This window comes from Akebia trifoliata, chromosome 3 (genome assembly GCF_017979445.1).
Source record: "Akebia trifoliata isolate Shusen 1 chromosome 3, ASM1797944v1, whole genome shotgun sequence".
In the NCBI taxonomy this organism is placed as follows: Eukaryota; Viridiplantae; Streptophyta; class Magnoliopsida; order Ranunculales; family Lardizabalaceae; genus Akebia; species Akebia trifoliata.
In genome coordinates this window covers 52,347,983-52,419,502 of record NC_141377.1, presented here as the reverse complement: position 1 = coordinate 52,419,502, position 71,520 = coordinate 52,347,983, and the positions used below count along the sequence as shown (strand labels likewise).

The 71,520-nt window shown below is 35.9% G+C and overlaps 5 protein-coding genes and 1 long non-coding RNA gene across 6 annotated transcripts; 3 read left to right on the top strand and 3 right to left on the bottom strand.

Annotated features, from left to right (window-relative positions):
* The first annotated feature begins 4,142 nt into the window (after positions 1 to 4,142).
* On the top strand, positions 4,143 to 5,598 carry LOC147407880 (uncharacterized). Its single transcript, XM_086436650.1, has 2 exons — positions 4,143 to 5,024; positions 5,336 to 5,598. The coding sequence occupies exons 1-2, from the start codon at positions 4,163 to 4,165 to the stop codon at positions 5,371 to 5,373; spliced, it is 900 nt and encodes a 299-aa protein (XP_086292776.1). The 5' UTR covers positions 4,143 to 4,162; the 3' UTR covers positions 5,374 to 5,598.
* Positions 5,599 to 10,776: 5,178 nt separating this feature from the next.
* On the bottom strand, positions 10,777 to 11,759 carry ENODL8 (early nodulin-like protein 8). The gene is made up of 2 exons (XM_086436652.1): positions 11,520 to 11,759; positions 10,777 to 11,387 (listed from the first exon to the last, which is right to left on the bottom strand). The coding sequence occupies exons 1-2, from the start codon at positions 11,710 to 11,712 to the stop codon at positions 10,984 to 10,986; spliced, it is 597 nt and encodes a 198-aa protein (XP_086292778.1). The 5' UTR covers positions 11,713 to 11,759; the 3' UTR covers positions 10,777 to 10,983.
* Positions 11,760 to 15,220: 3,461 nt separating this feature from the next.
* On the bottom strand, positions 15,221 to 21,620 carry LOC147407878 (uncharacterized). The gene is made up of 3 exons (XR_015176923.1): positions 21,310 to 21,620; positions 17,694 to 17,772; positions 15,221 to 16,190 (listed from the first exon to the last, which is right to left on the bottom strand). It is a non-coding gene; the product is annotated as an uncharacterized LOC147407878 (long non-coding RNA).
* Positions 21,621 to 31,945: 10,325 nt separating this feature from the next.
* Positions 31,946 to 48,290, top strand: LOC147407877 (neuroblastoma-amplified sequence protein). Its single transcript, XM_086436648.1, has 13 exons — positions 31,946 to 31,964; positions 32,515 to 32,621; positions 32,724 to 32,772; positions 33,586 to 33,759; positions 35,569 to 35,770; positions 35,955 to 36,178; positions 36,353 to 37,319; positions 38,940 to 39,886; positions 40,393 to 40,481; positions 41,362 to 41,721; positions 43,658 to 44,900; positions 45,028 to 45,293; positions 45,666 to 48,290. Exons 2-13 carry the CDS (start codon positions 32,538 to 32,540, stop codon positions 48,273 to 48,275), a joined length of 7,215 nt encoding a protein of 2,404 aa, XP_086292774.1. The 5' UTR covers positions 31,946 to 31,964; positions 32,515 to 32,537; the 3' UTR covers positions 48,276 to 48,290.
* An 8,070-nt stretch (positions 48,291 to 56,360) lies between these two features.
* Positions 56,361 to 60,309, top strand: LOC147407876 (putative E3 ubiquitin ligase complex SCF subunit sconB). The gene is made up of 3 exons (XM_086436647.1): positions 56,361 to 56,520; positions 58,249 to 58,408; positions 59,921 to 60,309. Exons 1-3 carry the CDS (start codon positions 56,442 to 56,444, stop codon positions 60,159 to 60,161), a joined length of 480 nt encoding a protein of 159 aa, XP_086292773.1. The 5' UTR covers positions 56,361 to 56,441; the 3' UTR covers positions 60,162 to 60,309.
* Positions 60,310 to 62,612: 2,303 nt separating this feature from the next.
* On the bottom strand, positions 62,613 to 67,310 carry LOC147407875 (uncharacterized). The gene is made up of 8 exons (XM_086436646.1): positions 67,096 to 67,310; positions 66,229 to 66,373; positions 65,977 to 66,145; positions 65,437 to 65,707; positions 64,702 to 64,967; positions 64,377 to 64,592; positions 63,872 to 63,980; positions 62,613 to 63,154 (listed from the first exon to the last, which is right to left on the bottom strand). The coding sequence occupies exons 1-8, from the start codon at positions 67,244 to 67,246 to the stop codon at positions 63,090 to 63,092; spliced, it is 1,392 nt and encodes a 463-aa protein (XP_086292772.1). The 5' UTR covers positions 67,247 to 67,310; the 3' UTR covers positions 62,613 to 63,089.
* Between the last annotated feature and the right edge of the window lie 4,210 nt (positions 67,311 to 71,520).

Sequence of the window (71,520 nt, the reverse complement as noted above, 5' to 3'; positions counted from 1 at the left end):
AATATAAGCTAATATCTATCTCTGCTACTCAATCAACAATTAGTGATCAGGCTGCAGTCCTAGTGACACTCATTGATTTTGTTTGATAGTGGACTTGAAGATGAAGAGAATGAGAAAGGGATTAAGGTTAGAGGTTTTTTTTTTTTTTTTTTTTTTTTTTTTTTAAGAAAAAATTTTATTTCCTAACTACACTACTTATTAAAATAAAAGCACATGGGTTGCCTCCCAAGCAGCGCTAAGTTTAACGTCTTCAGCCGGACCTATCAAAAGGTCTGATATCTAGGAATTTTCCTAACATTCATTTTGACGGACACAACGATCGACTTCCCACCCCAATTGATAGGTAGACAGATTTTTACCATCGTTAGGACATGGAAATTATTTTTTAAAATGATCAACAACCCTCGTTTGTCCTCAGTTCTTAGTGTCATCACCTTTTCAAAACAAGTTTCAATCATCGTATTCTCAAAGAGAATGGAAGCTGTAAGACATGAAGGGTCTTCACACTTTTGTGAAATATGGGTTGGATGGGATACGAAGTTGAATCAATAATGGTCGGAATTGGTGTGACTAACAAATTAGAATTGGTTGTTGATTCCTCTTGGATAACAGTCTCCTCTGATGGCGGATCAATTTGCTTAGCCAAATTTGTACAATCACCTTGCTCATTAGGACTTTGAAACATTGGTTGGCTCTCATGGGTTATCTCATTTGAAAATTGACCATTCTCTCTTTTTTCTAAGGGCACAATAAGCTGACCTAGTTGGACTTCCATCGTTGCTTCGGTTGGAATTGTAACCTCATTGGTTTGAATTTGAACTTCAATTGAGACAGGGTTATCAATTGTTGATGGATAATCATCGACATCTTCAAAAGAGTAGAACTGGTCACTAAGGTTATTTTGAAAGAATGGTGGATTTTCTGGGATTGAGATATCCTCATTTTCGAATTTATCAAATTTTCCTTCTTCTAAGGATAACGCTAGGTGACTCAGTTGAGTTCCTATGTTGACTAAGGCTTGACCCATATCCCATTGTTGTTGATGATTTAACAACTGTTGTTGATGATTTACCAACATTTGTTGATGGAGCTGTTGTTGTTGGATTAACTGTTGTTGTTGAATTAAGAAGGCAGACATCATAGACTCTAATGACGACGATTGAGGAGAAGACAAACATGAGTGAGTGGATGTTGGCTCAGGCTCTGTAGCTCTGTAATTGGAGAAATGTTGAGAATCATAGGATTGTTGGGAAATTATGGTTGGATTCATCATCGAGGTGTTATGCAAATAAAACTCCTCATGGTTACCAAAATGACTACCCTGAGTAAACTCGTTCTGACACGGTATGGAATTTTGGGGAAACAAATTATCTACGTGGTATGGTTGGTTGAACGAACTGTGTGTCGGCATCCAATACGAGTTTTGAGAATGATGCATATTGGCCTGTGTAGCATGTAGCATGGGCGGCTGACTCGGACAATGCTCGGGAGAATGACCATAATTATCACATAAGCCGCACGAGATCAATGATTCTCTCCTAAACTCCATGACGATATAAATCTGCTCGAGGTTCTGTATCTACTGTAACATACACTATGAATTGCACAAGAAGAGGAAGGAATTCACGTGAAACTGGGTGCCTATGACTAGACAGCTCCTAACTGGTTCAAAGGATTAATCAAAGCCTCCAACCCAAATCTCTGAAATCGGAACAGCCAGTTTAATCTCCAGAGGAGAGGTGGCGCACAATGCTGAGCAAGGGCACTCTTAGATCACCTCTCGTCTTGAATAGACGTAGTCTATCCCCTGAATTCACGTAGAACTACAGGGCAAGATTGCGCTAGGCACTGTTCACGATCAAGAAGTGCAATTGGTGCAACTTTTGATTAGCTTTGCTTAATGAGCTCGATGGAACCTAGAGTCCAGTCTAACCAAATTTTAATTAATTAAATGGCTGTGAATTCAATTTTCCTAAAAGGGCAAGATATCGGTGATGAAATCCGATTCTTATCTTATGGTGCCATCCTCGTAAGGGTGCCCTTGTTACTATGTGCAATCCAATGTGTACAGATTAGTCACTCAAAAGCAATACAGAAACTCACTAGCGAGTGATGCGTGAGTGTTTCGAAATTTACCTCCCGTTCTAGACGGGGGATGATCGAGTTGAGTCGACTCGGGCCACCAACACCAAACTTGGTGTACGAACCCGAGGGGCTGAGATAGTTTTGTCCCACTATCGTCCGTCCCTAAATCTATTACAATCCGAGCCCTCTCGGATGAAATTAAAAATTAATACAAGTTCAAGTTCCTAATACAAGTTGGTTTCTAAAAATAAAAAAAAAATGCAGAGAATTGAAAATTGCTGATCTTCTTGGTGATAGAACCAATTTAGTGGATAAAAATTCCACGTGTCGCCTTCCGTCAATTTTCGTCGACTTCCGTCAAGTCCTTCACCTGAACAGAACAAAATTATTCAAATCAGAATACTAAGAGAAAAAAAAAATAATATGACCATTACAATGTCCATGATGTCAGAAACTTGTTCAACAAAAATCAGTAGAAAATATTGCCACGTCACCGCGGCGCACCAAGGGGCAACCGCGGCGCGGTAAAATTTTGATGAAAATCGATTTTTCAAATTGGAAATGGTTTCTGATATCCTGAGGATTGTAATGAAATTTTTTTCAAATTTTTTTCTGTTCGTTTGGCTTCTGTTTCAAGCAAAACACATTCGGTTCTGTTTCGGAAACTGTTTCGGATACTTTCCGAATTGAAAAATGAATCAACTCGCTGTCCCCGGCAGCGGCGCCATTTTGGTCGATTGTAAAGCTTGCAATAGAGATGCAGAGATAAAGATTTGAACTAAGACTTTGGGCAAGTCGAATTCGTTCCACAGGGACAGTTTGGATTCAAAATCTCATTCGGATAGAAACAAAAACAGAATTAGAAACAAATTGATTTTAAAACAGAATTGATTTGTTGCAAATTAGAAAATGAAAATTAACAATAGAAAAGAGAAATTGAAACTAGTGAGAAAGGGTTTAGAGAGTTCAAGCCTACCATTGCAAGTCATCAAAAATGCTAATTAATTCTAAATATGACTCAATCCACGTAGCAAGTCATTGCTCGTGGATCGGAAGATGATTCGATGTATCCATTGATTGGAACCCAAAAGTATCCATGAAGATCTCTGATTTAGGCAAGATTATCCGACTTATGCTTCCATTCATCACAGAGCATGAGTGTTCTTGAACTTATCTAAGTAATACTCATCAAAGCTTGAATTAGAAGCATGAGTTAGATGATCTTATCTTGAAGAGATTCATAGATTTAACATTAAACATAGAAATATAGAATTGAAATAACATGAGTAGAATGAACTTGCTCCGGCATCCTTGATCTCTCTAAAGAGGATCTAGCCGATCATCGCAAGGATCATATTGCAACAATAATAAAAGTAAGAAGATGATAGATGGAGAAGAGAATGTAGAATAGTGTTGCAACTTGATTCCTTCCTTGATGATCTCTCAAAAGAGTTACAATTAAGCTAATGGATTACTCTTGATGTTCTCATTCCTCTCAAAAGCTCACCAAAAGGAAAAATTACAGAGAATTAAAAGAAGAAACTAAAGAAAATTATAAAAGAAAAGAGCTTAAGAGGGACCCAAGAGGGGACCCTTTCTTTGAAATCAACCCTCAAATTTATAATATTCTTATTCGGGTAATCGGGGTGATTTGGCGGATAATTCGATTCAAATGACCCAATCAGTTACAACCACCGAAGCTTCTAGAAGCTTCTGTAAAAATCTCGAGGATAAATTCCTCGAAATGACCGCGGCGCGGTCTTGGCTAGCCGCGGCGCGGTGACGTGGCGCCCAAATCGATCGATATTTTTCTAGAAACTTCCTTTCGGCCCGCGTATTGTAACCGTAATTGTTATTTCTTTTGTTGGTTTCCGAATGTGCCCTTTTCACCTGAAATTAGTAACAAACTATTGTTAGTCACATTAATTTGGGATTTAATAAAATTTATTATTATTTTAAGGGAACTAGTATTTATATGATGGTAATCTCGGTGAAATTACGGTCCCAAAATGATATTATTGGGACCTTATCAGGAATCATTCTCACCGAATCCAACTATGATATTTGGTCACAACTAATGGAGATGCACATTGCTGAACGGGAGAAACTTGCCTACATTCGGGGTAAGACAAAACCACCCATAGAGTCAGATGATAAGTATGAAAAATGGTATGCCGAAAATCAAAAGGTGAAGAAGTGGTTGCTAATGTCCATGAGCCCAGAAATTATGAAACGTTACTTACGTTTACCCACCGCTCAAGAAATTTGGAGTGCATTATCAAAAGCTTTCTATGATGGAAGTGATGAATTGCACGTTTTCACTCTGAATCAAAAGGCTTTTACTGCCAGACAAAGTGGCAAGTCTCTATCTGAATATTATGGAGAGTTGACTGAGATTTTTCGTGAATTGGATCATCGAGATAAGGTAGTTATGAAAGACCCTGACGACATTGTAGCGTACCGAAAATCTATTGAGCGACTACGGGTACACATCTTTCTTGCCGGATTGGATAGTGACTTCGATCAAGTTCGAAGAGAGATTCTACGTAAAGATCCAATTCCCGATTTTGAAGAATGCTATGCGTTGATTCGACGAGAAGCAATACGTCATACTACTTTGAAAGGAGAATCTGACAATCATGCCACCTCAGCAATGATAGCTCAACAGCGATCAACTCCAAATTGGCAGGACCGAACCAAGACCAGCCATCCTAAGATAAATCTCAATGTTGATAAGTCAACCTTCAAATGCACTCATTGCAAAAAGACTGGTCATACCAAGAGTCGCTGCTTTGAACTTGTAGGATATCCAGAATGGTGGGATCATAATCGCAAAAAGGATTCAAAACAAACCTCGACTGCAGCTGTTGTCGAAATAAAAACAGAAGATAATGTTGCTGAAAATGCCTCTGCATTGGTAGCTGCTACGGATAATGGGGGTAAGATTTTAAATATTTCTGCATCTGTTATTAATAGTGCATGGATAATTGATTCTGGTGCTACAGATCATATGACTTTTGATTCTAGACAGGTCTCAGCCCTTAAACCTTCCTCACAAAAAATTGTTTCCACAGCCAATGGTAACACGACCCCAGTTACTGGGGAAGGATCCTTAACCCTTACTAATACTTTGAACTTGGACTCTGTTTTAGTTGTTCCATCTTTAAATTACAATCTTTTGTCAGTTTCCCAAATCACTGCCGCCTTATCTTGTATTGTCATTTTTTGGCCTGAATTTTGTGTATTTAAGGACATCCAAACACGACAGACGATTGGTTGTGGTATTAAGCGTGGGAAGCTGTATTACTTGGATTTGCAGTCAAAGGAGTCCAACAAACTACGACAAGCCTTGATAGTAGATGGGACTGAAGGGGAAAAGAAGAAATCTGCAATTTGGTTGTGGCATAGACGCTTAGGACATGTTTCATTTGGTTATTTAAAAAAATTGTTTCCTAGTTTGTTTACAAAATGTGACGTTTCTATTTTTCGGTGTGATGTGTGTGAACTAGCAAAAAGTCATCGTGCATCGTTTCCGTTGATTTTGAATAAAAGTCCACTTCCTTTTATGGTTATACATTCTGATGTTTGGGGTCCATCTAAAGTCCCAACTTTGGGAGGATCACGTTGGTTTGTTACTTTTATTGATGATTGTACTAGAATGACCTGGATATGCTTGATGAAGTCCAAAGGTGAAGTGAACTCATTATTTCAAAATTTTCATAAAATGATCGAAACTCAGTACAATGCAAAGGTTCAGAGTCTTCGTAGCGACAATGGTGGAGAATATCAAAGCTCGGATCTTCAGCAGTATCTGGAAGCACATGGAACCATTCATTAGACTACTTGTTCCAACACACCCCAGCAGAATGGAGTTGCTGAACGAAAAAATCGACACTTATTGGAAATTGTTCGAGCTTCATTGATAGAAGCACATATGCCAATATCTTATTGGGGGGAAGCACTTACCTCTGCCGCATACTTAATCAATCGAGTACCTTCCAGCTCAATCGACTTCCAGACACCTCTTCAAGCCTTGGCTAACTTTATAGTAGCACCAACGGTTCCAAATCTGCCTCCTCATGTTTTTGGTTGTGTGGCATTTGTACACCTCCACAAGCACCAATGCAACAAGTTAATGCCCCGTGCATTGCAATGTGTGTTTGTTGGATATGCCTTACACCAAAAAGGATATCGATGTTATCATCCTCCAACTCGACGAATGTTTGTTACAATGGATGTGGTGTTTCATGAAGACACAATGTATTTTTCCTCTACGTCTGAACTTCAGGGGGAGTACCATCAGGAAATTCAGACTCTCGATTATGACATTTCTGAGGTAGTTGAATCCATACAAACTGAACCAATGAATCAGGAAGTGGGTGAATTGGAATCAAGTGGTGTAATTGTGGAACCAAGTAGTGATGAGCACTCAGAAGTTGAAGAAATGACAGAAGAAAAAAGAGACAGTATAACTCAACCTGCACCACCATTTGAACAATTTGGGTACGAGGACACCTTAGCTGATATACCAAACCAATCGTCGATTGCTGAGGATGTTCTTAATTTAGAGTCTGAGCTCTCCAGAAAACAGTTACCCCATCGTCACACTAGAGGTATTCCTAAACCCACATATGAACCTGAACTGTCTAGTAAAGTCAGATATCCCATGAACAACTATGTGTCTAACCTTCGTTTGTCAGAATCAAATAGGTCATTTGTAAATCAATTATCTATTGTAGCTATTCCTAACAGTGTGCAGGAAGCTTTAGCTGATCCGAGGTGGAAAGCAGCCATGAATGAGGAGATGAAATCATTGTTGAAGAATGAGACGTGGGAACTAGTAGAGTGTCCACCAGGAAAGAAGCCAGTTGGGTGTCGCTGGATCTATACTGTGAAGTATAAGTCAGATGGTAGTATTGAACGCTTTAAAGCAAGACTGGTAGCTAAAGGGTACACTCAAACTTATGGAATCGACTACACAGAGACATTTGCACCTGTAGCTAAAATCAACACAGTTCGAGTGTTGCTGTCTTTAGCTGCAAACTTGGATTGGCCATTACAACAGTTCGATGTGAAGAATGATTTTCTGCATGGCGAACTATCTGAAGAAGTATACATGGATCTTCCACCAGGATGCATGGCATCAGAAAAACAGTGGCAAAAGGTGTGCAGATTGAAGAAGTCATTATATGGGTTGAAGCAATCCCCGAGAGCATGGTTTGGAAGATTTACAAAGTCAATGAGAATTTTTGGCTATCATCAAAGCAATTCAGATCACACTTTATTCCTAAAGAAGCAAAATGGTAAGATTACAGCACTTATCGTATACGTGGACGACATGGTGGTTACAGGAAATGATCCTGAAAAAAGAAAGGCTCTACAAAATTATTTGTCTAGAGAATTCGAAATGAAAGATCTAAGTCCTCTGAAATACTTTCTTGGGATTGAAGTTTCTCGATCAAGTACAGGAATTTTTCTATCTCAAAGAAAGTATGCATTAGATCTTTTACAAGAAACTGGAATGTCAGGATGTCAACCTGTGGATACACCACTAGAAGAAGGTCTGAAATTGTGTATTGAACCCAATCAAATACCTGTTGACGTAGAAGATACCAAAGACTTGTGGGGAGATTGATGTACTTAGCACATACAAGGCCGGATCTTGCTTATGCATTAAGTGTGGTGAGTCAATACATGCATAACCCTGGAGAACAACACATGAATGCAGTCATGCGCATTCTGAGGTATCTGAAGAGTGCTCCTGGAAAAGGAATTTTGTTCAAAAAAAATTCTGATCACCAAAGTATAGAAGTGTATACGGATGCTGATTGGGCCGGTGCCGTAGATGATAGGCGATCTACCTCTGGTTACTTTACCTTTGTAGGTGGTAATCTTGTGACATGGAAAAGTAAGAAACAGAATGTTGTTGCTCGCTCAAGCGCAGAAGCTGAATTTAGAAGTATGGCACTAGGAATTTGTGAAGCATTATGGCTAAGACTCCTTTTACAGGATTTGGGTCACCTATCTAAGCAACCAATCCGATTGTTTTGTGATAATAAAGCAGCATGTGACATTGCTCATAATCCAGTACAACATGACCGCACAAAGCATGTCGAGGTGGATAGATTTTTCATCAAGGAGAAATTAGATGAGAAGATTGTGGAATTGCCTAAGATAAAATCAAAAGATCAACTGGCCGACATCCTCACCAAAGCAGTCTCCTATCGAGTATTCTCAAAATTCTTAGGCAAGTTGGGCATGTGTGATATCTATGCACCAACTTGAGGGAGAGTGTTGAGATTTTAGAAGATTTATAATTCTTTCCTTTCTTAGTTTGATTGTCTTTCCTTTCTTAGTTATATATGAGCTGTGCGTGCTTATTAGGTATGATTGGCTGTGATTGTACAGCTGTATCATAGGTTAAATATGGGTTGTAATGTGACAAACGAATAAGTAAGATTGATCAGTTTTGAAGACAATGTACTGGCCAATGTTTGTGGTGGTAGTGTTGTCTGCAATCATCGCTAGTGTCATTGATCTCAACTTCCTTCTCCATTGTCCAACTGTCTGTTGCGCTCAGATGCTTCCCACAGGTGAAAGTTGTGCACACATCAACCAAATACAAGGGACAAGTCTATGTACCTGAGATCAACTACCTACTTATGTTGGCTTGCATAGAGGTAGCACTTGGTTTTTCGAGAACACATTACAGATTGGCGATGCTTATGGTATAAATCCTAAAATCTTAAAATTCCATTTTATTTGAAGTTTTGTGATTTAAGATTAGTATTGAGACTATGTTTTTACACGAATCAAGTAAACTAAAAAATTATCAAGTAAAATGTGATACAATGTTGGTCAATATTGATTTGTGATGATTTTAAAAATTCTAGAGGAAAGATGCTTTCTAGCTTAAATGGATTTGCATTCCAATTAGGGTTATCAATGTGATGACTTCAGTTCTGGATCCAACAATTTCTGATCGATCATGGTGCAAAATGGGTGGACCTAGAATTGGAGCAGAAATCCTTTGTTTGCCAAAATTAGACCTTAATTTCTGGGGTGTTATTCTATTTTTAAATACCCATTAATTTAAATGATTAATCCTTAAATTATTTTCAGATTTATTAGGGTACATTATTTCATGGATTCGTTTTTGTCCTTATTTACTAAAATTAAGTCCTAACTAGGTTGGACTCAAAAACATAAACTGATTTGATTGGATTTAAATTTTCTATCATAATATGTTGAAATTTTCTGTCTACTGTTAACTGTCTTAAGAGTCACCATGTAAAGGCACTCTATTTATTTTTAGTTAATGCTTCATCACCTTTCTATTATTTTTGTGCTAGTTTTGCTTTTTTAGTTTTCTTTCTTCATGTTTACAATCATTTTATAGAAAATCACTCTCACACTCGTTCTCTTTTTTCTTCTTTATTTGCAGGGATTGCTGTGGAGTTTGTAATGACACTCACATCAGCGTTACTTATCCTAGTGATTGTCATGATATGGAAAACCAATATTTCCTGATTATCACTTATGTTGCAACAATCTACCTCATTGAGCTACTCTTCTTTACCTCAGTCCTCTACAAGTTCATTGATGGTGGATACCTACCGTTTGCCTTTGCCACTGCCCTCATGGGAGTCATGTACACATGGCATTACATGGACCGCAACAAGTACATGTATGACCTTGAGAACAAAGTTGTGATTGAGAAACTCAAGGAGATCCAAATATTTGACATCTTCCTGGGATTGCTCTATTCCACTCTGAACTCGTCCATGGCATCTCCCCGATCTTCACACACTATGTCACCAACGTCCCAGCGTTGCACTCAGTCCTTGTTTTTGTCTCTGTTAAGTCGCTTCGTAACCAGCTGAGGAGCAGTTCTTGTTCCGATGGGTTGAACCTCATGAATTAGCCATCTTTCGATGCGTCATCAGGAATGGGTATAAGGATGAACGAAATGAGCAAGTATCGTTCGAGGAGATGTTGGTGGGGAGATTGAAGGAGTTTATAAAAGATGATTTGATCAAGTTCGGGCCAATAGAAGGTAGTGCTCCAATGACAACAAGAATTAAAGAAGAGGTAGAAAGAGACGTTCAATTAATTGAAAGTGTAAAAATGGTGGCATTACACATCTAATGGGTGAGAATGAGGTTGTTGCTTCCATGGGATCTAGTTTGGGGAAGAGAGTGATGATAAACTACACTTATAACTTTCTGAAGCAGTTCATAAGGCAACATGAAGAGGTGTTTAGTATTCCTCATAGGCGTCTTTTGAAAGTTGGGATGACTTACGCAGCTATAGAATTCAATTAGGTTTAGATTATATTTTTATGATTCTATTAAAGTTTTAATGATTTGATGTAGTTAAAGAAATGATCATATATTTGTTAGTTTTATTTACTGAGCTCTACATTTTAAACTTATTACCTTGTTTCATCATAAAGTTTTTTGTAAAGAAGACGATTCAAATGCCCAAAACAGTATTGAAAACAGTAATCAAATGTTTTTTTTCTTCCCAAGCTATCATATTTTGGGACAGATAATTATGAAATTGGATAAAACAGTAACCCCAAAGATTCAGGTCGGGAATTACCTTAATCCTGAATTGAACCCTCGCCAATTATATACCAAATCCGAATTTTGTTACAATGATATAAGACACAACAGAACAGGTACGAACGAAGAAAATTCAGATATTCCAACTAGATTCAAAGTAAAAAAGATGAACATTTTATTCTCTTAGAAATTTAAAAGAATAACAAAATCAACATATTTCAATAGGAACAAAGAAGAAAGCATTCTCACTCATCTTTTTAGTCTGATCTAGATCCCCACATAAACTCCATTATCAGATCTGGGTATCTCTAATTTCTCTTTATTATCTCTTTTACACGACACCACCAACAAGTTTCAGGACCACTAATCCGATAACAGCTGCAATTGTGACTGGAAAAGCTTGCAATGATGATGATGATGATGATGATGATGATGATCTTGAAGGGATAGATCCAAATACAGTAGGATAAGAAGGTGAAGTGTCAGGTAATACAGTTGGAGCAAATGAGGGAGAAAATGCGGACCCATTTCCAGATAATACAGAAATTTCAAGCTTCTGTGATTTCTCACAATGCCCAGGTATTCCACTGGTGAAGTAGAATTTTCCAGGTGAAGTGATGTTAAATAGAGAATTTCCATCTCCCAAGTATAAGATTGGGTCTTTAAGGTTGCAGGTTTTGAAAGCTTGCTCTGTTACTTGAATAACTGAATCTTGACTTGGTGGGTAGAGAAACACTGTAATTAAACATAAAAAATTGAAAATTTGAAGCTAACCATTCATGGGTTTTTTTTTTATCAATTTTTTTTTAATACTTAGTAGAAATGTCAGATCAATGAAACCATAAGAGAGATAGAGACAGAACTTACAGAGAGAATCTCCAAGTTGAAAATGGTGTTTCTTGGACCAGTAGGAGTAGACCTGTGGATTTGCTGAAGTGGGTATCCCCCAAGCATCTAAATCTCCCACTTTGTATTGGTAGCACATCACTTTGATTTGCAGCAACACTAGAAGCTGAATCCCAAACAAAAGTTGGTATTTTGGAACTCTAAGATTTGCCATCTCTCTCTCTCTCTCTCTCTCTCTCTCTCTCTCTCTCTCAAATCTAGGAGAAAAGGGATTGGTGGAAGAAACAGAAAAGTTGAGGTGAATTTGCTATAATGCCCTCTATATATGAGTAATGTTGGTGAGAATAAGATAGGGTCATTCAGTTTTGATTTTTGAATCACAATTAAGTGGGCACCCAGATCTACTAGAGCAAAGATATGGCTGATCGTTCGATCGTATCCATTCGATCACTGTCAAATATTAGGAGTCTGTAATCTGAATCCTATTTTTGCATTCAATTCTATCAGCAGTCATATATTCTTCGATCATATAAAGATGTAATGAAGAGATGATTTAACTTACAAGGATTATCATCTAAAATCTCATTCTACAATCTACATGAAGATTAGGGGTAGTTTGGGAATTTACCAAAACTATAGCGTCAGGGGATAAGCCAATAATTTAGTCTAAGATCACATGGGACAGCTGGACATGCAGCTAAGTCCAGTCGAGAAAGGGGTGTTACTGATTGGTGCTTGGAGGTGGGTTTCAATCTAGTATCATGTGGAAGGGGCATAAATGTCATTATGTTTGTCTTCTCTCTAACACACACATGGATGTGATCTGTCTCCTCTCAGAGGGAGAGTCCTCGATTTATACCTCAAAATTCTCAAAGAAGTTAGAATATATAAAGGTAATTAACTAGTTTTTATTTCATATATAACCCTTCAAAATCCTCTCAATTATACAGGCACCCACACAAATCGTCACTTTCCTAAGAACTCAAAATTCCTTTAATTATTTGTCTTAATTGGTATTCCTTTTTACTAAAGATGATCAAATCATTTCAATCGATTTTCTTTTACTTTACCTTTATTGAGATTTTTTATATATTTTCATGAATTGTTTATTTATAAGTTTACATTCGTTTTATCTTTTTCGTTCATAAAAAGCAAATTCAACATCTTTTTATTTCTTTAATGATAAACCTATGAATCGAGTTTCAATTCCATAAAACGTTACCAATCTCATTATTGTTTTATAATTTTTACTTTGTTTTATTTTGGTTGAAATCTAGGGATGAGAAGACGATGGTCTCTTCTCAATTATAAGTAATTTTGGTTGAAATCTAAGGCAATGATTTGGTCTTTCCAAAGAGACACCCATTCGACTATTGGAACCTCTTTGATCTCACATTTCCAAAAGGATCATCATCTATTTTTTTCCTTAAGTAAATCCTTGTAAGATTCTTTGAGTCTAATGACTACATTACACGTTGTTCTTCGATCAATTTTCTAACAAGTACAACATACCTTTGGAGAAAGGTGGTTGCATTATATAGCATCCCAAAAGTAGGCATCGACTTAATCATTCCCTTTGAATTCTATTAAACAACATCCTATTTATGCCCAATTTATTTGAATTATCAAACATTATAAAACACTTTCATGGTTAATTTTCATTTAATTATATGATTGCAATGACAATATTTTCGAAGGAAGATGAAATTTTTAAGAAAATAGACGTGAAAAAATGAATTTTGGTATTTCATTGTTCATGTGAAAATGTCAAAAAGGGGACTTTTAGTTTGGAAATGGAACATTCATGAGAAAATAACATCACAAAATAAAACAATCATTTCCCTTGAGGGTTGGACGGGAAAATATTTCCCCATCCCCAAGGGAAGATCTCTTTTCAATCACATTTCCGCCCCCCTCTCCCCAAAAACAAAAACAAACAAAAAAATGAAAAACATTTTCCCTCCAATGTTCCATGTCCAAACCTATAAACCCTTAATTATTTTAATTGTTGGATCTAACGTGTTTTGTCCAATTTGACTTAGTATATTGGTGCCATTAGATTGCACTTCTTTGTGATCCAAGGGTTAAAGTAAAATGCCATATCTTATAGTGCGCATCAAGTCCTTGTGCTCACTCATTATTTTTATTTAAAAGGAAAAACTATTTAAAGGACCATGGAGGAGGGATTTTTATTAATAGTCCATTTAGCAAAACTTTTCTTTTCAATTCGTCACTAAACCTAACTCCTCACATTTCTCACAATTGAAACATCAAATGTATCATAAACATTCAAACTCATTGTTTTCATCCAAAAGAATTTGTATTTTTGACATCCCAATTGAATTTCAGAGATTCCATTCTGATGAAAAAAGATTTGGAAAGGAGAATAAGTCATTTTCAAGTATTTTGAAAACAAATGTAAAAAAATTAGGATTTTTTCAATTTTTTTTCTTTGTTTTTTGAAGAAAATTGGTCAAAGAGGGTTCTTTTGATTTGAAATCATCTAGACAAGTCATTATGTCAAGTTCTTAGTTGATATTTTCATGTATTTTAGTTTAAAAAACAAAATCGGATGGTTTTACTAGCATCGAGTTCATCAATTTTTATTGTTGAGTTCAATATTTTTTTTTTAATTGTTGAATTCAACAATAAAAAGTGTTGAACTCAACAATAAAAAGTGGTGAGCTCGATGATAAAAACAAGTTGACCTCGTCAATAAATAAAAGAGTCTTGATTTTCTAACTAGAAAGTCTTCCCTCGGTCAACACTTGACTAACATGGCACGGACACAGAACCATAGATCTATTTCCTCAATGTACTAAAAAACACATCTTTTATGGGGATTGCAGTTGTGTATCCCGAGGAAAGAGATCTATGGTTTTTTGTTCATGCCACGTCAGTTGAGTATTGACCAAGTGAAGAATTTATGGTTACAAAATCATTATTGTAAATAAAAATTGTTGAGCTCAACTATAATGAGGGACCATTAAGACAAAAAGTTTACTAAATGGACTATCATGCTATCATGCCATCGCCCAAAACTTAGGACTATTTAGAAAGAAATCCATCTATCAGGTCCTTTAAGTAATTTCTCCTATTTAAAATCTTGGGGTGGCTTTGTCCTTTTTTCCACTAAGGTACCATAAAGTTTAAAAAGGGAAAGACTGGACTTTTACCCCAAAAAAAGAAAAATATTCTAATACTATAAAATCCTTTTTGACACACTTTTTAAAACATTTAGGATCTGTATGATTGAAGGGGAGAGGGCATTGGAGGCAAAATACTTTTCCCCAAATATTGTAATTTGCAGGTGTTTAATTGTGCACTTTTTCCTTCTTTTTTCTTCTTCTTTTCTTTGGATCTTGAATGAAATTTTCTTACTCATGTGTCATGACACAACCCCAAAGAAAAAGATTGTCTTATTTCTTGATGTTATTCTCTAACAATTACTCCCACCTACAAAACTAAAATCCAACTCTGTTTTTTAACATTCAAACTGGACCTGCAATCAATCGTCATTGCTCATGATTAAACCATCTTAATCGACTTTCCCTTGATTTATCCCTGGGTGCAACCGTGGGAATTAGTCCATATTTCGTAAGAGATACGGGATACCACCCTATGTCATAAAAAAGAAACATTTCTAAATTTTCTCAACATCCCCCTTCTAGGAACATCCATAACAATTGTGAATTAACTTGTTCATCTCAGATTTAGGGGTGAGGATAGCTCGCATCATGAAAAATTCTTACTGAATTATAGGAACGTGTGCATAAAATATCGGAACCCAAAGAGAACTGAAAATGTTTGCTAGCTGATGCAGGATCTTAGTTACCATAAGCACCAGGAAGCGGGCCTCATTCTCCGATTTCATTTAATGTTTCCAACAGACATGGAAACGTTGGGAAGAAAAGAAGGGTTCTAGCAAATTATTTTGTAGTCGTAATGGAAGGAGAATGGGAGAACATTTAAATATGTACATAGTAGGATATGAACCCATGACTGTAGTGTTGCAATGAGGTTGTTCTAATGAAGAAGGGCCCAAGGAGACTACAGAATCTAATTTATAAGATAAGATCCACTATGATTCATTGTTTTCTTTTGCTTGCTATATCATAATGACATGAACCCATTTTTGCCATTATATAGTATTAGGGCTTAAAAATTCCTTAACCATGGCTAGAACAAACTATAAAGAACACCATCCAAAGTAGCGTTCCGATGAACAATCACACTTTTAATACTTGTACAATTTGAGAAGACAATCCACTAACATTAGTTCAGTGGGATTCGTGGAAGTAATCATGCCTCTGCACTTGTACCCTGAAATATTGACTGACTACGTCGCTAGTGAGCCTTCTCTGGCTCAACTATACCACCCGGTTTAGGGTTTAGGATCTAGGGTTATACATTTAGAAGTAAAATTAAAAGGTGATTGGAGCCAGTATGGTAAGAAATCAGTCCTCCCTTCTCATTCATGCAATCATGGCCATTCGCCCGTTCCTTCCAAAAATCACCACCACTTGCTAACCGTAATATATGTAGCCCCCACCGTAAAACAAAGGAAACATATTGCAGGATCTTATGGTGCTGGTGGGTAGCCACAACAACCTGTGGTTGGTGATAGAAGTGTGATAGGGGGACTTTGATCCCTCCCAATCTCCATTCACAATAGCATTGGCACATGTGATCCTGCAACCAATAAAGAAATTTGGAGGCACTAAAATTAAGCAAGAGAGGTATCAATGTGTATAAGCATAATTTGAGATCACATTAAAAAATGAATCTAAATTGCAAAGATAAGAAAATAATGTTAGGCAGGATTAGACGAGAAAGATATTAAACTAACAAACCAAATGACCGGATCACACAATAAGTGGACTCAAAAGAAAATGGTATGAAGAAGCACACAAGAGTGATATTGATTCGGCTCGTCTCAAATCTTTGATCTATCGTAAAGAGATGAGCCAAATCAATACCACACCATGTCTATCTCTCCAAGAGCTTACTTCCTGTTCCTTCTGTTAAGCTTGTATGCTTGATAGAATGGAGTCTCCCTCCTATAAATAGGAGGAACAAGGGAGGGCAAAGCTTGATACTGTAGAAAGAATCTAACACCAATGTTTCAAGGATGAGGAAGGACAATTATGATAAATTAAGCATATGGAACAAAGATATTGGCATATTGCTCAAGATTATGGAATCCCACTTTAGATTCTTCATTATTTATCAAACAACTTAGTGGATGAAACTGTAGATGTCGACCTAACATGGACCAGTACAGATTACATGCTAGATCATCAATGACATATAAATTTAATCAGAGTTCAAACAAAGATTTGACTAGGGGTTTTTATGTCTTTTTAGTTATATAGAAATTGAACAAGTCGCTATTGCAGTTAACATAAGTATGGTTTGTAATGTTCATTGCAACGTACACATGAAATGATCTCCATTAACGGTAAAAAAAAAAATAGTATATCACATGTAAATTGTGAGCGATTCAATACTTTCAAATGTGTGAAAGTGATTAAAAAAGGAAATGGTCCCCCACTAATATTTTAATTTACTTAAAACCCGAAAGTTATCGATGTTCCCAAATAGAAAAGACATAAAGATGGCTATAAGATTTATTATAAAATTGTAATCAGATTTGTTTTGTTAAATCTATAGTTTTCAGTTTCCACGTGCTTTAACAAGGTCTGTTTCTTCATTCAAAGGGGGACCTTTTCAAGTGGGCTGCTCAATTAAACAACCTTATCTCTCCACCATGAAAAGGAGAAATTTTTAATCCTCTATGTCCCTAGTCTATCACAGAACATAATCTCTCCCTCCAAGGGGAAATCTAAGGGAAATCATAGGTGGAGATGGGATTATTTCAAGGGAAAAGTTATTCTGGACTGACAGTCCAATTTCTTTTGCAGGTTACCTAACATGTGGCAGACATGTATTGGATGGGCGGTTTTGAGTATAGCAAAGAGTGAGTTAATGAGTTTTAGTTTTTAGAATCAACATGCTTTAAGTAGATTTAGGTGAACATTTTAGAGGGGCATATGGAATAGCAACATCAATGAGAAAGTTTTGTTTCTCTTATTAATAGAGTTCACATGCTTAACTGGGATTGTGGCCTAACAATAAATAAATAAATAAATAAAAGTTCAAGTCGGATTCTATTTAATGAAAGATGAGTTCTACCTGATGAGACCAAGCTCGTGTCAATATGATCATGTCATCCTTGAGAACAATGGCTAAATTGAGTCTGTATCAACATAGGCTAAAGCAGACTTCAATACACATGAGGTGGACATTTCAAGACATAAGGAGCAAAATAGATAGAAACAGTGTCTCAAAATAAGTAAAGAAACTAAACTGAGACAGTATTTCATGACACATAAAATTCTAATTGATGATATTTAACTGTTGTTGCAAAAACAAATCTACCCCTTGTCGCAATAATGTGATCAATAACACTCTGGAATCTGGATTGAATTGTTGTGAGTCATGAGTCGTGTGTGATTAAAGTCCAAGGAGTTTGGGCTTAGACCCATAGTTCAGTTGGTTTGATACATTGCAAAACAACTTTGAGGTCGTAGGTTCAAGTCCAACTTATCCATAAATAAAAAAATTAAGTCCAAGGAGTTCATGAATAGTAACTTTCAAGTACTAAACATAACGCTCCCCTTTGTTCAGTCTTTTGGGTACAACTTTAGTTAATAAATACATGTCAATTTGGTTAGAATTATGTATGGACTGTTGTGACAAACGAGAATCGAATGGAAATTTGTTGTCTGTGGTCAACGTTCACTGGATGCTCAATGAACAGTGAACCATAATGAATTGACACGAGAATAACCGAAGACTAAGTATAAAAAATGATCACGAATCTCCATAAAATTAGTTCCCAAGTAAGGATGGGAAAGATCAGTCAAAAGCACTATACCTCTGCAAAATTTAAGGGAGATCTGAATCATTATCATTCATGCCTTATTCAAATATGGGGTTGGCACCACGAAGCCTCATTTTACAATGTAAAACTACAAAGCCACTGAACCAAGGTCAAGTATATCGTCCTCCAATAAGGGTATTATGAGAACCTAAACAATACATCCCAAGCACCTAGGTGTTGATGGTGCAATCTCTTTGGGGTTTAATACACCACCATGCTCCACAACCTATGTCTGTCATGTCTCACTCTGTGATGGCTTCTCTTTGATATCATTCTTTCTAGACCCCTAGTAGCCCTCCTTTGGCATATTTGGTGTATTAGTTGGGTTTGTATCATTTTGTATTTCAATCTCGGAAAGAACGACTTAGGGGAAGGACTACTTGGGGACCCAAAAAAAAAAAAAGGGACCACAGTGAAAATTGCCACAAAGTGAGCATCAAGGACATTAGTTGAAGGGGTGACCTGGGAAAGGGCTACTTGAGGATCCAAAAAGAAGGGTACTAGAGTGAAAGTTTACATAGAGTGGGCAACCACAGACGTTGATTGCAGAGCCTAGTACATGTTATGACCAAAGTGACATGGGGTTAACATTTCCCACCATTAACACCTCATATCAAATTCCATGGGAGCTTTCACTGGAGTACCTGTCTTGGCCCCCAAGTAACCCTTTGCAAGACTCAAAACCCATAACAAGGTGCTTGACTCTGAAATTATTGATTAAAACCTAAGCAGTACACCAAAAGCATTATTCACATCATTAAAGCCTTTTACCACAAAAATTTGGGGTCAGCTAAACAAATCATGTTCCTTCATTCTATTACGTCGAGAGTTGGCTACATAAGCACCCAAGACAAGGTGCTTAGTTCTTTTCAAACTCATCAAATAGCTTTCTTTTTTTCCTTGGATGGTAAGCTGGGTTTGAACCCACAACCTCAAAGTTGTTTTGCTATGTGTCAAACCAATTGAGCTCTAGGTCTAAACCCATCAAATAGCTTCTTTGTTGGGAACCTAAACCACCACGCTAAAAGGCTGAGACCTGTTGGTACGCACTCTGATGTCAACATCCATGACGATAAGTGGGTGGGACACTCCAAGGATTTTTTTTTTCAGGGTTTTCTTTTCCATAGCCCTTGGGCACTTCTTGAGGTTTTCCTCAAGGTTTTGCCATAGCCTATAAAGACGTGGGATTGGCTATGATACCAAATGTTAGGTACCTAAATCAATGCATCAAAAGACATAAATAACTGCCCGTACGAGTTAAATTTAAGCCATTAACCACTTAGGCACATAATATTCTTTGCTTCTCAAATCTTCCCAAAACTTAAAAAAAGCACAAGATCTCCTTAGCATATCCACATGGGTAGGTTTCGTAATTATGGAAAGAAAAAAAACGGGGTGAATTACCAGAGTGGAGGGAAGGCTGACAGAGGAAATAGTCATCAGTGGAGAGGTAATCCGACGAGCGAGAACAGCTTTAATGATGTGAAGCAGTGGTGGCAAAAACAAATGCTGAGGTTGAAGACGTGCCGAAAATGTCAAATTCACGCTGTGGTGCGCGTTGCGCATTCACTGTAAGGTGAAAAATAGTCAAATGTAAGTTGCGCAGTTGACCCGAAGTGAAGGATGATATTGTAAATCCTTTCGAAATTAGGAATGTTTTAGTAATTTAGTTATTCTTTCCAAACCGAAACGCTTTCCACCATCGCCCGATTTCCCGAACCTTCGAAAACAAAAGAAAAAAAAATCTGATCTTTTGAGATCTCGATCAAAACCCTAGTTTGATCAAGAACGAAGAAAGAATCAGAAACCCTAGACAAGGGTCATAGAAATTTTTAAAAAATGGAAGATTCAAGGTCCAACAATCGAGGAGACAACGATCATCGTCGGCTATACAACCCTTACCAAGACTTACAACTCCCAATCAAAAACCTCTATGACCTCCCAACCTCTCCCGAATTTCTCTTCCAAGAAGAATCCATTGTACAACGCAGATCTTGGGGAGAGAATCTCACATATTACACAGGTTGTGGTTACCTCTCCGGAGCTATAACCGGTGCCGGAAAGGGTTTCATTGATGGCGTCAAGGCGTCAGAACAAGGTGACACATTGAAGCTCCGAATCAATCGAATCCTCAACGCTTCCGGTCATTCCGGCAGGAAATTCGGTAATCGTCTCGGCGTGATCGGGTTGTTGTTCGCTGGATTGGAGAGCGGAATCGTTGCTGTTAGAGACAGTGATGATGTGATTAACAGTGTTTTGGCTGGACTTGGTACCGGAGTTCTGTTTAAGGCAGCGTCAGGGCCGAGATCGGCTGCTGTGGCTGGTGCGATTGGGGGATTAATGGTTGGAGCTGCGGTTGCTGGGAAGCAGATCGTGAAGAGATATGTGCCTATTTAGGGTTTGTTCTTCTATAATTGGCTTTACTAAATTGGTCATCAATGAAAACTAACAATTTGAAAAATAAAAATTCCATATTTTCTTTTTCATGTATTGATATTGTTATAATGCTTCGATATTGAATAATTGGGGTGGGATGAACATTGAATGTACCTTTTTGTTTAACCAGGTTATGTTGAGGGCCACAATTTTGGCTCGATTTTAGTATGATGTAGTTTAATCCCTTTTTTGTTCTAGTTGAAATTGTTGAAATCTCTAGTTCAAGATACCTATCAAAAGAAAAGAAAACTCTAGTTCAAGTTGACTGTTTCTTAATTATGTTATATTTTCTTCGTTATTGTTTCAGAATAAAATTTGAAGGCAGTTTACTTGATGGGCAATGTTTTTTATTTGATTAGTCAAGATTTTTATTCAAGCCTGCCAAAGTACAAAAGAAAATTCATAAAGATCGAGCAACTTATTACATACCAGATCCCATTTAAAGAGAAAACCTTCGAAAAGAAGCCTCCCTAAAATTCGGATAAACCTTACATGAAATGAAAATATAATGAAATTTGATGCTGAGGTGAACTACATGAAGTTAGGTTTCCTTTCCTTTGAAAAGCATACTATTCCTTTCTTTTGAGATCTCCCAACAGAAAGTAAAAAGGGCAAGAGACTACAAAATCCTCTCTTTATTCCCCGTTTGTTTTCCTACTTTGCGTTAGTGCCAGAACTGAATTTGGGAAACAGGAGGAAAAGAGAGAGAGAGAGAGATCTGTTGAAAAGGAACAACTATGTTAATAAAATTTCCATTAGTAAGAGTTACACAATCCTTTTTTGTTGCAATAGGTTAGGTATTTTATGGTAGCTTATGCAAAGAATTTTTCTGACATTGTGGTGAGGCTAGTTGGTATTTCAATTAGTAGCTAGTTATTAGCTAAAATTTCCATCTTTGTGAAAGAGCTTCAACAAGTAGTTGATGTTCTCTTCTACATACTTCCATGGTTTTTGACTTTTCAGTATTCAATTTGTCAAAGTTGCAAACAGACATTATTGAATATTTCCATTTTAACCATGTATATCTTAAAACCCATAACATTTAATTTTTCAATTATTAGTATTTCAAATCCAAATGATATTCTCTAATTTTGTTTTTAATGATCTAGTAATTAAATTTTAAACTGTAGAAAATAAACACTCTTGGTTTTGGCTTTCTTAGGTTGTAAGGCAACTGGTTTTTTGTTTTTGCTTTATGTAATTAAATTTACATGATCACGAAATTTAAATGTACAAGTCAAAAAAAAAACAAGTCTGACTCTTGACAATTGAGTCTTGGAGAGTTGTGTTAGGACATGCCAAATGCAATTGATCTTGTTTTATTCTTACTCTAAATGGTTATTGTTATTTTGTCATTCCTTCAATTGTCTTATTATTTTTTTTTTCTCAATTTATGTATTACTTCCATATTGAGGTACACAATACATAAATAGGGAAAGTCCCCTAGTAATTTATCTCAAACTTCAATCTTTTTCTTATTCCGAACTGTTTGGATGTCCTAAAGGATCCATTAGACGACAAGACCGCCCACCCTCCATTAATAGCCTAAATCCTTTATACAAGCACCTCATACATCGATCAGTACTCAGTTCCTTGCAAAATTAAGTTGTTTGGTTTCAATTTACTGATGAACTGCCACATAATGAATTGCCTATCAAGATTTTCGAGCCACTTAATATTCCTAGGATCTGTTTTAATATTCATTGGGTAACCAAATCACCCTGGCTTCTCTACTGATTCAGTCAGCCAGCCCTCCAAACTACTTGGGTACCTTGCGATTGCCTCATGAGCCTCTACATCTGCTTTATCACTATCTCAACACAGAGCTCCAAAGGGGAAGCAAACATTAGTCTTGTACAGAATGGCTTGTTTTGTCCATTGTTAGGCTATTGCCCCTCTCCATCACTGCGACCAAAGAAATTCTGTTTTTGTTGGGTTCAGTAAATGGATTTCATGTCCCCTTCTATGGAATTGTCTTTGCTCACTCATGGTCTGATTCATTAGATAAAATCGTATTGGGGACTTTCCCTCTTTCCGTGTGTAAGAAACACCAAAACCAGATCTAAAACAAGAGTTGCGGATGCCACAAAATCAATTGAAATATTATGTCTGAAGTTTGAGGTGCAATGCCCCCTCGTATTACTCATGTGGGAAGCCCTAGTGAGATGGATCATTCTGCATGATCCAGCAGCTTAGGGCCCAGAGATTACCCTCCTATGGTTCTCCTCCATACTTTCCCCGTTACTGCTACAATCCCTATCTGGTGCATGTCTATGTGACCTTTTTTGTTGGTTGGCAAAGTTGTAACTCCTTAACTTTTCAGTGGGAGCTGTGACTCTTCCCAATTTGGGAGTTAGAGGAAGTGGTGGAAAATGAATTGGGTTACAGGATTGCAACTCCAACTCCCATAACCCTGCCTTGCTGACCACTCTCTTTATCAGATAGAGACATTGACTAACAATACTACTTATCAACCCAAAATTAACCAACTACAGGATCCTCAAATTCTATTTCAACCAACTTAGTAAACTTCAATCCAGAATAAATAGTGAAGCAATAATTTACTACCATAAATGGTAAATCTGTGATTTACTATTGATAGTAGTCTGAATTCTGAAATAACTATAAATGGTAAAATTAGAAACTAGTACATAAAGTAAGTCGACCTGCACAATAGTTCCCTTTTAGTGGGATGAACTTTGTGCCTTTTTGGACAGCTGCAATGGACAAAGTGGGCTGGAGCATGGGCTTAGAAAAATTCCTGATTATAAGGTCTGATTTTCTACCTTGACTTTGTGCACACAGCTCCTATGTCATACCTGCAAGCTCCCTCAATTCTATATGTCCATACATGCTTACATTGATAAGGTTACATGAGCCAATTTATCAACCTCTAGTTGAGAAATTTCTATTAGGGATCCAAAACCGGCTTGAATAGATAAAAAGGTGTTGAGGTTGGTTTATGAATTTTTAATTAACTTGACTTGATAAATTTAATTTATGATGTACATTCTGGTGGTATGACTTGGCTGAATAGGTGGAAGAACTACTAAATTCACTCCTTAATTGGATTATCCCCGTGTAATTACCTTTCAAATTAAATTGTGTAGAACGTTTTCCATAAAAAATGTGAAAGGAAAGAATACTTTTGTACAAGTAGAAGGCTCTAAAAAGGTGAGCTGAAGGCCAAAAATGACTTGGTTGGAGGTGGTAATTAAAAATCTGAAGCCATATGCCTTGACTCAAGACCTATGTCTAGGTAGAGTTTAATGCTGAAATAGGATTCATGTTGCAACCCCAATGCTTGAGATCTTCCTTTTATTTATGGTGGAACTTTTCAGATACAAGCTGCAATAGATGCTGTGAATGCATCTACTTTTATGTGCTTACGTTAGTAGGTTATGCTAGCTGGAGTATCACATCAAGTCTGTTTGTGGGTGTACTGCTTTTTTCTTTTTGATCACTAGTTTGGGCAAAGGTTCGTATATTTGCTCAAATTGTCAAGAACTCATTAGAGCTCTGTATAAGCATATTTTTGTGAAAGATATGCCCTAGATACAATGGAACGGCAGGACAGGGTAGCTTTAACCAAAAACATTTGGAAGCTATGTTAATGCTACCGATTGAAAACCAATAGATTCAGCTCAGCTCAGTGAAAACATGCCTTGCGTTTAAGTTCAACTTGCCATATTTAAAGAGCAAAGTTTTTCCATGAACTAAAGAAAATTCGTTGACTTTGGCACTTTCCCTTTTCCTCTTCATCTTGAAAAACTTGAGAAGAACTTCAATGTAGTTGGGAAAATAAAAGAGGAAGACGATACAGACTTTACTTCCATGGAAACCAAGAAGTACAAAGCGACTGTAACATGTTTTTCTCTTCAATTTTGAATTGTGAAATTGTTGCTCAGAGTAGACTAAGTCAGTGCTTTGATTATTGTGGTCCACTGTGATAAGCATGAACTGGTGATTGACATTTTTGTGGTGTACTATTCATTCTTTTTTTCTTTTATAATTCTGTGGATATTATACTTCTAAGATTTTCATTTCTAGAATCAAAAACTTGAAAAATCAAAATTAACTAGATTGAGTTCTCAAGTTTGCTTGAGCACATAAAAAGTAGAAGGTATTTTCTTAGGCATCTTTAAAAACTTTTTTTATTTATAAACTCTTGAACTTCCTCTGCTTACCCCACCCATGGTACAGGATTCCAGTAGTTATTTATGTGAAAACTCACTGCATAATAGGTTCATATTACTTCCATTTTGGAAAGAGCCTCTCTTCTCTGGTAGTAATTTCTTAGATTTCTAGTTGTAAGCATTAAAACCCTAACAAACCTTGGCAAGCAAGGTGGTTAGTTGTTGATGTGTAGGTGGGTTCAACAAGATTTGAACCTAGGTCTTGGGATCAACATTCCACACACCTTTACCAACTGAGCTAAGTTGGCACCTTCGACAAGCTCAAATATGTTATCCCTCTCATCAACAGTAGTTTCTTCTTGCTGGCTTCCTTGCTTTTGTTTTCTCCCTTATTTTCTCTTTCATTGTATATCTTGGGGTAGGTTTCCTTGACTTCCTTTGCCATTCTATTGTTCATCATAGGTAGCATTCTATTATAAGGGGAGCAAGTACACGGCATGCTTTCTACCTTTTCAGTAGTATATGATTATCATATTGGGGCTTGTGACAAGAATGAGGCAAGAGCTCACACAGATTTCTAGTTGTAAGCATTCAAATCGCCTGCATTTATCTGGAGAGGGAAAATTGGGTGTTTCCCCAAGCTCTATACTGCTCAATGTGCATCTTTTGGCGTGAGATCTCATTGTTTGGTGAAAATGGTGATTGGAGAACTAGCTTGTTTGCAGATTAACACATTCTCTTTGGCTATGGAATCTCCATGGCAGCTGTTATCCTTTGTTCAAGCCAGAAATATGAAGATTGACTCGTAGACTACTTAAAAGAAGTATTTGGTTCCTTACAATGAGAGGTGTTGATGGGGCTGTCGTTCCTGAAGAAGCAGCAATCGAGCCCAAGGAAGAAAGTGATGATGATACATAGGTTCAGCTTACTCAACCAGAGTTTATTTTGTAGAATCCTTGGAATTGTTAGTTCAGACCCTTGGATTTCAGTTGGTTTTTGTCCACTTTTGTATTTTAAGAACACTACAAGCAAGTTAATTTTTTGAAGCACACAGACTAGTCTAACGGATTATATAGCTTAAACTTGTTTTTCTGCTTTCAGGTAAGAAATGACATAAGAGAAGGGCTTTCTGGAGCGACTACAACCTGGAATTTCTCACAGGAGTAGCATGAACTCTTAAGAATTGCGTTTCGTCACTTCAGCATCTCCCCATATAGCGAAAATAGGAACTATGACCATGACATGTACGAGAGCTGGTCATGCCGTGGATTGACCAACTCAGCTTTTAATGTTAGCATGAACTCTTAAGAATTGTGTTTCGTCACTTCAGCATCTCCCCCTATAGCCAAAATAGGAACTATGACCATGACATGTTCGAGAGCTGGTCGTGCCGTGGATTGACCAACTCAGCTTTTAATGTTGCAACAAAACCCCACAATACAACTGTGAATAGTAGTTGTTTTAGAAAAGAGTGAGTTTTTGAGTTAGTCTGTCAGAGTTGAGTTAGAAAATCATTACACTTTAGAAATTTTCTACCCCATAACAAGGTGAAAGTTGCTTGAACTATGAGCATCAAAAGCTTTGGTTGCTAACTATTCTTAGTAACTTTATCTGTTTTGTTCGTGGAGATAAGTTATTTTTGAAAACTTTTAATGCCAGAAATATCCTCTTTTTTTGTGTGAAGGTGAAAGTTTTCGAGTAATTTATCCCATTAGTTGTGCACATAGATAGCAATTCTCTAATAAACAACGAAAATGGTTATGTCGTCTCCAAATGAAAATAAGACATTTGATTCTCCTCTCAAGATACATTAAGTAGCTTCTGTTGGTCAATCAGATGTCAACGTGGATGGTGGCCATGAAGAGTTGGATTAATCATTTACATATACGGTGTGAACTTTTTGAAAGTTCTTTTAAATGTTGTCTTTATTTGCTTATTAACGCGGTGCATGCATGACCAACTTAATTGGCCATGTACACACAACTCCGCAGATTTCTCACTTACAATTTGCGGATGATACTTTGGTTTTCCTGGATCATTCAAGAGACCAGGTGAGGGTGTTACGAGTCCTTTTGTGTTGTTTCAAAGCTGTGTCTGGTTTACATATCAATTTGCAAAAGAGCAAGCTCTTCGGGATAGGAAATGTGAGTGATATACATTTGATGGCTGCAACATTGGGCTGTGGGCATGATGTTTTACCTACGTCTTATTTGGGATTACCACTGGGAGCACCCTACAATAGCATCAAAATTTAGGAAGGGGTGTTGGAGAAAGTGGAGAAAAGATTGAGCATGTGGAAGGCCAAGTACTTATCTAAAGGAGGGAAAGTTACATTGATAAAAAGCACCTTGACGAGTATCCCGATTTACCTTCTATCTCTTTTTACGCTTCCTAGGTCGATTGAAATCAGATTAGAAAGGCTTATGAGAAATTTTTTATGGAATGATAAGAACGACAAGAGGAAGTATCATCTAGTTAGATGGAAGGTTATCTGTATGCCTAAGAAAAATGGGGGGTTGGGGATTAGGGGTCTTAGACTTGCTAATAGAGCGCTCTTAGGAAAATGGCTATGGAGGTTTGGGGAGGAAAATGGTAGATTGTGGAGGAGAGTTATCTCGGCGAAGTACGGGGAAAAGAGATTGGGTTGGTATAGTGGCGAAGCTAAAGGCACGTTCGGGTGCAGTGTTTGGAAGGGTATTTTGAAAATGAGCGAGGAGTTCGAGAAAGGGATAAGGTTCAAACCGGGCAAGGGTAATAAGATCAGATTCTGGGAGGACAGTTGGTGTGGCACATCATCTCTAGTAGTTCAATTCCCGTCCTTGTACGCCTGTTCTATAAAAAAGAACTGCTCGATTCAGCAGTGTTTGACTCGCAATGATTTCAGCTCCACTTGGGACTTGGGGTTCAGGAGAAGCTTTAATGATTGGGAGCTAACAGATGTGATATCTTTCCTTGATCTCTTGCACTCGTGTCCTCTCAATGATAGTGAGCAGGACAAATGGGAATGGACGAGGGCCAAGGACTTGAGATTTACTGTTAGTTCGTTTTTTAAATGCCTCAATTCTTATGAGGAGCGATCATTCTCGGGAACTATCATTTGGTCCAAGTATGTCCCGTCTAAAATATCTTTTTTTGTTTGGTTGGCTTCCCTTGGAAAAATTCTTACTTTGGACAATTTGATTGTTCGAGGGTGGATCACACCTAATTGTTGCCCCCTGTGCATGAAAGATGGGGAGTCTGTCGACCATATTTTAATTCATTGCACATTCTCTCATCAAATTTGGTCAATATTCCTTGGTCTTTTCCGTATTCATTGGGTCATTCCTTGTAGTTTCTCTATGTTGTTAGAAGGGTGGGCCAATAATGTTTTCTCTTCTAGAAAAAGAATCCCGTGGGCTATTCTTCCCTCGGCTATTGCTTGGGGGGTGTGGAATGAGAGAAATCACAGGGTGTTTAACAATAAAATGAGAAGCTCTCACGGCATATTCTTGGAAATCTTGGGGTGGTTATATCTTTGGACGAAGCAAAACATAGATTTCAAGGGGATAACTTTTGACGACTTCGTTTTTAGATGGAACTCTTTATGCAGTTTTTAATGTTTTTAATGTTTTAATTTTTCTCTTTTTGTTTTGTTACTTTTTGTGAGGCTTCCTCGGCCTCCTTGTACTTTGTTCTTTTTCTTTCAATATATTACACTTATCAAAAAAAAAAAAACTCCACTAATTGCGTTTTGATTAGTTCATGAAGGCTGAAGACATGCATTAAGTCTCTAATCGCCTTTGTTCATGACTAATTCGATGACCACACAACATGATGGACCAGGTGGTGGTCTTCACGTTGCTGTCATCAATGTTGTTCATTGGTTGTTTACGGGAAACTAAATGTTGATGGCGTCTATTTGGGCCACGCACATGATAGGTTTGCTATATCATGCAAAAAAATCATGTTTGCCATATTATTATGCCAAAAAAAGGTCGATTGTTTTTTCTTACATTGTCCTTTCTCTTAAAGTATATTTGACCTCATTTTTGACTCTGTAGAATCACACAAAACATTGAAATACATGTTTAAAATCAAGAGAAAGGAATATTGACCCAATCATAACATCTAAAAGATCTGAATCGACTTCTTCAAGAATCACATTATGGGCACATGCAGTTTGTAAATAGATTACCCAACCCCGAGTCCAAAAATTATTTGTTCTAGTCCCCTAGTTCCAAATTAAGGGGATTACTATGTCCCGAGTCTCTGACCAAGAGTCGAGGGATAACTTGAGTACTACATTAAAAAATTACAATTTTTTATAAAAATATGGTGTGACTAGCAAAATGACAACCGATCAACCTAGAAATTACACTTATTATTGATTTAGCCTTATGAACATGCCCATAGTTGAGTTCCAATCACCCACCATCTCATACCAAATCAAATCCGGTCTCCTCGTCCTTCTTCTCTTTCATTCGCATCTTCCTCTTTCTCATTCTTCTTCTTCTTTGAACTTACATAAGTTTTAATTAGACTTTGTGGTACAAGAAGTAATATCCCTTGAACTTGCAAAATATGATTACAATAATTATGGAAAACTCAACTCCTAATCTAGTAGTTGTTATAAAATCTCGATAGCGGAAAAAAAAAAATCAAACAAAGTTTCATTTGGTAGATCAGTACTGAATTCTTTAATCAATAAGTTCTTAACAAGTCCTTTCAGGTAGATTCAATAGGATCCTATCGAGTTGCAATGTAAATTTTCAATAACTTCCTATCAAACAAAATCTTCATATTCAAAATAATAAAAAATAATAATAATCTTTTTGAAAGTGGGTGTGATGAGTAATTTCATGATTTATTAAAAAAAAGGTGGTGAACCAACGCTGGCCCTCTTTATCATCTTTGTAAAAACTTCAGTCATGAATTTATTTTCATACCCTTTGATTTTTTTTAAATTATACAATTGATTTTTTTTTTAAATATACAATTGATTTTTTATTATTATTTATAATTATAAGTGTAAAAGTATGAGTTGAAAGGGATTTGAATCTAGGATGTGAGAACAACTTTTCACGCATCTTACTACTTAGTTAAGTGACACTTCTTTACATAATTGATATTTTGAAACTAGAGGGTATAAAGATAAATTTATTTCAAAAATTTGATAAAAATTTTAAGAGTCTTGTTAATGTGTGTCTTGTTAGTGTAATAAATGCACCTTGGGAATAAGTATTTGAGGGTATTTTGATAATAAAAAAAATAAATTATAATGGTATTTTCAATACAAAACTTAATTTCCCAAGTTCATCTAATGCACTTCAATGTGTGCCCTTAGGGCACATGTTAACAAAACCCAAAATTTAATAAGGACATTGGGGATTTAGTGCCAAAAATACCTTTAAAATTATTTTTTTATGAAAATACTCTTAGGTTATAATTCCAAAGTTTATTTATTGCACTTTAAGGCTGTTTGAATTGAGAAATGTGGAGAGAAAAGCAACTCATTTAAGAGAAGAGAAGAGAAGAGATGGGAGGAGAAGAGAAGAGAAACTCAATTTCTCTCCATCATGTTTGGATTGACCAGAGAGAATTGGAGACAATTACGAAATTTTAAAATACCTTAAAAGAGATCTAGGGGTAGAGTTGAAATTATAAAACATTTTAAAAGATATTATCTCCATTTTTCTCATCTTCTCTCCACTTTTAAAGAGAAAGAAAACTCACCTATTTTTCTCTCCAATTCTTTTATTTTCTCTCCCTATTTAACAATCAACACATGAAAAATGTAAATAAACTCATTTATTTTCTCTTTTCTTCTCTCCATTTCTCTCAATTCAAACACGTCGTAAGTCTTTAACATGTGCCTGACACATGTTAACAAAACCCATTACTCTTTGAGATATTACCCTAAAATTCCAAACTGATGACATGGCCTTTTGACCTTAGTTTATATGAATAGACTAATAAAAATTAACCAAATACCCTCATCTTCAACATGTAAATAAAAAATGAGTCATGATAAATTAACTCGATTTTTGTAAACGCAATTAATGCAATTTGGTGTGAATACCAAGGGTAGGGATCCAAAATAGTGTGTCATATCTAACAAAGGTCAGGTGGCACCCCATTTCAATCCACTTGATATTTGTGGGACCCATTGAAGATATGTGGTACATCCCTCGGTGAACCTACATATCAAAAATCATAGTATTTGATAACTTGTATCCACTGGATCTAAGCTCTTGAAAATTAATTTGAATCCAACAATTCAAAATCATTCTTGAGACAATGCTAAAATCAATAGATGCACATCACCAATCAAATTGATATTTTGTGAGTAGGTTTAACAAGGGATGGACCACATATCCATACGGTCAGTGGGTCTCAAAAAATCACATGGTATGAAATGGGGTACCAATTGACTTTTGTTAGGTATAACACACTGTTCTAGATCTCTACCCTTTGTATCCATGGCAAATTGTTTCAAGTGCGTGCGCAAAAACAAAATTAACTTATCACAACTCATAAAAAATCAAGGATTCCAGATCTTTTCTTCCCAAAATTTAGGGTTGTCAATGGATAGTTGAAATTCGAATTCGAAAAATTAAATATTATTCAAAAATTTTGAATATCAAATTCAAATTCAGATGTTATTTTAAGATTAGAATGAGTTTCGGATGTTGCAAAATCCCATTCGATAATATTTGTTCCAATTTAAATATATATGTTATATAACAAAACCTTTTTCAAATATTATTATTATTTTATTATATATAACAAAAGACAAAATTGTTGCCTTTCCATGATTCGATCTGTCTCTCACCCAAAACCCTCTTCATCTTCTCTCTCAACCTAAACGAATCAGCAAGTGGGTTTGGAGTGCGAACTACTTCAACTTATGTAGATGGTCATTTCTCCGACGATAAGTTGATAGTCATTTCTTTGGCGTGGAGCATGTAGGTACCCTCTCTTCAACCTTAAACTTATTTTTTTTTCTTCCAAATCCATTAGCTTCATCCTTGAACAAAAGTTGAAGTAGGATTCAATCTCATCTTCAATGTTATATACATACAACATTTGATTTTCTATTCAAAATTTTTAATATTTTTCTATTTCCCAAAAATCAATTTTTTTACTTGATGTTTGAAAGTTGAGGATGGCTGATATTGAAATTGAAAACTAAGGGTTGAGATTAGTTTTGGAGAGAAGGAAAATCTTGGTACAAGTTGAAGACAACGGTATAGAAGGAATCAATTTTTATAGGATTTTTATCGGATCCGATAGATTTCTCGAATTTAAATTCGGATGTTGGTTCATAGGATCCGTCGGATTTCGAATTCGGATTCGGATGCTGTAGAAAATTTTCGGATTCGAATTCGGATATAACACTATCCGTTGACAGGCCTACGAGACCACCATTTTTAAGTTACAGGAGAAGAAGCCCACGGTTGATCTACTTTTCATGGAATTGCGACTTTGCGCTTGTGTTTCTGCAAATTTGGATTTTTAGGTTTTGAGATCTTCGAATCATTGATGGCGGAACCCGTTCCAGAGGTTCTATATGAGACTCGTTACCACACAACCAGGCCTTTCTCTTCCGATTATCCTCCTCAAAAGGTGCTCCAAAGTTTTTTTATTTTGCTCTAAATTTCTCTTCAATGTCGATTCTTCGAGCCTGAGACCTTAAATTTTTTATTATTTTTTATTATATTACTTTAGCAAGACAAAGGTGTCGAAGGGGGCTTACTGTCGTTGCTTTCAATTAGAGGTACGTTGATTTTTTTTTTTCCCATTAACTTTGTATTTTTAGAAGCTAAAGAGTAGATGAATTGGCTAGGAAGACCAATCTGAAACATGGGATCTTGCAAAAATTTCAATTTTTTTGGTTTCTTTCGATCTTGGTTAATTTGGTAAAGCTCTGTGCTAGGATCAAACCTCTCTAGTTACACATTAAGTGGAAATAAAAGATTTAACAAAATCAAATATACTAGTCAACCCTAGGATTGATCTTCTGTATCAGGTAGTATGATTAGCATATATATAAGTAAAATATTGGATTTAAATAATCCACTCAAATCAGGTCTTCCTGTTCATGTGTTACTTTGAGTCAGATATTGGGGTTGTTAATCACTTTTCTGTAATTGTAAAAAAACCTTGGCATGTCCAAGATATATCATTTCCTATTCACTTATAGGATTAAAAGATAACATTTGTAGAACGAATGATCATAATTTCTTTTATTCTCTCGTGCTTAGATCTATAGAAACTTGAGGTCGTGGCTTCAAGTCCAGCTTACCCATCAAAAGAAAAAGTTGTATTATTCTCTTAGGGCACATTTGGATGCACACATAATGCAATTGAAAATATTATCACTATTCTTTTATCATTGAATGACGATAAGATGTTAACTAATTTGAATCAAAATGTCCAAATGCTCTTACTTCTTGATTTCTTGTTTACGTGGTCGACATGAGAGAAATTTTGCACATTTCTCAATATCTCAATCTTCGTGTTCCTGTGCAACTGTTTGTCTATGTAAAAAAGTAGACCACTGATTTTATGTCTTTCTTTTGACATGAAGGTGTAAATCAGCTTAAAGAAAAATGGAGTGAATATAAGCGTCTAAGAAAATTGAAAAAATGGATTTCTTTATTTGTCTCTCCTAGAGGTGAACATATTGCTGTAGCTGCTGGAAATGTAATAACAATTTTGCACAAGGATGATAACTACAAGGACCCATGTGGCATTTTTATTGGTAAGGCTTACTTCTAATGATTTTGTGGGGAAATGTTAATAAATCATGATTATAAATTGTCCTAATGGCATTTTTACTGCTAAGGTTTACTTATAATGATTTTGTGGGGAAATGTTAGTAGATCGTGATTATAAACTGCCATGCTATGGTGTTAATCATTTTGGGTATCTTATAAGACTTTAGTAAGACTAGCTATGCTTTATCAAATATCAAGCTGAATGTTGGGCAATACATGTCCCCATATTCAACACAGCAGAGATGAGGTACTGAAATGGATGATTGAATGACTAAGAAATATACAATTAGAAATGAAAGCATTCGTGAAAACATAGGAGTAGGCCCAATAAGATATAAACTAAGTGTTTGATCATGTGCATCGAAGACCGATTGCAGTCCCATTTAGGAGAGTGCAAGTTGTAGGTTTTAATGAACAAGAGGGAAAACCAAAAAGGACGTGGATTGGGGTAGTGAGGGTGAATATTGGCACAGATGAATTATCAGAGGACATGGCTTTGGACATAATTAAATGGAGGAACAAGGCTTTGATGATGAAGATAATTTAGGTATTGCTATTAGTATGATAGAATTGTACTACACCTGTATGCTAAGTTCATGAGTAATTACATTAGTATGGATAGACAGAGGAAAATTATATGGATACAATTAGAGGCAAATTAAATTAATACTGTTACACTCGTCAAGACTTTCTTCAAGAGGGTTGTTAGAATGCCATCATTTTCCAATGTGAAACATTTTCTTGCTGTAAAAAGGTGTGCAATTTTGTCAGTTGATTTATAGAATCCTTATACATCTTATAACTGAAGTTCCTACATTTTTATGCTAAGTAAATGGTGGACTATTCTTTTGATTTGACTGTCATTAATTCTTGGAGATGAAGTGTAATAATATGCTGCTGAATGGCAGTTAACTTTTCTTTTCCTTTTGAATGAAATTATATCTTCTTCCCTTGTTACTGACTTCCTTTTGATCAAGACCACTGACTTCCTTTAGACCCATAGCCCAGTTGGTTTGACACATTCCAAAACAACTTTGAGGTCGTGGGTTCAAGTCCAGCTTACCCATAAAAAAAAAGATCAATGTGTCATATATTTAAGAAAAATGCAGGCCATGATTATCATAAGATATTTGAATCTACGAATTATGTGCAGATATCTTCTTCTGTTCAGATTTTTCTTATGTGGTGAAAATGTTTGGGCTTATTGCCTTGGATGAGCATATATAGTGATGCTCTTGATTGTATATCTGCTGAATGTGGTTGAAAGCTTTGTTTTGCCCAAGATGGCTCAGTCGAGACTTCTCGATACAGTAAGGTACCGGCACAATGCTTAGGGAATGTAATATGTTTTACAGGGAAATTAATTTAATTAATTGAACACTGGAAATAACTAATATTATATCATTTCATGGTTCAAAGCAGAATTATTTAATCGAACAATGTTATTTCAGCTCGGTTAAGTATTCACAATTGTTTATTGACCAGTAACATATTCTTTGAGAATTGCATCCCAAGATGTAATGCAATTTTCTATATCATCTGTCTAGTTCAAGATGCCTCATTCCATCAGCTTATGTAGGCAAGGACAATACTGAATTTAAACCCTGATCGTGTAAAGGAGATGATCACATTTGCAGATTGGATATATTGGAATTGATAGTTCAATGTTCCGCTGTGTTGACATGGATATGACTAGCTAGCTATGCTCAAGAATGTCATTTCTGCTTGGTTGATTGTCTCTCACTGCATTTGGTTTGACAAAACAATGTCCAACTATTATTCTATGTTATCAGGTTATGATAGCCATGCTACGTTCATATATGGAGCATGGTCAGATTCTCACAATGTTCTAGGAGCTGTTGATGACACTGATACACTCTATTTCATAAAAGCAAATGGAGAAGAGATAACAAGAATTACAAAGAGGCAGTTGAAAGTGTCTGTTCCAATTATAGGATTGATTGTGCAGGGCCCCAAGGCTAAGACTTCTTGCTTGTAAGTGTTCACTTTCTATCAACACTCCGTCTTGCCACCCCCCACAAATACAAATATCCTTTATGTGGCATGTTTAAACCTTTACCTCACACTTGCAGAATCATCGATTTACTTGTTTAATTTTATTTGTGTTTAAAATGGTGTAAGATTTTGTTCTTGTTTAAGCAGATGTAATTTTTCACAGGTGTATCTTTAGTATTTTTACATCAGATGGCTTGCTTCTTAATATCGAGGTTGGTCAAGAGTCAAGTGTGCATGTTTCCTCCATGCCCATTTCAAATAGTCGCCTGACTGTAAAGAAACAGTTCCCTCAGAATGTTTCATGCCTGGATTACCATCCAGAATTTTGTTTGCTAGCTGTAGTTAGTAGTGCAGTTAGCATCTCAGAGAAATCCGGTGATAGTTCAGGTATGATTTTATAATCAGTTGATTTTATTATGAACTGAATTAATTTTATAATTACTATTTATCTCTTTGTGGGAAACATGGTACTTTCTACTCCGAAGATGTGCTTTCGACATGGTGTTTGACAAGGTAATATTTCTGACGTAGGCTGTTTTTTTTGTTGTTGTTGTTCTTCAGGATTTTATTGCCTTTCTCTATGGCGTATAACTAGGGACTTAGATCTAGAACCAGTGTTCTGTAGTCCTCAGTTTGAAGGTTTATTTTCCTCACCAAAAAGCTACACAGGACCACTGATGACTCCAAAAGTGGTAATCTCGCCACAAAGCAAGCGTGTTGCTGTTCTTGATTTGACAGGCGAATTGGATGTTTTTAACCTGGATGATGAGCGTTGTTCTCTTTCCATCACTTCTTTTGGTGAGAGTTCACACTCTCAAATGGCTGATAATTTATTAAGTGAAAGAAGAAAATGTTTAAATGGTATTGCAGATTTCACTTGGTGGTCTGATCGTATTCTCATTCTTGCAAAGATGAATGGTGCTGTCACCATGCTTGATGTTTTTAGTGGTAGAAAACTTCTGGAGAACGGTCTAGTATTTTCCATACCGGTTTTAGAAAGAGTACAACAGATCCAAGGATGTGTTTTTCTTTTAGAGAGCACAACATCTGAGGAAAGACGTTCACATGTTACATCTGTTCTTGGAGAAACTGTTGATGTGCAGGAAAAATTGGGTTGGCGCTTGATGTCATTTTCAGAGAGGTCTATTTCAGAAATGTATGATGTGCTAATTAGTAATCGACAATATCAGGAGGCCATCGACTTTGCCAATCGTCATGGGCTGGACACAGACGAAGTCTTGAAATCACAATGGTTGCATTCTTCTCAAGGAAAAAATGAAATAAATATGCTTTTGTCAAATATCAAGGACCAAGTTTTTGTATGTTCAGAATGTATAGATAAGGTAGGACCAACAGAAGATGCTGTGAAAGCTTTACTTGCTTGTGGGCTTCGTATCACAGACCGATACAGGTTTTCGGACACAGAAGATGTGGATTGCAGCCAAATTTGGGATTTTCGTATGATAAGGCTTCAGCTATTGCAATTGAGAGACCGGCTGGAGACATTTGTTGGAATAAACATGGGCAGGTATGTAAACCCTTCTTGAATCTATTCCTGATGTTGATCACAAATATGAATAAACTTGAGAAGCTCTTTTAATTATACCCTTCACTTGCTTATCAAATAGATATATCTTTCCTCTTTGGGGTTAAAGGGGTAAAAGATGAAAGAGAGTAAAATTACAGTGGTATTATTGAAAAAGGGGGGAAGAGAGGAAAGACAATAGAGTTGAAGGAGGGAGAAGAGTAAAGGCAATGAAGTGGGGTTGTGTGGACCCCACTCCTTTCTCTCAATCTTTATACCCCACGAAAGTGTAGCTGAGTGGGGTCCGCCGTCCGTTGTGTTTTATTATATAGATATACCTTTCACTCGCATTTGTCTTGTGTGAGTTTTGAAATCTCCTATGGACTGAATTCTGCACCACTTGAATCCGCAAAACATAGGAATTCACTTAGTTCTTTATTAATCATATAAATGTTCATCAAATACATTCTTGTGTGGCTACCCATAGTCTATGACAGGAGCACATCAGTGTTATTGTATTTCTAAAATTCTATCTATTATGTGCCTCAATACATTCAGAGTTTTAAAGGCCAGATGTGCAAGGTGAGGCTCACTAACTCAGGCATTTGAGGTGCAAGCGTCAAGGCATGAAGCTTATGTCTAACTCTTGTACCTTTTATTTCCTTTTTCATTTCAATGAACACCTGAGATGTTAATGCTAGTGGAGATGCCCCAATTTACCATCCATTTATCCAGTGCTCTTCAATGAGGAAACACATTAAAATCTATATGATTCAATATTAAAATCAATGGTTTGTTTGATTGAGAGCCTCAAACATCGTTTGAGGCTTATATTTCCCTGTATGAAATTTACCAAACTCAGTCATAGTTGTTAATTTTGGTAGTTTGTGATTTGTAGATCCCCTCGTCCTCTTTTCTTTCTGTTTCTCTTGAATAAATTTATAATACCTATCAAAAGTGGAAATGTTAGACCAGATAAGTTTACAACTTTGATTAAACAGGATTTGTTTAGCCAACCCAATCTTTGGGATAAGGTTTTAAGGAGAATGATGACGATGAGCCATCTAAGCTTAGCTATACAACAGAAGGGTGTCATCATGCCAACTGTTCAGATCTCTCTCCATATGTGGCCCTATGTCTATTTGTGAGGTGCTCACTATGTGCCCCTCAACATGTGACATGCGCATCACATGATTTGTGCCTTAAATGATGGGCATAATGTACAGTTCTGGTCTAGTGAATTCTCCTTTTCTTTTTTTCTTATAATTTTATCGGTAAGCCTTTTTTAATTAGACCAGTAACTCGGTGATGGCAGGAATTGAACCTTGATCTAGGGTATCAAGGCCTATAGACTTTACCAACTAAGCTAGTCGGCACCTTCTAATAAATACTTCAATTTTATTTATCTGATATTTTCACAACTTAATTAATGCATCTGATGATACCATTTCTTCCCACCATGAATGTCCATTTGACAAGTAATTCTATGGCTTTGAAAATTGTATGAAATACTCTCGTCAGTTCTATCTTTTGTAGCGCTTCCTTCCTTATGATTTATCACTGGATGTTGCTTCTACAGTTGTACTTGTCAAGGTATGTATTTATTGATACAAATTGGTGCAGGTTTTCTGTGCACGAATACAACAAATTCCGGATTGTTCCTCTCAATGAAGCTGCTGTAAGTCTTGCCGAAAGTGGGAAAATTGGGGCACTAAACCTGCTTTTCAAGCGTCATCCATATTCATTGGCACCTTTTATGTTAGACATTTTAGCTGCTATTCCTGAAACCGTTCCCATTCAGACTTACGGGCAACTCCTTCCTGGGAGATCTCCTCCAACAACCATTGCTCTGCGGGACCAAGATTGGGTTGAATGTGAAAAAATGGTAGGTCATATCGACAGATTACGTAAGAATCAAAATATCAGTATCTGCATCAGAACTGAATCCATCGTGAAACAATGTTTAGGATTTGTTTGGCCATCTGCTGATGATCTTTCCTTGTGGTACAAAAATAGAGCTAGGAATATTGATAGTTCTAGTGGGCAACTGGACAATTGCCTCTGTATGGTGGAATTTGCCTGTCGCAAGGGAATTGCGGAATTGCAGCCATTCCATGAGTCCATCTCATACTTGTACCAATTGATTTATTCGAATGAAACTGATGAGGAAATCAATGTTACCATGAGTCTTGTCGCGTGGGAAGAACTATCTGACTATGAGAAGTTCAAAATGATGCTTAATCGAGTCAAAGAGGATAAGATAGTGGAAAGATTACGTGAGACAGCCATCCCTTTTATGCTAAATAAATCTCCTGCTATGGTCTCATCTTCTGAAAGTCAGGTAACTGATTCATTTCTGGTTAGGTGGCTGAAGGAGATTGCTTCAGATAATAAGTTGGACATATGCTCGACAGTAATTGAGGAAGGGTGCAGGGATATCCATACTGATGGTATTTTTAGGGATGAAGTTGAAGCTGTTGACTGTGCCCTGCAGTGCATATATTTGTGTACTCTTACAGATAGGTGGAATACAATGGCTTCCATTTTGTCCAAACTTCCACATATTAAAGGTAAATCTTACCTGGCTGATACGGTCTTCTGAGTCCTCGTCATGGGACATGTGGTTTTACTTAGTCCCGCTAGATTCTCTATTGAGAAAACTAGTATGAAGTGCAGTTCATGGTTGGACAGACTTAGGACCAACTTGCTTACTACAATAAATGACTTGGGCCAGTTGATTAGATGATATGGATGACTATAAAAATGCTACATATTTAACAAATATAAAAATGATTGTCGGTTTTATAAAATATGAAGTAGCCAATCCTAAATTTTTGGGATAAGGCTTTGATAATGACCATAATGAGTGCTGTGTGTTATATTCATTTCTTATGAAATTGCCATGACTTGTCCAAGTCTCACCTAGTTTTGCAAAAGATTACTTAGCCAACTTAGATCATTTCCAAAGCCTTCTCAGTCAACTGGCTTTCTGACATTATATATATTGAAATATACAATTTCATATATTATGGAATTTCTGTATGGGAATGTAATGAAGGATATCTGGACCTAACAGATACCGACATGTATGTTGAGAGCCTAGAGAAAAGAGTTAAAGTTGCAGAAGGCCATGTGGAAGCAGGGAGGCTTTTGGCATATTACCAGGTTCGTATATTCTCTTTCTGTCCTTTTTCTTTATTTGTAATTGTAATTATTAAAGCAAAAGATGAAATACAGCATAACCGCTTAATAGGTCGAGGTGACCAACTAGGGCCTGAAAAGTGAAAAAACGAAAGGGGCCATTCAATTACAACCTCTATCCATCTATCCAAATTAAAAATTCTCACTTAAAATACAAACTCCTCAAAGAAGAAATCCTTGACTCTACGTGGATCTTCAATGAAAGGGACAGACTTTTACAGTCAATGTGAAGTCATGCAAGTTATTCTCCTTCCCGGCAAAGTTTCTTGTACTCCTTTCTTTCTACTGCACCTACACAATGCAAACTGTCGCAATATCTGGAGGATACTCCCTTAGCATTAAGCTCATGAATAAATTAACTACTGAACAGATTTGCCACTGATAAGGGACGGGTCCAACACATGAAATAGGAAGAAAAAGTGAGACCAAATCCTACTGGCCCAATGTGGGATATGAACAGATGTGCCTCTGTAATGTTTTTTTATGCTAAGACATTTAACTGTCAATCGGGGATATTGTTGGATTTATGCTCTTTGTGATGTAGACGCAGGTAGGTATGGAGGGCTATGGATTTTTTAGATATTATTGCATTTTTTATAAGTATCAAATGTCATTGTATCATATACTTGAGGTGATAAATGTTTTTACATTGGCTGCCGACCTGACATTACTGTCCTATCCGAGCTTGGGACGAGCAATTTGTGTAAAGATACACCACTACACAATCGGGCTTAGATATCATTGCATTTCATGAGGGCTGTGCTTCACAGTTTAGAACAATGTTGAATATAATTGACTCATTAATGGTGGATTTGAGTTTCTAGTTTTACTTGTTTATTGACAGGTCTCAAAACCAATGAGCTTTTTTCTAGATGCCCATTCAGATGAAAAGGGTGTGAAACAGATTCTTCGTCTTATTCTCTCAAAATTCGGTCGTCGGCAGCCTGTTAGATTAGATAATGATTGGGCGAACATGTGGCGTGATATGCAATTATTTCAAGAAAAGGCATTTCCATTTCTGGACATAGAATATATGCTGATGGAATTTTGTAGAGGACTGCTAAAAGCTGGGAAGTTTTCTCTTGCGAGGAACTATTTAAAGGGAACAGGAACAGTTTCTTTGGCAACAGAAAAGGCAGAAAATCTTGTTATTCAAGCTGCAAGGGAGTATTTCTTCTCAGCTTCAAGTCTTGCTTGCTCTGAAGTGAGTTTTCATACTTTCATCTGTCATCAAATTATATTCTATTCATACATGACACCATGATCATATTAGAATTGGTTGATAAATTTATGTTAGTGTAGCATATTATCAGTTGGATACTAAACCTTATTGGCTTCTATAGCTAAAATTTATCTGGTTAATTTTCCGTAAGTGGCTTATATAGCTTGGATCCATGTTATGAGTTTGACAGTAATTCACACCAGTTGTCAACCTGATGCAATCCTCCTTTACCTGGGCTTGGACCAGCAATGCAAGCCTAATGTTCACATAGGGAGGTTTTATTATTTGTAGGAATATTTTGAGTGTATCTAAATTTCTGCAGCTCATCAAAATTAGAATTTGTTTTTTTGATAGGTAGTTAGATTTTTTTTCAATGTCCCACGCCCCTACTCCCAGGGGCAGAGCCAGGATTTTACTCTCATGGGGGCAACCAAGAGCAATTTTTTTTTTTTGTGGGGGGCAATAGCAGCAGATTTTCTTATCCACTGCTGCTATCTGTCTCAATAACTCATGTATTCGCGTACACTTTGAAAATTCTTGTGGGGCAAGTGCCCCCAATGTAAATCTGTCCCTGCCTTCTCCTCCCTCACTTTGATACGTAGTTAGATTTTTTTTTCAACGTCCCACGCCCCTTCTCCCAGGGGCAGAGCCAGGATTTTACTCTCATGGGGGCAACCAAGAGCAATTTTTTTTTTGTGGGGGGCAATAGCAGTGGATTTTCTTATCCACTGCTGCTATCTGTCTCAATAACTCATGTATTCTCGTACACTTTGAAAATTCTTGTGGGGCAAGTGCCCCCAGTGTAAATCCGTCCCTGCCTTCTCCTCCCTCACACACACACACACAAAGAAGAAAAAAAAAGAGAAGGAAAATAAAACGATTCTATTCATTTGAAGTAGGGGAACTAGTAATCTCATGGTTATGACGCAGCATGCCAATGAACGAGCCAAATGTGAAAATACATTAGTATCAAGTAAGAACGACATGACTCTTACCTCTTTTGGTGGAATGAGTTCACATCTAGAGGTTTTTAGTGCAAGTCAATTAGAGTATTAGTATACATCAAAAGTTGAAGGCTTGTTGTCCTCCAATTTTTCTAATGAGTTGTGGATGCAATTCATCTGACAAACAAATGGGAAGTAATGTTGCATGGACATGCGTACATATGTCGGTGTTTGACACAGATACAGTGTGTTAAATACAACAAGCCCGCAAAAATAGATTTGTGGATTTGGTGTCATATTTTACATAATCTAGAAAAAAAAAGAAAATATTTTATAAATAAAAGATAATGTGATGGGATATTTTATTTTATTTTTGATAGGTGTGATGGGATATTTTTTGTATCATATAACTAAAGATATATATAATACTAATATGTTTTTCTTATATATTCTATACAGAGGATTGCAATCCAAGCTAGTAGAAATCAGAATCTGTGAAAAATGCTAATCAATATCTTGCTATAATGAAAGTAACAAAATCAAAAGTGCTGCACAAGAATCTGAGGATTGTTGGAATCCGACAAGTTTCTGACACAGGTTCTTCGCCTCTGGAAGAACCCATGCTGCATAAATGTGAAGATATGCTAAATTAATGAAATTCGGAATACACAGACCAAGGAAGATTTTAATATAAATAGAATATGATGTTTTAGATGTTACAAAGTTTTTTTTATTTTTTCATAGGTATAAATTTATTAACTACAAAGTATAAATATAATACAAAATACTTTTCTTGTATGGTGTTTTTTGCAGTTCTTGACTTCCCAATTAGTTTGTTTAAGTGTTGTTCATTTGCCGTATTTTTCTTTCTTTTAGGACCTTAAATTAGTTTGAGTTCTTCGCATGTTAGGTTGAGAGGACCTGCTTAAGTACAAAGCAACACAGCACAAACTAATTGTTGACTCTTGTTTCAGATCTGGAAAGCAAAGGAGTGTTTGAACCTCTTCCCAAATAGCAAAAATGTTAAAGCAGAGGCCGATATCATCGATGCACTCACTATTAAACTTCCAAACCTTGGAGTAACTCTACTACCCATGCAATTTAGGCAAATAAGAGATCCAATGGAGATTATTAATATGGTAATTACAAGTCAAACTGGCGCTTATATCAATGTGGATGAACTCATTGAAATTGCTAAACTTCTTGGTTTGAGTTCCCAAGATGACATGGCAGCTGTGCAAGAAGCTGTTGCAAGAGAAGCTGCAGTTGCTGGTGACTTACAGCTGGCTTTTGACCTTTGTCTTGTTTTAGCTAAAAAAGGACATGGATCCATTTGGGACTTATGTGCTGCCATAGCGAGGGGTCCCCTTCTTGATAATATGGATTTAAGTTCTCGAAAGCAGCTGTTAGGTTTTGCTTTGAGCCATTGTGATGAGGAATCCATTGGTGAGATGCTACATGCATGGAAAGATCTAGATATACAAAGTCAATGTGAGACTCTAATGATGTTGACAGGGACAAATCCTCCGAACGTCTCTGTTCAAGGTTCTTCAATTATCTCTCTTCAAGCCCACAATATCCAAGATTTAATGAGCTTAACGGATTGTTCAGGCATGGACGATGGGGTTAGTAATGATGATCAAGAGCTTCATTTTAGAAATATCAAAAATGCAATTTCCACTATTGCAAAAGACTTGTCCATTGAGAATGGAACCGATTGGGATTCTCTTTTGAGAGAAAATGGAAAAGTACTGTCTTTTGCTGCTTTACAACTTCCATGGCTGCTTGAATTGAGTAGGAAAGAGGAGTATAGGAAAAAGATGATCCTTGGCTCAGAATCTCCTACTGGAAAGCACATAAGCGTGAGAGCACAAGCGGTGGTGACTATTCTGTCCTGGTTGGCTAGGAACGATATACCTCCCAGCGATGAATTAATTTCTTCTCTGGCAAAATCAATAATGGAAGCACCAGTTACAGAAGAGGAAGACATCTTCGGGTGCTCCTTTTTGTTAAATCTTGTGGACGCTTTTCATGGAGTGGAAATAATAGAGGATCTATTAAAAGCAAGTGAAGGATACCATGAAATCTGCAACATCATGAACATGGGAATGGCATACAGTTCATTGCACAACTCAGGCGTTGATTGTGGGAATCCAACTAAGAGAAGGGAGCTGCTGCTGCGAAAATTTCAAGAGAAGCAGACACCACTCAGTTCAGGTATGTGTACTTAGAGAATTGAACTTTCAAAGACTAGACCATATTTTTCTTGTTTTCAGTCTGTTAAACTGTTAATTTTTATTTTTTTTCTTTTTAAATTTTCTTTTTTCTATCATTTACATGTCAGATGCAATAGCAAAAATGGACAAAGCACAATCCACATTTTGGAGAGAATGGAAGTCAAAATTAGAAGAGCAGAAGCTTTTAACAGAGCGGTCAAGAGCTCTGGAGAAAATAATGCCAGGGGTGGACACTGCTCGTTTTCTGTCTGGTGATTACAAATACATTGAGAATGTTGTTTTCTCCTTAATTGATTCTGTTAAGCAGGAGAAGAGGCCTAGTTTGATGGAAGTGCTGAAGTTAGCTGACACCTATGGCTTGAATCACACTGAGGTCTCATTTCTTACTCACATGCACTCTCACATATGTATGTGTGTATATAAATGCAGTCATGTCCACATCACACAAGTATTCTCTCTCTTACACACACACACACTCTCTCTCCCTCTCTCATGCATGTATTCGTGTGTTTATGCATATAAATGCAGTCATGTCCACATCACACAAATATTCTCTCTCACACACCCACCCACCCATACACGCACACATATGTATGTGTATTTATATACATGCAGTCATATCCACAAGCAAACACTCATCTATGTATGTATGCATTTATGTACATGCAGTCATGTAAACACCACACAAGCATTCAGAGCTATTGGTATCAGTTGATAAACTGATTATCATTTTCTACTTTTCTAGGTGCTGCTGCGATACCTTAGTTCTGCCCTTGTTTCTGAGGTTTGGGAAAATGATGATATTGTAGCTGAAATTTCATATCATAAAGAAGAACTGCTTGCCAATGCTGCTGGAGTCATTGGTACCATTTCCTCAATTATCTACCCTGAGATTGATGGGCGCAATAAGCTACGCCTTGCTTGTGTATTTAGCATTCTTTCGGACTGCTACTTGCATTTGAAAGGAACCAAAGGGCGACTGATCCAATCCAATCCATTGCACGCACATTCTCTGGAGTTACCTCAGTTTTACAAGATTCTTGATCAAGAATGCAGAAGGGTTTCCTTTATCAGGAACTTGAACTTCAAAAACATTGCTGGATTAGACGGTCTGAATGCTGAATGCTTTAGTGACGAAGTTTATAATCACATTGATGAATTTAGTGTTGAAGCTCTGGCAGAAATGGTTCAGACCCTTGTCGGCATCCATAATGATCCCATGGAGAAGGGTCTCATATCATGGCAGGCTGTTTACAAACACTATGTTCTAAGCTCGTTGACAAGTTTGGTCACTAGAAGTAGACAAAATATCCATTATGTAGACCTGGAGAACTATCAGGGATTTATAGCTGAACTTGAGCAGAACTATGATTGTGTCAGGATATATATTAAGGCCATGTCACAAGAAGATGTTTTAGACATTGTAAAGCAGTATTACACATCAAGCCTCCCAATTAATGTTTCTTCTGGGAGTCTACCAGGTGAATCAGCATGGCTGGACTGCCTCATATTTCTTTTGAAGTTTTGGATCAGACTGGTTGATGATATTCAAGAGATTGATAGCTCTGATGAAGAACTCATCAAGTTCGATCTGGAAAGTCTATCAAAATGCCTCAAGGTTTTCATAAATTTGGTAATGGAGGAGAAAATCTCTGTGAATCAAGGATGGGGCACTCTATCAGACTTCATTAAACATGATCTGGGAGGTTTTACTGCTGTATTTTTCAGTTTCTGCAGAGCTATGATATTCTCTGGTTGTGGGTTTGAATCTGTTACTCAAGTATTTTCCGAAGAGCTATCGCAGAATCCAAACAACTTAAATTTGGGTATTGATAGTGAGGGAAATCTAGATAGTTCTGTGAATCTTCCCAATCTGTATGTAAAAATATTAGACTCAGTTTTGCTCGACTTGGCCAGCGAATCTGATGATCACCAGAATTTGTATAATTTACTTTCCACTCTAAGTAACTTGGAGGGTAATTTGGAGGATTTGAAGAGGGTGAGAGATGCAATTTGGGCAAGACTGAGCACGTTCTCTCATAACATGCAACTGCAGAGTCATGTTCGAGTTTATGCTCTAGAGCTTATGCAATCCATCACAGGTAGAAATCTCAGGGGTCTTCCTGCCGAGCTTCTTTCCAATGTTCAACCGTGGGAAGGGTGGGATGAGTTAGACTGTACTTCTGCCGGTAGTGAGATTGCCAATCAGGCTACACCAAATCAAACAGATGCATTGAGCGGGTTTACGAGTACTTTGGTTGCCCTTCGATCAACTAGACTGGCGTCTGTCATCTCACCAAGCATCGAAATTACTCCGGATGATCTCATGACCATTGATTCGGCAGTATCTTGCTTCTTGAATTTATCTGGTGCTGCCCACAGTGAACAACATTTTGATTCTCTGCAAGCCATTTTAGAAGAGTGGGAAGGACTTTTTACGAGTGGAAGAGAAGAGGATCCAGGCAAAGCATCTGATGCTGGAAACAATTGGGGCAGTGATGACTGGGATGAGGGATGGGAAAGCTTCCAGGAAGAACAACCAGTCGAGAAAGAAGGGTCTGTTTCCATTCATCCTCTTCACACATGTTGGATGGAGATCATAAAAAAACTTATTGCTCTGTCTCGATTTGCAGATTTATTGAAGTTGATTGACCGTTCCTTATCGAAATCTAATTCCGTCTTGTTAGATGAGAATGATGCCCGGAGCTTGAGTCAGCTTGTAATTGGGATAGATTGCATTACAGCTCTAAAAATGATGCTGTTATTGCCTTACCAGGCCATTCAGTTGCAGTGCTTGGACACGGTTGAGTCTAAATTGAAACAAGGAGGCCTCTCGAGTTCGATAAGTGGGGACCGTGAGCTTTTTACCCTTCTCTTATCATCAGGGATCATATCAACCCTTGCCTCCAAAACTACGTATAGCACTACTTTCTCTTGTTTCTGCTATTCGGTTGGACATTTCTCTCATCTTTGTCAGGAAATTCAGTTATATGAGCTCAAAAGTAGAGGGAAGGAGGAAAGTAGAACCGATGAAGATGGGTTCTTCATTGTTTTCAGAACAATTCTCTTCCCTTGTTTTATATCAGAACTTGTGAACGCCAAACAGCTGCTTTTAGCAGGATTTCTTGTTTCTCGGTTCATGCACACACATGCTTCACTTAGCCTTATAAATGTTGCAGAGGCTAGCCTCACAAGGTATTTAGAAGGCCAGATTCAGATACAACAGGGTTATGATCCTAGCTTCGGGAAGATGGGTATGTGTACATACTTAGAAAATACTGTTTTTTGTTTGAGGGATAAATTGGGAAGTTTGGTACAATCTGCTTTGTCAACTCTTTCAAATAATGTAAAATGAGTGGTGGTTGAAATAGGATGTAGTTTGTATGTCTGATAGCCCGTATCTTCAATTATATCAATACCAGGATTAAGCGAAGCCATTCATCTCAATTCAGTAAGTAAGATGAGTCATTGGAGAATGTAATCGGTGATAAATACTTAACAAGAGCGACATTAAAATCATATTCAACCAGCTTTTGAATCAGATCTACTCTTAGGATTCAAGCCTGCTAAATTCGAATTTTGGATCACTCGGAATTTGGGTTAGGTACGACCCATTTTATGCCCTACTCAAAATGTTTGATTTTAATCGAATCCTATCTTTAGACTTAAGAGATAACCAAACCATCCACTGGAATTTATTAATTGGCTACGACCTTTCCAGATTTCTATACCCTAGTTGTATTGGTGAAATTAAGGTGAGATATAACAATTTTCAAGAATTTTTCAGAACTTTGAAGCGACCATCTTGCTTCAAAATTTTGGTAGAACCATCTTCTTTCGATTTTACATGGCCAGATATTTCAAATATTTACTAAGGTGTGAAATTAATATAAAACACCACGTGTCTTGTAGTCTAAAATTTTGAATCGCCCTTGGACTTAAAATCAATTGAAATGACCTTAAATATTAAATGAAAAACCTTTTTTTAGGGATGATGTTAATATTAAATGATCTTTAATGACACATTGAAGATGATGGATGATGGGGTTTTGGAGAGAAAAATCTGGAGGGCTGTGATGATGAGGTAATAATCCATTTGAGCTCAAAGACCCTTGGTAAGATTTAAAATCTTATAAAGGAAAGTGTTTTTCAAGTTGTATACATAACACCTCCTCTGAAGTCTGAATAACAAAACCCTGACTCGAAAACTATTTCATATTTATATAATGGGAGTGGTTCAGCAGCCCTAAAGTTTGCCAAATATTGTGTCAAACATTTTTCAAAAACATGGGTTAGAAGCTTTGGAATGAGCTGATTTTTTGTGAGGATGATCTGTATGATGAGAAGACCATCTTCACCAAAAATCAGCCTATTCCAAAACTTCTAACCCCATCAAAAGTGATTTACAAAAATTTGACGGTTCATGATTCTTTAATTTGTAAACTAGGTTAGAAATTTCAAAATGAACTGATTTTTGGAGGTGAAGAGATCATCCTCACAAAAAATCAGCTCATTCCAAAGCTTCTAAGCCATGTTTTGAAAAATGTTTGATACAATGTTCGGCAAACTTTAGGGCCGTTGAACCGCTCCCTTATATAATAAACACTTTTGGCCCAATGTAATGTAACGTGTGCAAATAAATTATGAAATTTCAAAATTTGTACGCTTTTGTCTCCAAATAAATTCAACTCTCGTAACTGCTCAACAATGTCAGCCACCCAAATTCAAATTCTATTTACTTTATAATTTATTTTTGGAGTTTGATGGTAGGACTAGGATTCTCTTGGCAGATCTTTTATTTTCTAGAACTTCAAGATCTGGGTATTCTTTGTTGTAGGAAAAACTCAGTTGGGTTTGCTGAATTATCTTCGAATTATGCATCTTCACCTTGTAATTTTTTATTTTAATAATTTCTTATGTTTTTTTTTCTCTATAAGTGATCGTATTTACAACTCTTAGATCTATGTTTTATTTTAATATGTTGATTTTGTTGAATCATTCATGTTGGATAATCTGTTAAAGTTTTGGAAAATAATATTATTTGCATTTCCACCACACAAAAAAATATCATTACTAAAAATAAATTCACACAACCATAAACTAAGTTTAATGGTGAAAAATAACTTTATTTAATTTTTTTTTTTTTCGAAGTTTATAGAATTTTGTCATTTACAACCATGTGGCATCGGATCATGTTTTTGAATGTCATAAGGTGTTGTGGTGGGAAAAATTTCCTTACTAAGCAAGAAAAGTGTTTTTATTATTATTATCTCTTGAGTAAGCAAAGTATACTTCATTATCACATAGACATACTAGCCTAAATTTTTTACTGAGGGTCGTTTTGCTCACATGGATCACCATAGTAGGAGTCAAACACTACATGCCTCTAGATTTTAATGAAAAAATAGATTAAAAAAATATAAAAATATAAATGTAATATATAAATAACTTAATAAGGAAAGTGTATTTTCTTTCCCAACATTAATTATTTGAAAAATATCTTAAAACACCATTTATATTTTATAAAATTTGAAAAAAAAAATGTATTATGAAAAAATTCTAGTAAAAAAGTGCAATTTAAAAAATTCGTAAATAATAGTTGATGTATTTAAAACTACATGTTAAAGACAGAATAAGTAAACGTGTCAAAATGAGTTGATGCCCCTAACCCATACCTGACCCATTTAATAATCTTGTTAGACAGGTTGACACTATATATTATGACTCAAACTCAATTAGGCTTGACCTAAACCCACTAATTCCGTGTCGTTTTCAAGTTGTGTTCGTTGGTGGTCATGTTAAGATTGCCACTCCTACTTGTAGGTGTACTCTCGGAGCATCAAAATTCTTCGTAGTTTTCGTCGGGCAATGAACATGGATATTTACAAAATGGGAGGAATATCACACGTACATGAATGGATATAGTTGGGAATGTTATAAATTGTTTTGATTGTATGAGGACGTTGTAAGTCATTTTATTGAATACCAACGCACACGTTATGCAGTTGAAGATCGCTTCTCATGCAAGAGGATACAGGCCTATTTGCTAGTTCTTTTCTTCTTAATTACTATTATTGATTTTGTATTTTCTTTATACTTGATTGGTCATTGGACCGTAAAAAACCCAAGATTGTTCCTGATTATGGTTCTTGTAATAGCCTTAATATACAATATGATTTCCTAGCCCTGAAATGCTTTATATATTTTCAATTAGAATTTGAGATGAAACAGGTTCGTTGGAATCGTCCCTCAGGGATCTAGAATTGGTTTCCTTGTACTTCATGATTTTCAAGGCAATGTTCGTCATTGGCTGCAACCCCATCATATATACAGGATTATGGTTATGCACGCCTATTCTATAAAGAGATGCAAATGTGCGCTACTTGCATACCTTCTTAAGCCCAGCTAGTGCATTAATGGGAAACACACAAATTGCATCAAGATACCAAGAAACTCAAGCTTCTCTCCAAAAAGGGGTTTGTCGACAATCTCAAGATTTCATCTAGTGCTTCCCACCCACATACACATCAGGATGCTTCAAGACCCGTGATTATCATAAATAAGACAGATTTTACATTTCGACTGACACATCCCAGTAAATAACTAAGAATGCAAAATTTATTTAACGTGCCATATTTCTGGCTTCTTGGGATAATATGGAAAATCACCGTGCTTTTCTTACCTAAATGTGCTTTGTGTACGAATAATCCTATCTGTAAACTTATAGTTGTTTTTAAGCGATTAGTGAGCTCAGTCAATGTGATGAAGTCAAATGACTAAACACTAACCCGTTTGCTTATTCTCTCTCACACTCACACACACATATGTATGTGTGTTTATATATATATAAATGCAGTCATGTCCACACCACACAAGTATTCAGAGCTATTGCTATCAATTGATAAACTGATTAACATTTTCTACTTTTCTAGGTGCCATTACTATACCTCAGTTCTGCCCTTGTTTCCGAGGTTTCGGAAAATGATGATATTGTAGCTGAATGGAGATCATAAAGAAACTTATTGCTCTGTCTCGATTTTCAGTTGTGTTGAAGTTGATTGACCTATCCTTATTGAAATCTAATTTCATCTTGTTACATGAGAATGATGCCCGGAGCTTGAGTCAGCTTGTAGTTGGGATAGAGATTACATCAAAGCTCTAAAAATGATGCTGTTGTAGCCTTACCAAACCATTCAGTTGCAATGCTTGGATGCAGTTGAGGCTAAATTGAAACAAGTAGGTCTCTCGAGTTTGATACATGGGGATGGTAAGCCTTTTACCCTTCTCTTATCATCAGGGATCATATCAACCCTTGCCTCCAAAACTACATATAGCACTACTTTCTCTTGTTTCTGCTATTTGGTTGGACATTTCTCTCATCTTTGTCAGGAAATTCAGTTATACGAACTCAAAAGTAGACGGAGAGAGGGACGTAGAACCGATGAAGATGGGTTCTTCATTATTTTCAGAACAATTCTCTTCCCTTGTTTTATATCAGAACTTGTGAACACCAAACAGCTGCTTGTAGCGGGATTTCTTGTTTCTCAGTTCATGCACACACATGCTTCCCTTAGTCTTATAAACGTTGTTGCGGAGGCTAGTCTCGGAAGTTATTTAGAAGGCCAGATTCGGATACAACAGGGTTCCAAGCCCAGCTTTGGGAAGATGAGTATGTGTACATACTTGGGAAATACTGCTTTTTGTTTGAGAGATAAGTTGGGAAGTTTGGTACAATCTGCATTTTCAGTCTCTTTTTTGGTTGTTGAAAGCCCATATCTTCAATTGTATCAAAACCAGGATTAAGAGAAGCCGTTCATCTCTATTTAGTATGATTAGTCATTGGAGAATGTGATCATCAGTGATAAATACTCAACAAGAACAACACTGAATCATATTTGACCCAATTTTTTATTCATATCTATTTCAAGGAATCAAACCCGCTAAATACAATTTTCGGATTAGTCGGAGTTTTGGGTCAGGTCCGACCCATTTCATGCTTTACTCAGAATGTTTGACTTTAACCGAATCCATTCTTCAGACTTGAGAGGATATGATCAAACCATCCCACTTGAATTTCTTGATTTGGTACAACCTTTCCAAAATTATATACCCTATTTGGATAGGTGAAATTAAGGTGAGAGTTGACAACTTTCAAGAATTTGCCAATTTTGAGTCTGATTGAAAATGACCTTAAATATTAAATGAAAAACCTTGATACCAGATGATCTTAACTAACTAACTATATATATATATATATATATATATATATATATATAAAAGAAAATGAAAGACTGAAACTATGTTTGTAAGGCCTATAAGATATATTAATGTTTCTTTACTTTCTTTGTTACATGTGAGAGAGGGACCTTCTTGAGTTGCTTCTGTAAGGTTTGGAGAGAGCTCCATTGTGAGCTAATAAGCAAGAACACTTTCAAATTCTTTTGAGTATAATATATATATGGGTCGGTTCCGTAGACCCCCATTACGACTCACCGTTTTGTCTTATATGGGTAAAAATGTTTGGAATGGGCTGATTTTTTTGTGAGGATGATCTCTATGGTGAGGAGATCATCCTTGCCAAAAATCAGCTCATTATGAAACTTCTAGCCCCATGTTTACAAGTTGAAAATTTTTAAACCGTCCAATTTTTGTAAAATCAATTTTGATGGGGTTAGAAGTCTTGGAATGGGATGATTTTTTGTCAGGATGATCCCCTCATCACAGAGATCATCCTCACAAAAAATCAGCCCATTCCAAACATTTTTGCCCATATGAGACAAATGATGAGTCGTAATGGGGGTCGTAATAACGTCATCCTATATATATATGGGCAAAAATGTTTGGAATGAGCTGATTTTTTGTGAGGATGATTTCTGTGATGAGGGGATCATCCTGACAAAAAATCATCTCATTCCAAGACTTCTAACCCCATCAAAATTGATTTACAAAAATTGGACAGTCTAACATTTTTCAACTTGTAAACATGGAGCTAGAGGTTTCATAATGAGCTGATTTTTGACAAGGATGATCTTCTCATCCTCACAAAAAATCAGCTCATTCCAAACATTTTTGCCCATATAAGACAAAATGGTATGTCGCAATGTGAGTCGTAATAGGGGTATACGGAACTCGACCCTATATATATAGACAAAGAGAGAGATTGAGAGAGAGAGAGAGTACGAAAGGGATTAAATAATGTGTGGTGAGGGAGGTGGTTGTAAATAAATTATAAAATTAGAAGGGATTTATTTGAAAATAAGGAAAAAAATCTGATAAAAGGCTGCGCCTCACGTGAGTGGTTTACAGCTGTGAAAATAAGAAATCCTATCCGTTGTTTCCCAACTATCCAACGACTGAAACTCATGGGTTTCCAAGGCAGTTTCCAAAACGTCCGTCGAACCGTATATATCAACAATACAATTTTCAATTCAATCTATATACCCTTTTAACATATTGTTTTACTTTCCTTCAATCTATTGAATCAAATGGAGTGGACAAATTACCACCATTTCATTCCTACCAAAACAGAAGAAGGTAACGAACACAGTGTTCGTCGTGAGCTTATGAAGATAAGAAAAGTTTGTAAAAATGGCAGTGAATATTACTTGGACTTTGTTCATCTATATGGAAGATCCATGTAGTACTCACTAAGAGAGATGTGCAAAAGCGAAGGCTCCATTTGCCAGTGGCGCATGTCATTTTTGACATATTACCCCATTTAAATGCAGGGAAGGATCTTGTTGTGTCGGAGGAAAGAAAGATCATCATAGAAGACGTTGACACCAATACTAGCTACAAGTCAATAATTCTGAGGACCAAGACTACCGGCTATGTCCTTAAGAATGATGGGGGCCAAAATTTCATCGATCGAAGGAATCTCAAGGAGAATGACAAGATCGGTTTGAGACATAAGAGATTGAATTGCTTTGAGTTTTCAGTGTTGAATAGAGCTAGCTAAATGGATGTCTCAAGTATTATTAGTATTATTTTCTCTTTAGAATTAGGACAGCAGTTGTTTTGTTTTTTTGTTTTTTTTTTCCCAATGTCATTGAACCTGAATAATTTATTTTGATCTTAAAATTTCTGTGATTCATATTTATTACTAGTTTTCCAAACTCAAAATGGTATCCATTGGAGGAAAAGCACATTTCCTACCATAGTAACAGACTTCGGGTTGCGTAATTATTTGGTGAGGGTTCAATTCGGTTAATTAAGATAAATTTTAAAAAACTTCATAAAAAATCTATTTTTTTTTTTTTTTAGTTATGTACAAACGATGTTTTTGATTTTCTTATAAAAATTCATCATCTTCAACCTCTCTAAAAACCCTATTTTATTCTTGAGATTTGAATATTGAAAAAAATAAAAATTTTAAGGGTGAATGGTTAAAATGTTATCATATTCCATGATGATTGATGAATTGTCCATTAATTAGTTGATTCGTCGATTTAAATGGCTAATCCTTTATTATGAGAATTTTGTGATTATTTTTCCAACACATTGATACAATTTGGAGGAAATTTGGCTCATTTGTTGTGATAGTAACACACCATTATCCTATGATTATAGCTTAAATTTGTAATATTAATTAATATAATCACACTACAAAATTCTTTTATAAAATCATTGGGAATCACACCATTAATAAAGATAATAGGGTTTTGAAAAGAAAAATCACGAGTTTTTGACTAGGAAGTTCAAGAAGATGAAGGTTGGGGATATCTTAATTTTGGGAGAAAAGATATAAGACTTTTGAAGATGAGGGTGTTCTGATCATTTTATATTAGTCTCTTAGAAAAGATGAAAGTCGTGGGGTATACGATCAGTTGGAAAACAAAGGGAAGTGTTTTTTACCTCCATAAAAAGATCAAAACTTATAATGTGAGAAAGCTAAGGCAGAGTAGAAGTTGACATTAAAATTTGGATTCTAAAATTGCCCCTACTTTAACATTTAAACTTAATATGATCAAGATTATTTTGATAAAAACAAAGAAAATTGTAATTTCACGTCCCTGAAATCATGTTGATTAATTTTACAATTATAAAAATATTATTTTTATTATTTAATATCTAAAATAATCTTTTAAATTACAAATAAGGCCTTCAAGTACATTTGCACTACACATACCACCTTCTAGTTTATATAAACACTTTTGGATTTTAACCCGATGTCGAGATAATTATTTTCATAATAAATAAATTAATTAATTAATAAAAAGTATCCATCGACCCTCAATTGAAATATCAAATTGATAAGGAACTCGAAGAATCTGAACCATTGGATTTGTAGACCAGTTTTTAACTTTTTTTAAGGTCCACCCATGTAACGTGCGCATGTGCGGCCAACTTTGTGAAAATTGAACGTTTTTGTCGCAAATAAATTCAACTTTCGCGGGTAGAGGGATGTCCAAAGTCACGTGAGTTGATACGTGGCGGAATCTCCATTCTATTTCATCTGAAGAAAACTCTCACTCTCTCTCTCTGCAAACAGAAGTTTGTGTCTCAGATAGACGGAATTATAATGGAGACGTTACCAGTGGAGCTGTTTTTTAAGATCTTTTGTTTCTTGGATCACCAGAACCTCGCAACTGCTCAACAAGGTCAGCCACCCAAATTAAATTTTTTTTTTTAAATATATAATTTATTTTTGGAGTTTGATTGTAGGATTAGGATTCTCTTGGCAGATCTTTGATTTTCTAGAAATTCAAGATCTGGGTTTTCTTTGTTATAGGAAAATTCAATTGGGTTTGTGGTATTATCTTCGAATTATGCATCCTCACCTCATAATTAAAAAATAATAATTTCTCTTTTTTTTTTTTTTTTAAATTATCTTGAAGGGGTAAGTACAACTCTCAGATCTATGTTTCGTTTTCATATGTGGGTTTAGTTGAATAATTCATGTTTCGTTTTGTTAACTAACCAACTACGCCAAAAGACTGATCTGTTTCAGAATTTGAGATCTCATCTTCTTGTTCAGGAGAAAAAGCAATTAATTATTGCTAAGCTACCCCAAAAAACAAAAAAACACCAAAATTAATTCTAGCCCAGATGTTAATAAGTGAAATTTGTTAGATAATTTGTATCTGATGAGAGATATGGATACACAATAAGATAATATAAAATGAAAATTAGAAGAATCTTTTTTTGGCATTCAGGACTTCTATCAACCGAAAATCTCAGAATGAATGATAGGACTAGAGATATACATACATGATAAGAAAGCATAAAAGAAATGAAAATGAGAATTAAAAAATCTAAGCATTCAGGACTCCTGTGGACCAAAAATCAGCCAGAGTGTATAATTGGAGGATGTAATGTAACCCATCCAATCTACTGAATTCAACTTGAATTTGGCGGAAAACAGTGTGATCGTGTCATTGCTGTTATCGGTCAGATTGAATTTTTCTTCTTAGAAGATCAATTCTTCCCCTATAGAAGGCACAACTTGGTAGCTTGCAAGCCACCAAATTAGTGTATCATAACCATAGTAATCAATTTCGGATTTGGCAATTATTTGGTGGGGTCAGTTCAGTTTACTTCGGATAATCTGTTAAACTTTTGGAGAACATTTGGGAATTATACACAATTTTTTGGGTTTTATTCTCAAATACCCATCAACTTCAGCCTTCGCAAAAGACTTATCTTCTTCTTGAGATTTGAAGGACGAATAAGATAGAATCTTGAAAACAAGAGGGGTGGGGGATAAATTGGCAAAGTGCCGATTCATTCATTCATTCATTCACCTATTTAATTGGCTAACCCCTTATACGAAGAATTTTTCCGAATTTTCGAAAATTCACTGAATTTTGTGTCAGTGATTATAACAGCATAATAGTTGCTTGGCATTACTATTATGGCCGTTGTAATGGTGTTGCATTATAATAGTGGGACTGGTTGTTCACGTATAAAAAACTTGTTTTGAAAAAATTGGAGGTGCAATGAAATGACATTAAAATTAAAATTTAAGTGTTTATAATGCTGTTGCTATTTATAAAACCATTACTTTTGGAAACGCTATGCAAAAATAATTATTGGGGAAAAACCAATTACACCAACGGTTCTAATATGAAAATAATGGGCATTATGAATAGTAAAACAGTTGGTATATTATGACGTGTTATATAATATTTAATATAAAGGAAAATGGCTTTTACATTCAGTTGGGTGATGATTGCTATGTCAGGTAAGTAGTGCACTTGAAGTTGTATAACATCCACACCGTTCATTGCTGTTACTAGATGTTTAACCTTCCTCAATCAGTTGTTAATAAATGTATTTTGTACAGTTTAGTAGATGCACACTCAGGATTGCTTGTGTTATACACTTAGTTTGCAGGAAGTGGAAAATCCTAGCCGATGATAACATTCTGTGGTGCAACCTATTCAAGGAGAGATGGGGTGAAGACCATGCAGCATTCTATGCCCCTCTTGATTCCAAATCATGGAAAGATGTGTACGAAGTTCAAGATCGTTGTGATCGAATTGGATTGTAAGTTAAACCTTACGATTAGTACTTCTTTTCCTATTATAACTAGTCAATTTTATCAGGGAAAAGAAAGCTTTTATTTCTCCGATTAAAAGATCAAACAAGAACTTTCAGCATGATAATCTACCAAAAGGGGAAAAAAATCCTAGGATTCTAATTGATATTTTATAAATCTTAAAATTTAGTTGCTTTCTGCTTCATGCATTTATGACTGAAGTATTCCTTTCCAGAATTACTTCTTCATATTCATATATGCATACATTTTTGTTATGTAAGAGCATATTGCTCTTGTGTTCCACATATTGTTCATGCTTTTATAGGTATTCAAGCAAGTAATGTATAATTAGCTTTCTTTTTTCTTTTAAAAAACAAAAATACTTTCCTGACTAATGTAGTAAGGCTAGTTGGACTCTTTTAAAAAAGAGTAATTAGCTTGCTAATCCCAAGTATTTTTATTGCTTCAAGTGCTCCTTTTTGGTCATGTTTTTAAAAAATGCTTTGCATGCTTGAGGATAAGTTACAGATTGCTATGCTTTGGAGTATAAGGTTTTTCTCAATTTTCTCATTTGTAGGAGCTATTGTTATCAAATCAGTTAACTTCAAATTTGATATAGAAACCATAACCAGGTGTTGGGAAAACAAGGAGTTAAAGGGCTCTGATAATATAATCAACTTAGTTAAGTTGTTTGATCTGACTTTTGATTACATGACGAGATTAAAAAAAGAAAAAAAAAATCTTCTCCATTCATTTTTAAAACTATCTGCCTTTGAAGAGTATTGAGGGTTTGGTATTTCGCACACATGAATTTTAGATAACCATCCTACTATAGGGGCAACTAGTGACATTGCTAAATGTGTATCGTCCATGTTGGTGTGTTCCATGGAGTTGACATCTCATTCTCCGGTGGGTATAGCTTACTGGGTATTTTCTAGCATGATTCTATCCGCCTTAAGATCCTGCAGCCAGCCTCAACCATGTTTCTTAATGATTATAAAATAATAAAAAATTACATGCACATTTTATTTATTCCTTAGAATAATGATAACCTGGCTCCCCCTCTACTCTCCTGACATGGCATGTGTATAGAACCATAGATTTTTTCTCAGGATACACAATTGCACATCTCCATAAATATGTGCAGTTTTGTATCCTGAGGAAAATCTATGGTTCTATGCAGATGTCATGTCAGGAGAGTAGAGGGGGAGTCAGAAATCACAACTCTATTGCGTTTCCATGCTTGCATGAGATGAAAAAAAACATATATGAACTCACTCTCAATAACAAAAGACTTGGTTTTTGATAGAGTGGAATGTAGGTTCAGATTCCTTTAGCCAATGCCAAATCTTTTGTATAAGGCTTTTTTATTGTTGTTATTTGCATAGTTAATGTAGTTGGCCATGAATGAATGCTCAATACACATGAAACTACGTGCCAAAAAGATTCTTTGGTTGATTGATTTAGCTTTCCATTTTTCTTTATGGGTGAACCAAAAAAGAGAACAACTTATGTTTCAGGGGATTGAAGATTATTAGAGAAGGTGCAGACTATTATCTTGTTCACAAAGGTGAAATTCAACGACATTTAGGTTCTAGGGATGGTAGAAAGAACAGTCAGTCCAATCTTAAAAGAGGATTCATTGGAGGAGGATCACTGGAGTATGAGGAACCATGCATAAGCATTCTGGACAAGATCCTTTTCTTCATCGGCGACTTGGAGGTTGCCTCAGGAGATGTAAAACGAAACCGGGTGTTGTAATTGGGAAATTAAACATTGAATATTGCACACAGGTTCTGGTTGTAACTCTTCCATATAGAGCAATGGAAGAAGTTCTTGTTTGTATGTACTAAACTGGGATCTTCTCATGTATTTATGTTTGTCTCTATTGATTTTAATATTGTTTGTATGTATCCTTTCCATTTATAAATGTGCATTCTAATAAACATGGGCATATCTGGAAAAATCTTCTATAAATAAAAATTAAAAACAGAGAGCAGCTATTGGTACCCCTACTTTTACTTATCACACCCCAATTTCTTAAATTATTTAGCACACCCCAAGTCCTTACTCTATAAAATCATAGATTAACTTTGGTATCAGGCACCCAAATGAATTGAGCGATTGGAGACACTGTCTGAAAGACTGTCGTTGATCTTGAGTTGTTAGTCGACATTTTTTTCTTCACCACAGGCATTATTGCAATTTATCTTGAGTCAGAAAACCTTGCAAACCTGTATCGTTTTCGTAAATTTGCATCACAATTGAGATTCTGCGAAAGTAATGATTGAATAACTATTATTTGAAATACAATCAAGAACCATATTTTGTTATTTTACCGAAAAAAGGAGAGGTGGGTCAAAGATCATCAAATACTGAAAATGATTAGATCATCAACACTACAATTAAAAGAATTGGGAACTACCTGTTGGAATTTGTAATAGATAGTCAAGGAGCCAGTAAAATCAATTGGATTAGCAAAAGTTTATGCTTCTTCATGAATATTTAAGCGCCACCCTTAAAGCATATGGGTGTTATAGGTAAGAACTGACTCACTGGTACTTGTCAACCTATTTGAGAAGATATGGAGAAGGTTGATTCAGTCCGGGGAAGCTTGATTTATGCATAAAAGATGTATCTTTGCTTTCGATGCTAACCCTTAAGCTTCACTCTGACAGACTAACAAGAGGGCTTTCTGTTACAAGATAAAAATGACTCGTCATATTTTGTATGTATTTGGGGTTGATTTGTAATTTTAGGATTGATTTATAATGTTTTTAATAGATTTGTTGGGGATAATTGTAAGTTTTGAGAGGCAAAGGGTTATCATATAAGAAGGAGAAATTTATGTAAATGAGGAATTGGGTGAGTTAACTGTAATTTCTAAATACCATAACTCTTTCAAAAGATGAGAAAGCTTTAAAAAAGGGGTTGGAGCTTTGTTGCTAGGGATCTCTATTTAAAAAAATAGAAAAGAGGGAAAAGGAGAGGGAGAAGGTTAACTAGAAAGGGAATGGGTTCTCTCTTAGCATGAGAAAGATAATCCTTTCCCTTTCTTTTAGATTTGTTAATAATTTTTCTTAATTTTCTTCATTTACCGTCTTGTTTTCTTGAATTTGAGTGAGTGTAATTCGATGAGATTGGGGAGACTCGAGTGAACGAAACTCAAGGCAGATGTCTCCCTCTATAGTAGTCGCGAGATGACCCAGATTGGTTGTTACCATTGGAGGGAGAACAATGGGAGACCCCACAGACGTTCAAGACAAAGAATAACTTATATTTTGAATTTAAAAAAAAAAAAATGTCAACCAATATGAAAAAAAAAAAAAAAAAATTGTAAATAATTAATTACAAGTTTTGTGTAATTTCCGTGAGGACAAAAATTATCTAAAATTCTTAAAAGCCTTTTTGACATTAAAATCATCAGACAAACAAATCCAGATTCTTGCATCAAAATATTTTGTTACCAACTTGCGGTCGTAGTCTGATTGAGCAAGAGTTGACCTCTCCCCAAGCCACCCATAGGCACAATGGGAATGACTGAAACAATCCCTTGATATATCTACTATCGTGGTAGAAGGGCATGATTCTCAGTTCTCTTCATCCCCTGGAGTAGTTTCAACCATTTTCCCAATAAATTGGAATTTGGCTGTCTTTTTCATTTTCGTCTTAAATTTGATTGATACCTTAAATCATCTTAAAACGAAAATCAACAGGGCTAAAGAGTGAAACAAAGTGGCATATGGTTTCTTACCTGCATTTGATGTAGAGCTTCAGTTCAATCGAAGAAAATGCAAAATGAAAGAAACAAAAAGATGTTTCTGTTCTGTGGGCTAATTGTGCATCCAACAAATGATTGAGAGATGGAAAGAAAAATAAAGTTTTCCCATGAATCAATACCAGTTTCTATAAGGATTCCAATATTATAATCTCATTTAAAGAGAATTCCAAACTGAAAAACTTGTAAATTGCCCATTTCACCAATAACTTGGATTCCACATCTGCCACTCTTTAAAGTCTGAGAAAGATCTTTTTTTTGGTTCTTTTTCCCTACTTCTGGTAAGAGTGTCGTTACCATGACCTAGGTTCAAAACCCGCCTTGAACCTCTTTGCTAACAACTAACCTGTCTGCTTATCAAAAAAAAAAAATGTTGAACAAAAGTGGGGTAGTGCAGACAGAGGTATGATGCTAGATAGATCACATTTCATGTATGACTCAAATACTTAATTTTATTTTAATGGAAGATCCAGTATCTTCAGGATAAACAAAAAGAACTACTCTTTAAGATTTCCTGCCATCCCTAGATTAAAACAAATTGGGAAAAAAAAAAAAGCAACAAAATTATAGAAGAGAACATTTCATTCCCTGTCAGTAACAGCCAAGGAATCATACAAGTTTACTCTTAAAAGCAGAAAAAACATTTTAAAATGCTATCTTACGCACCCTACCTCTCTTTGCCCGAGGATTACTAGTACTATTTCTTTTACATCAAGACCTTCACCAGCTGATTAACCTTTTAAATTGGTCCCCCTCATAAATGAATCATGAAACATCCCATGATCTCTCATCTGTTATTTATAGGATTTGCCACAACTGCAATCGATAATGCAAATGCATCATCTTATGCTGAAAAGAAGTAATTTTTCAAACCTTCCCGAGTTTCCGGTGGCTCTGTCTTCCTATAGAAATCAATCAGTGTTCAATGGTTCTGCCTCTGTGTCCATCTCCTTTGTCAACGTCCAATCTTGTGACTCTGCATAAGATCAACACATCCCCCAATGTGAGGAAATATCATGTGTGACAAGGAAAAAGTACTGATTCAGGAAGAAATATTATGAACAAGGTTCCTTTTAGACGAGTCTTGATTAGTGTACCAAATCAAAATAAAAGGGAAGCTGAATATTGAGCAATCAAGAAAGATATGCATAGTTGAGTGTACTAGAAATAAATGTACAGATGCTGAGGTGGATGGGTGAAAACTAGGAAAAAAAATTGAATTTGCATTCGGGAAAATGTAGGATTAGTTCCCAATACATGATAAAAGGAAAAGTAGATTGAGATGACTTGGTCATGTACAATGAAGACCCAGGTGCAACCCAAGTTAACAGAATGTACAATTTTATATTATTATTATTATTATTGTGTGTGTGTGTGTGGGGGGGGGGGGGGGGGGGGGAGATGGGGGGGGTGTATCTATACAATTTGAAGGTTCTGAAAGAGTGAAAGGAAAAAAACCCAAAAAATTCTGGAGAGAGGTAGCACAATTGGATATGAGCACACTAGAGCAAAGAAAACATAGCTTTAAAAAAAAAATTTGAATGAAAAGAAAAAAAACTCAATGTTAGGGCAAGGTCTTGATGATTTTTATTTTTAATTTTTTTTATGATGTTAAGTTGAACTGAATAAAGTTCCCAACATTTTACATCACGAATTTACAATACTGAGAGTTCAACACTAGTTCTGAACTTACTTGACTTGTGGATCTCTGCAACTACCATAAGCCGCCTCTGCAAAATTGACGCCATGAAGAGGAAAATGGAGCACATTCCAAACATGACGCTGATGGGAAATGCATTAACCTTCAACGTAACAAGCAAAGATTGTTATTTATTTTATTTTTAGGGTGCAAGGAGACAATCAGAAATATGTATAGTGCTTCCATATATCACTCCGATCCTTTTGAGGAGAGGAGTGGGTATATGTTATCCACTTACGCCACTTCTACCTAGAACTTCTCTAATGAAAATCATTCAATGAAACAACCTCTTGTATGTTTCTTTTAAGCTTTAAAGTAGAAGGGGAGCGCCCCATCCAATCAATTGCTTTTAGGTCAACCCATTCAACCAACAAGGGCTCTACTTGCCTTTTTTCTTCCGGATTGTAAGGATAAATATCTCGAGAGGGTGGTATGTTCATGGGCAAAAGTGAAAAAAAATAGTATAACACTCATGTGGTACAAAACCAGGTATACTTACATTGTATAGAACGATGCAAACGAAGATGTTCAAAGGAATGCGAAAGAAATTCATGATGGTGCTTCTTGCTTCCTCGGGGATATATTGGGACCTCATCTTCATGATTGATGGCCAAAATATGCCCACACAAGCCTCAAAGGTACAGAATCCAAAGATCAGAATACAACCCGCAATCGAGATGCCCCCACCTTTCACCTTTGAGGGTGGTATCAAGAACTGTTCCATGTTAGCAAGTCATGAGTTAAGAGATGGGCACCAAGATTTTCATAATAGAATAAATCAAGTTTTCCAATGAAAAATGGAGGAATTGGGACCCATGACGCACACTGGTGATAATTGGAAGCAGGAATGTGAAGGCTGAAATTGCAAACACGATCTGCATGTAGCTCTCAACTTTGAGGGATACACGAGCCATTAGCCGCGATGCTATGGTGCTTCCCAGCATGGAAGCTAACATGAATGTTGCAAAAATGAAACCGTGGGGAATGTCCTCTTCATTTGGGCTCAAAGCAGGAGTCCACAAGAACACAAAGGTGTACATTGAACCTTCAAACAAGGATTGTATTGCACCCAGCAATGCTATTTTCTCATCTGACCCACATAACACATAATATTAAAAGAGAAAAAAGAGCAAAAAAAAAATAGATGTGGACAGTCTACATATAAAACAATGGTTGCAAAAGAATCGCATAGATAACAGTAGCAAATCCAATTTACCATGACTTCCCTTTACTTTTCCAACTGCAAATAGGGTTTTTAATACTAGACTTTACCAACTTACCAAGTTGGCACCTTTTCCATTCACCATTTTTCCTTATCTTGATTATCTCCAATCAAATCAACATTTTACATGGTAAATCATCTAAGTGGAATCCAGAAAATGGTTACTACTACGAAATTGGTAGACCATTGACAAGGTCAACCCTATGGTAGCATGAGCTAAGATTTTTGCTTGAATTGTTTATTTGATTTAATCTTGTTCTTAGACTCATCATTTTAGGTTAGGCATCAAGGTCCTGCATCACAGGGTAAACAAGCCAAAATAAGGTTAAAAATTCACCGGAAGCAATAGCAACTGCAGCACCCCTGAACTGGGAAAGCAAGTCCTTGCTCTCCGATGGGTCTCCATAGTTTTCGCCCCATGATGATAAAATGATGGCCATTCCAATTGCAAGAAAACATGCGGCAGCATCAAAGGGAGCTACAGGACCAAATCCCAAAGTATCAGCCAGCAAGTTTCCAAACAACCCTGAGACAATAGCAATGAGACCATTTCCAAGAAATATTGCCTTCGAGAACGTTAGGGACAACCATTGTTGTTCAAAACCCCTCTGCACAGATCAAGGGCAGTGACGGATTACTAATTATTGAAATGATCAACATGTAAAAATCCATTACAAAAAAAGGAAATTCTCAAAACCAGTAAGTTAATATCTGAGGAAAATCCATGGGTAGGAAACCAAAAGTGATGAAACCCATCGCTAGATGGTTCCCAGTAATCAAAATTTGCAACTCAGAGTTCCAGATTTTAGCAATTACAACTTGGATGAATCCATATTCAGTATTTTAGAAATTGAAAGGAAGAGGTACGATCCGTCACCTTATTGTGTTCTGCAACAAGCCATGATTCAAAGGCAGAAAACAGGAGAGAAGTAGCGATTCCTCCCAATACACGTCCCAACATTAAGACTTTGTACTGAGGAGAATGCTTGGTGATGCAGCTCAGGATGTAAGTTATGCAGTAAGTCACACATGCCCTTTTCCGACCCCTGAATTCAGTGCACAAGGAACAAAAATGAGAAATTTTATACTAAAGAATGGATGACAAATAGACTTATGCGAGAGATCTCACTGTTTGTCGGCTAGAGATCCCACGATCGTCCCAAACAACATAGAGGATCCGAAACCAGCAATAAAGAGCTGTCCAATCTCTCCCTTACTAAACCCGTATTGGCTATAGAGGTAGTAGACATATGGACCCTGCAACCAATCCCCGGCTAATTGCCGCAGAATGATAACTAATAAGAAAAACGAAATAAAAACAACCCAATATGATAGATTCAATCCTAGCTTTTCATCAAGAATTACAAGAATTGTTGATTTCAACCCTTTCGGATGGAGCCTCCGATTTGTTTTCAGTTTATAAGGATATAAGCCAGGTCATCAAGAACCCATATCCCAAAATCCAAAATTCAACCGAAGCATAGTGTGAAGATGCATCAGTAAACAGAAGAAACAACAGAGACACATTAAATACATATATTTATGTGTGTGTGTGTGTGTGTGTGTGTGTATTCATAAGATCCAGAAATCCAACTTGATCAAACCCACATTATCATCTAACACTATAATCATCAGATCTGTCACCTTAAAAACCAATAAAAGAAAAAAAAAAAACTAGCAAACGTACAACCCTAGATGCCACCATATGAGAAAAAGTTCCACACTTTACTGAGAACACCAACAAATCAAGATCCCACATCTCAATTCTCAAATCAAAACAAAATAACGCCAAAACACTAACCTACGGAAACAAAGAAAATTCTCTAAAAAGAGCAAATTCAAACCACAAATCCTACTAAAATCCAAGCACTGGTTTCATATAATAATAGACATATAAAATTATGGATACGCAGATCGATCAATTAGAAAGAAAAAAAAAACAAGAAATTGGAGAACCCGAATGAGAATTTGGGTGAAAACGTCAGATCCAGCTTACCCATCATGAGAGAGTACACGACGAGGTAGTTGTTCTTGAAAGAATTGAAAGCAGAAGAGGTGTTGATGCGATCTTTGGAGGACCTGCTGAGCTCCAAACACGCAACCATCACCGAGAGAGCCCCAAAAACAAGGTAGAAGAACATCTCCATTTCTGCAAATCGATTTGTCTGAGAGAGAGAGAGAGATAGAACTAAGAAGAATGCTATTTCTTCCGATAGGATCCTCTCCTTATGTGAGTGAAAATGAGGCCAAATGGCAAACAATGTAATTTTTCTGGTATCACACGTGGCAATATCTCATTGGTCACGTTTTGGGTTTTCCTGTGTTATGACATGTGGCAAGATCTCGTTTGAGGCTCTTTTGTGACTGTGACTTCAATTGCAATTATTTATAGGAATTAAGGACACAATGATGTCACGTGTCAGTCACGCTCCAAAATGCCTCTTGCCTAATTTGGACCAACCATCACTTGCCCATTAAAAATTTTACATGCTCTTGACCCAAGTTATTAGATCTGGATCTTGGTAGTGGTGATGCAGATTATTTGAAAGAGTATCCCTAGGATTTGGATGTATTGATAATTAGGGAAATTAGTCATTTTTAATTTTGTAAAATTTTCAACTTGAATTTTGTGTTGGATGAATAATTTTTTTTAAGGATCATGTTTGGAGGTGGTGGATTTTATTTTTATTTTTTGTATGACAAGGGTATCCAAATTTATGTTTGTCTAGTGGGACAAGGTGAGCTAAGACCTGGATCAAGGCATATGAGTCCCTCTCTTGGGTATGTGCAATCCTTGTGCATCACATGCACCAGGTAAGTGAGGGTATGCCCTCGCAGGTGGCCTTGAGGAGGCATTATATAGCGAACACACAACCTATGGACTTGCCAACCTGATGCAATCCTTCTCCTTTGTCAAGTTTGGGACTAGTGATGTATTGTAAAGGGGATACTAAAAGGGTTTTAATGGGTTGGTTCTGATACGATTCTTATAGGAATCAGTCTAGGTTCCCATTGATTCTAATTATAATTCTCAACTCAATGGAAGCATAAATGGAATAATTAAAATTTTCTCGTTAAATGATTTCAGCTTTTTATTTCTATATGTTCCTATCTGTTTTGATTCTCAATATGTTCGGTTCCAAGAGACTCAATTCCGATTGGTTTCAATAAAAAGAACCTAGTACCATCCTATTAATTTAAGTCTAATTTTGATTTCAATTCTGATTAAATGGGTACTCATTGACACTCCTAGACACTACACGTGAAGTTATTAGTCCTCCTTACCATTAAAGCTCATAATTTTTTTAATTTTGATTTCAATTCGATTCAATTAAATGGGTACTCATTGACACTCTTAAATACTATACATGTGAAGTTATTATAATTTTTTTGTATTTTTTATAATTGTTTTTCTTTTGTGATATTATATTATCACACTAACTTTTACTAAGAGCACCCCAATTCATATGGTATTAAGGTAGAATTAGCACACATCTTTGAGGTTCTCCTAAGTAAAAGTTAATATACAATAGATCTCAATTTTTTTTTTATTAATTGATTTATTGTGGTCACTTGTTAGTATCTAGCTTTTGTTATTATTATATTAGAATTTGCTCGTGAATTGTTCATCTTCTTTAGGATTAATGGACTAAAAGAGGAAAAATAATAAAGTTTAAAGGATATTATTAGAGGGGAGAGAAAATACAATGAAGTTGGAAGGGTATTATTGAAAAATAGAGGGGAAAATGTAATATATAAAGTTGAAAGGGTATTTTTGAAAATGAGGTAGTAGAAGAAATATAATAAAGCCGAACTCTATTCCTTAAAAAGAAGAAAAGAGGAATGGCAATAAAGTAAAAAAAATTATCCTTAAAATTTATTGGTGGATTAAATCCTAATCCCTCTTTATGTGAAGGAAAAAAAAGAAGGGGTCCACTGGTTATAAAATTAGAGACGTATTATTAAAAAAGATTGAAAAGAGAAAAGACTATAAAATTAGAGGAATAATATTGAAAATGAGTACAAGAAGAGAGAGAATAAAGTTATAGATATTTTTAAAACGATGAAGAAGAGAAATAGTAAAAAAGTAAAACATATCATCGAGATACATTATTTAAGAGTATAAATCTTGATACAAAGAAAGTGAAATTACCCGATGTGTTTTATTATATAAACATCACTTTGTATTGTATTTCAACAATTAATTGTATCCAAGTATTGAAAACTTTCATTGTAACAGTCAAGGATTGGGATCGATTTGTTCTAAATTGCATGAAAGGTCTTGGGCGAAGGTGAAGTTAACCAAGAAAAGGAAGGAAATTGATGAGTGATCTTGATAAGTAACTCTATCATTGGAAAGCGCAAAGAAATAGATGGGGCAAGCATGAGTGCATGATCCGAATCAGATATAATATTTGTTACACATATTCTCACATAAGTCATAAATCAATAGTTAAGAGAGGTGTGAGGGATAAAATTTCAATGATAGTGATTATAACGGATTGGCAAGAGAAGTCGACCTTGTTCATACAAGTGGGTCTTCGACGCGTGAATTAAAAACTCGAGAGTAGTTGACATTAGCCGAGACTGAAGAGAAATTTAATTGTTAATTGTTATAAGTTTATGGAGTTAGGTGAAGTAGTAAAAAATATGCTTTAGTGGTAATGTGATGAAGCATTGACTAGAAGTCAATTCAAGGATTAGAGTGGATATCATGGCTAAAGTGGGCAAAGAGGTGGTTATAGCTGCAATGGACTTCCTTGTGAGAAAGTTGGTTAGGCAGAGTTCCAACAATCAAGTTTGTCAATGATTTTAAGACTTCGGTCCATTGGAATTTTTGAAATCGATAAGTTATGGTTTTTGTTTTTCATCCTTCATTGGTCATACATACCACCTATGGAACCTATATGACCACATTGTATCATCTCTCACGAATGGAATGGTAGTTGATCCAACCAAAAAATTCACCTATTGATAGATCCCATGTGATAAACATTGTAACCAAGTCTTGACTCTTCAATCATTCGGCAGGGATCAATTTGATTAGTTTGAATAAATTTGAGACAGTTTCAGAAAAAATTGATAAAATTTTGGGAATTATATAAAGTATGATTTTTTAGCTATCTTCACAAAAGTCCATCATCTTCGATCCCATAAAAATCCTATCTTTTTCTTGAGATTTGAAGGATGGAGTAGAAAAAATGTTGATGTTAAAAGGTAAAATATTTTATACGTAAAATAAATAAAAAAATAATTAAAAATAATATGTAATTTAGGGGTGTCAATGGATCGGTTCTGATTCAATTCTTAAGAAAATTAAAACCATAACCACTATATTTTTTCTATTTTGATTTTAAAATAATTGAAATCAAAAACACCAAGAATCATGGGTACTTATCAGTTCCAATTATCAAGAATCAAATGGTAAAAAAAAGGTATTTCAAAATCTTCATTAAAAAAAAATAATAATAAAATATTCCTTCAAAAAATGACATATTATCTATAAAATATCAATTTCATTATAATTTGTTCCACTAAAAATATGATTTAATGTCTTTTTTCAAAATTTAAAATTCATTTCCTTTACGAGTAATAAACTTCAAGAAGAGATGACTCATTTTAAGTTTCAATATTTAATTTATATGAAAAATTGAAAAACTTTATATAATATATATATTAATTTTAAAATATAAAAAAACATTTAATCATGTATAATATAAAAAATAAATCAGTTTTAAGTAATACCCATTAGATAGAATCCAATGGTTCCAGTTTCAAACGGTTCGATTTTATATTAGACCCGATTCTAACAGGTTGAAACAATTAAAATAATAAAACGGACAATTACAGGGCTGAAAATCTAACTTTTGGCGTCTATTGGATTTCTCATGATTTTGGTGGACCAGACTCAAGCTTATAGTCATGCTATGCTGTGCAAATGAACGGTACGGAAACGATCGTGTCGTATGAAAAGTCCGTGTAGTCCATTCTTGTGAAACTAGTTGCTCTTCACTTCCCAGCTGGCGTAACGTGCAAACATTCGGTGGGTGCACCTTAAAGTAGAGAAAATGCGTAATTTTGAGATGCGCCTACTGTTTTAGTGCAAAAGTAGGAGATTTCTCAAACTGATGACAGACACTTTGACCACAGTCTTCTAAAAGAGATTGACAAAAATGACTGACATGCACTGATCTTCAATCTCTTTCCAAAAGCCTATTGTTGTAAAGGAATAAGACTAATGATAAAATATAAAATAAAAAAATTATATTTCAAAAAAAAATTAAACTTTTGAGTATTTTTTTTTATTGAGGTGCAACAGAGTCGTGTTCGCCTGCTTATTATTGTTTTAATAGCAAAAGGCAGCCTAGCCACACCCATTTTAGGATGGGACTAGTACCTGTAGTTGCATGCTTCAAACTCT

What these genes read in the sequence shown, in the direction of transcription:
- LOC147407880 (XM_086436650.1), top strand. Translation starts at nt 4,163, where the DNA reads ATGGAGATGCACATTGCTGAACGGGAGAAACTTGCCTACATTCGGGGT. An exon ending in AGCTGCTACGGATAATGGGG is followed by an intron (nt 5,025 to 5,335) that starts GTAAGATTTTAA and finishes TGTGTATTTAAG; the next exon opens with GACATCCAAACACGACAGAC.
- ENODL8 (XM_086436652.1), bottom strand. Translation starts at nt 11,712, where the DNA reads ATGGCAAATCTTAGAGTTCCAAAATACCAACTTTTGTTTGGGATTCAG. An exon ending in TCAACTTGGAGATTCTCTCT is followed by an intron (nt 11,388 to 11,519) that starts GTAAGTTCTGTC and finishes GTTTAATTACAG; the next exon opens with TGTTTCTCTACCCACCAAGT.
- LOC147407877 (XM_086436648.1), top strand. Translation starts at nt 32,538, where the DNA reads ATGGCGGAACCCGTTCCAGAGGTTCTATATGAGACTCGTTACCACACA. An exon ending in GAAATCCGGTGATAGTTCAG is followed by an intron (nt 36,179 to 36,352) that starts GTATGATTTTAT and finishes GTTGTTCTTCAG; the next exon opens with GATTTTATTGCCTTTCTCTA. An exon ending in GTTGGAATAAACATGGGCAG is followed by an intron (nt 37,320 to 38,939) that starts GTATGTAAACCC and finishes AAATTGGTGCAG; the next exon opens with GTTTTCTGTGCACGAATACA.
- LOC147407876 (XM_086436647.1), top strand. Translation starts at nt 56,442, where the DNA reads ATGGAGACGTTACCAGTGGAGCTGTTTTTTAAGATCTTTTGTTTCTTG. An exon ending in CCTCGCAACTGCTCAACAAG is followed by an intron (nt 56,521 to 58,248) that starts GTCAGCCACCCA and finishes TTATACACTTAG; the next exon opens with TTTGCAGGAAGTGGAAAATC. An exon ending in CGTTGTGATCGAATTGGATT is followed by an intron (nt 58,409 to 59,920) that starts GTAAGTTAAACC and finishes CTTATGTTTCAG; the next exon opens with GGGATTGAAGATTATTAGAG.
- LOC147407875 (XM_086436646.1), bottom strand. Translation starts at nt 67,246, where the DNA reads ATGGAGATGTTCTTCTACCTTGTTTTTGGGGCTCTCTCGGTGATGGTT. An exon ending in CGTGTACTCTCTCATGATGG is followed by an intron (nt 66,374 to 67,095) that starts GTAAGCTGGATC and finishes TGCGGCAATTAG; the next exon opens with CCGGGGATTGGTTGCAGGGT. An exon ending in GGATCTCTAGCCGACAAACA is followed by an intron (nt 66,146 to 66,228) that starts GTGAGATCTCTC and finishes CACTGAATTCAG; the next exon opens with GGGTCGGAAAAGGGCATGTG.